The following is a 72089-nucleotide window of genomic DNA, read 5'->3' as shown; positions in this document are numbered from 1 at the left end:
ATGATAATAGAATCCTGTGGTTATGCAAAATGGTTGTCAGCTACCCCACTATATAGCCTTCATGATCCTTGAAGAGTCTTTATTTTAAGTTTATGACGGGTAAGTCTAGCTGAGTACATTCTCGTACTCAGGGTTCTACTCCCATGTTGTTTTGCAGATGGTCAAATGTACTATGGTTATTGCATCCTCTGTCTGTACCCAGCCATGGGTGATGACTAGACCAAGGGCGATGGTGTTGACGGTGGATATACCATAGAAATCCACATACAAAACACCGTCAACATGCCTCGGTTACAAGGGGAAATGACATGACATGAACATATTTTATCCATAACTAGTTCCACTTGTACTCTTAGCTTGTTTATGCAGGAACAACAAATTCAAGACATTATTTGACAAAGCCAACATCAGAATCATCAAGAGGAGATCGAGGGGACAACAGGTGACACCCTGGGCCCACAGGGAGGGGGTCGCCCGACCCCTCTTTGGTGGGACCCAGGTGTGCCACCTAGTCCACCGACATAAGGGACCCCTGTGGACACTGCTGGTGGGCCCAGAGGCCCAGAAGTGGGGTCGCCCGACCCCACATCAAAGGCGGTTCCAGGGTCGGTGGCCTCCCACCGACCTTCCCCACATGTCCCACATGTTGATTTGCCCCTGCCGTTGATCAAATGGCGGTTGTGAGGTCGGTTTGATCCAAGGGTGGAGAGAAGATGTCACGCGGATCGATGACGTGGCGATGGAGTAACCCCTACTCCATCTCCCTCTATAAAAGGCAGCCTCCACCCTTCATTTCAAGTGTGCAATTCCAAGGCCAAGTGCATTACAAGTTCCAAGCATACAAGTAGAGTAGTAGTTAGTCTAGAGTGGGAGTTAGAGTCGAGTCGAGCGAAGCTCGGGGTCTCCGGAGTCGTCTTCTGGAGAGTCTGGTATAGCTCTTGTACCTTTCTACTTTTGTAAGACTTTCCTTTTATTAATATATTATTCTTACTTTACTTTACTGAGTTCTTACTTAGTGCAAGTCTTTTAGTCTTGTTGTGCATTTACTTTAGTAATATAGTTGTCTTAGTGAAGTTAGTGACCTGTAACCACTCCTGTGTGTGCATCATCGTCCTATCTTGTATAGGAGCTCTAGCTAGCTGCAACTAGTTAGAGTTGTAGGATTAAGTGTGACCGTGGTGCTCATACTTAAGATTACCTTTGATTACCGCTGGCTTGAACGGAAAGTAGGAGCGCACTCCCTAGTAGGTGACAGATCGTGGGCGGCATTAGGTTCTCCTCACGTACAGGCTAGTTCTTAAAAGGTAAGGCGTCCATAAGCCCAATAGTCGCTTTCGGTAAGGGGTTAGGTGAAAAACCTTCTAAGCGTCTTACCAGCTCGGCTATCCCTCGCACACAGTTAGTAAGGCTCTAGCGTAGTTAAGGCAATTATCTATTAAAGTAAGTCACAGAAGTTAAGTTAGATACATAGGAGTCCTTTACTCACTCGTTGTCCTCCCACCTAGCTAACTCTACCATTTACCTTTAGCATAGGACCTTGGATTCACCACTACCCTTCCTATTCGTTATTTACCACCCTTATTCACTAGTTGATACTAGACAACTCAAGGAATCTCATTCCCCTTTTTGTTAAACACACTTAGCCGCTTTCCCTTGGGAAAATATAAATTACGATACCTTGGAATACTCCTTGGTGAAGTGCTACAGCGGTACATTCTGTGCGCTTGCGGAATTATCCAATAGTAAATAGAGTTACCCTACCAGGGCACTTCTGGCGCCGTCGCCGATATCCGGTGGTTGCGTTAAGAAGTGTCAACAAGCATTTCTGGCGCCGTTGCCGGGGAGAGCGTCTGTCTAAGAGTTTTAACAAAAAGAGAATCCAGAGTTTGCTAGTTATCAAGTAGTGATAGGGATAACCCATCACTTGTCTTGTCTTCCTTTATTGTGAAGCCTGACAGTGTATGAGCGGTTTCCAATTGCCGTCAAACTTCGTTGAAGATCCTGAGCAACTGTTGAGGAGAACTAGACGTCGTCAAGTTCCACCTCAAAGGTTCATCTCGAACCTGAATCCATTAGAGGAAGGAGTATCTGCACCGGTTATCAAAGAAGCTATGGCCCAGAAGACCATCTCTGAGTACTCTGCGCCGTCGGCTGACAATGTCGCCACGGGTCCGCAGCTTAACTTGGGGGATGCGACTTTTGAGTTGAAGCCTGCGCTTATCAATATGGTGCAAGCCAATCCCTTCTGTGGAAAGCCACACGAGGATGCCAATGCCCATCTCCAACACTTCTTGGAGGTGTGCGGCACCTTCACCATCAAGAATGTCGCCGCAGACGCCATCCGTCTTCGCCTCTTCCCATTCTCGTTATTGGGGAAGGCGAAGCAATGGTTCTACGCCAACAAGGGTGAAGTGACCACGTGGGAGAGGTGCGCCAATGCATTTCTCAAGAAGTTCTTTCCGATGGGCAAGACCAGCGCCCTTCGTGGAAAGATTTCCAGCTTCCAACAGCAAGCGGATGAGACGATTCCCGAAGCATGGGAACGTCTGCAGGAGTACATTCGCGCCTGTCCTCATCATGGGATAGAGGAGTGGCTCCTAATCCAAGGTTTCTACCATGGCCTGACCGGTTTGGCCCGTAGTCACCTTGATGCTGCCGCTGGAGGAGCATTCTTGCAACACAAAGTCAAGGATGCCAAGGACCTCATTGAAAAGATGGTTATAAACCAAGGATGGAATGAGGAACACCTCCAACCCAAGAGAAGAGGTGTCCATGCCTTGAATGAGGTGGACATGCTCTCTGCTAAGATGGACCTCTTAATGAAGAAGATGGAAGAAAGTTCCAAGCAAGAGACCATTCAACCTTACGCCACTGCACGGGCCATTGAATCTGATTCATGGTGCGAAGTGTGCGGAGGAGATGATCATTCGGGAAACAATTGTCCCGAAACAAAGGAGGAAGTGAGCTTCATCAACAACAACAACAATGGGTACCGGCCCCAACAACAGCAATGGAACTCGCGCCCCTTCTGCCAAGGTAATCAAGGTAATGGTTACAATCAAAATTTCAATAATTCTTTTGGTAACCAACCTTCTCTTAGAGATCTTGTCTTAGGCCAATCTAAAATCAATGATAGCATTAACAAGAAAATGATGGCTAATGATAAGATCCTTGAAAACTTAAGTGAAAAGTTGGATAGCTTTAACTCTGCTATGAAAAATCAGTTGAGCTTTAACAAAATGCTAGAAACACAATTAGCTCAATTAGCAGCAGCTGTCTCATCCTTCGAGCAAGGTAAGATCCCAGGGAAACCTGAGGACCCAATTGAAGGAGTTAAACTAGTTACTACGAGGTTCGGTAAGCCTCCGGTACAATCCAACTGGAGCTATCTTCTGGATTCGCCCTTCATCACCAAGAAAGACGACCCAGGCCTGCCGACCATCACCTGTGAGATCGGACCGCAAATCTTCCACAACGCCTTCTGCGACCTTGGATCGGGTGTCAACATCATGGCCAAGGTAACTTATGATAATTTGCTAGGGGGGCCTTTGCACCCCACATTTGTTCATTTGCAGATGGCAGATCAGACGATCAGGTTCCCTGAGGGGTTGGCAAGGGACATACTGGTAAAGGTCCAAGACGACTACGTCCCTGCCGACTTCATCATTTTGGATATGGGATCCAATAATGATGTCTCGATCATCTTGGGAAGGCCATTCCTCAACACGGTCAATGCAGTCATCTATGTGGGGTCCGGCCAGATTCACCTCCAATTCCCAGGATGGAAGGTAAAATGTCCATTCAATGGTTATAAAGCTAACATGCAGGTGAAGGACAAAGAACCTCCGACTAAGCCTCGCCACATCCGACGCCGAAGGGACAAGAGAGGTAAGTCGGCCAAAAGGTCCGAAAAGAAAGAAGAGGAACCCGCTGAACCAAAAATCAATACCAAGCAAGTATGGCGGGAGAAAGAGGTGCAATCAAGGTCCACGTCTCCGGGACCATCTGATGCACCCGAAGAATGAACAAGATGGAGAGGTCCTGCTCTACGGACCTAAAACATGGAGCCCTTGCTGTTAAGGTAAATCAGTAGTTATCCCATATTTATTTTCTGCATTTCAATTTCTACTATTCACTTTTCAATTGCATTCTTACTTTGAATTTTGCATATCTTATTTCGACAAAATGTTTAGCCATAATAAATAAAATCTTGAGAATAACTTGTCATAAAAATTTGAGCTGCTGGAGCTCCCAAAGGGGGGTCGCCCGACCCCACCTTAGGGCCCACTTCACCACATTTCAACCTTGCTAGTCATAGAGGTTCCAACCCAGCACTTGGATGCTCTGGGAGCTCCAATGTGGGGGTCGGCCGACCCCCATATTGGCCCCACTTGCTTCCTGCTGGCCACCATTTGAATCACAATGGAGTCCTATGCTTGTAACACTAGCTAAAGTTTGAAAAAGAGTGGTCCCTTGATCCTTTACTTTAGTCATAAGATGCTCCTTTCATCTTTGATTCTTTTGGGACCACTCCACTAGCTTAAATTCTGCAAAGTGGTCACCTAGGCATGCTTGAGTGCTCCCATGGTCCATAGGAATCACTTTAGACATGTCTCCACTTTTGCCATTCATCTTTTACCTTTCACAAAGCACTAAAACAGGGAATCTCAGAAACAATTTGAAAACTTTTGGTCCACACCTAGCCTTTACTCTTCTGGACAATCAATGACACAATGTTTAAAGTGGAGGAGGGGCTAGGATGGGGGTCGGCCGACCCCCATTTTGGACCATCTCTGCAAAATCTTGAAAGCATGCAGAATGGTTCCCTGTATAAAGCTAAATTCAAATTCAAAGTGCTTCTAGGGGGGGTCGGCCGACCCCTATATTGTGGGTCCACTACTTGCCCTTCTCCCCCTATAAATACCACAGCATTGTGAGCTCAACTCCACACCCAAAACCACCAGAACCATTTCGAGCTCACAATCCTTTCTCTTCTCTCTTTGTTACAAGCCATTTCTCAAGTTTAGTTTAGAAATAGTCATCAAAACAAAAACCCAAAAAGATTCCCCTTGCATAGTAGTAGTAGTAGGAGCTTGTTTTGCCTCACTTGTGTAGGAGGATGAAGAAGCATATCTTCGGCAAGTTCAAGAAAGCAAAGGGTGAGAGCTCTTCTCAAGGCTCTCACCATGCTCATGGAAGGGAGGAAGAATAAGGTTACCATGGGATGGTACCCTACGAGCCTCCATCAAGGATGAGAGAGCCCGAGAGCGGCCTCATGTTAAGCCAAGAAGAGTTGCAAAGGTACTACATCATCCGAGAGGGTCTCTTCCTACACACTAGCATCATCGATCCGGACCTTTTGGCCCGCACAGGTATGGATGTTGAATTCGATAAGGTGTTTAGAGCAATTGGTTGGAGTAGTTTTTGGCAAGTGCCTGAATTTGGAAAAGAATTGCTTGCTAAGGAATTTCTATGCACCCTAAAACTCACAAATAATGGAATATCTTTTCGCATGTGTGAGCAAGAACATCAATTAAATTGGAGTTTGCTAAACACTGCTTTAGGGTGTGGACATGAATGTGAACTTGATCTAGATCATGCCACTAGAATGTTCGATAAATTTAGATTCTGGAAAGCAATTTCTGGCTCTAATGATTGTTCAAATCCTACTCCCATTGAAATCCATAATCCAACCTTGCGCTTTCTTCACTTCTGGATCATGTGCACTCTATATCCTGGCATGGGAACTGATACTTTAATTGATGATGAACTTAAAATTCTCTATGCCATGGTTAGTAAAATCAAGGTCTCCCCTGTGAAACTGCTAGTGAACTATTGGCTTAACTCTATTGAGTATGGGAAGCCCATCTATTTCACATCCTTTATTACTCGAATAGCCGATACTTTTGGATTACTTGAATCACATTATTTTGAAGACATTGGCTATGTTAGAGGAGTGGTAGATGAGAACTTCTTTATCAATGCTAACATGCTCATAAGAAATCCAAATGGTGAACTTAAAATGATTTATCCGGGCTATACAACCGAAATTCCTCTCCCATGTGCGAGGCGCCGGTTGTATGGGGTCCGCACACTTACCATTAGACTAGCCCAAGTGGCAAGTCCAGATATTGCAGGGACACGCAGGGTGACAAGAAGGATGATGCAAGCCGCCCAGATGGAGCAAGGAGGATCCTCGCACCATGACGTTGAAGAGGGCGATGAAGCAATGTCAGTGGATGCTTCAGACTCCATGGGTCTACCTCCACAACGCACTCCACGCCCAAGGGACAGGGCTAGGCGTCACCAGCCCACCGGTATGGACAGTCTCATTAATGACATGGGCGAATTGCAGATTGGGCAAGAAGCAACATTGCAACTGGCGTTACAAAACGGCCAACATATCCGACGTGTGCGAGAGGAAGACGCACAACGCTGGGCTGGATGGTACCAGAATTTCCCACCACCACAGTGAGCGAAGATCTAGCTTGGGGGAGATCCTCTCCCCCACTAAGGTAAGTATTCTATCCTATTTATTTTCATGCATTTTATCATTCTTACTTAAAAAAAAATATATTTATTAGCATTTCCCTTTAGCATATATGCTTCATGTATGTTTATATCCCTCATGGAAATGATGACTAGTTGCTTGTTAATGTTTCTCTAGTACCTAGTATACAACTTAGTATTTCTCTAAGTATGGATCACTTAGCTCACTTAAACTGCCATGAACCTAAAAACTTTGTGGGTTGCAAGTGCTAGAACTAAGTCTAAGTTGTTGTGGGACATGAGATAGTAAGACAAGAGCTACTATAATATTTTTCTAAGCATGCATGATTATCAGAGATTTATTCTTAAAATGATCAAAACCTTAATTGTTCCTCAATGGTGATGAATTCCTACCACAGCCATATCTACTTTACATAATTGCAATCTTTCCACATAAGCTATTTGCTTTGTGTTGAGTGTCGTCAAGTCTTGTTGACCCTTGTTAAGAGACTTTTCATGCTCCTAAGATCAAGATCACGTACACACCACATATATATATGCTGCTTCTACACTGGAAGTACGCAACCACATGTATTTCGCATCCACTAAATAGGTTGCTCCATACTCTAAATGTTAGAACATCTCTCTAAGCATTATTTGGTAAATGAGACATCAAAAGGCTAGGCAAAATGAAATAAAAAGATGGACATATGCAAGTCCACAGAAAAAGAAAATTGAGCACATGAAAGCTCATATATATATATATATATATAAAAAAAAGCTAGCCATGTCTCAATACATAGAGAGTCTATCAAATAAAGGAGCAACCTAGTCCACCATATATCACACTTGCACATCTTGATCTGGGAGTATGACACTTCTCTTCAAGGATCCGAGCTTTGACTTCGCAATATATGCAAAGTAAGTATGCTATCTCCTTTCATCCCTACCTTGAACTCCACATAAGCCTTTTAGAAATAGGATGAAATAGAGAAGGCAACTCTTACCATATGCCTTGGTGAGGAATCATACACCATTTGAGTGACATGAGAGAACCATAAGAGGAACATTTAAGCTTTCTTTTGAAAATATCACAAAACCTCTGATATGAAACTTGCTAAGAATGAGAAAGTTAGTGCTCAAGTCAAACTGTTCTGTCTCTCAACCACCTAAGACAAAGGAAAAGCCATAAGCCCCATAAGGGACTAAGGTAATAGGGGTAAGTTTACATAGCTAAATTTTTCATGCAAAGAGAAGAACTTTGTTGTACACATGGTACTCTTGAAATGTGAACATAGTAACAATACCTGATCCACCGAGGCTAAGTTTGATTGTTTGCTCGGGACGAGCAAAGGTTAAGCTTGGGGGATCTTGTTGACGGTGGATATACCATAGAAATCCACATACAAAACACCGTCAACATGCCTCGGTTACAAGGGGAAATGACATGACATGAACATATTTTATCCATAACTAGTTCCACTTGTACTCTTAGCTTGTTTATGCAGGAACAACAAATTCAAGACATTATTTGACAAAGCCAACATCAGAATCATCAAGAGGAGATCGAGGGGACAACAGGTGACACCCTGGGCCCACAGGGAGGGGGTCGCCCGAACCCTCTTTGGTGGGACCCAGGTGTGCCACCTAGTCCACCGACATAAGGGACCCCTGTGGACACTGCTGGTGGGCCCAGAGGCCCAGAAGTGGGGTCGCCCGACCCCACATCAAAGGCGGTTCTAGGGTCGGTGGCCTCCCACCGACCTTCCCCACATGTCCCACATGTTGATTTGCCCCTGCCGTTGATCAAATGGCGGTTGTGAGGTCGGTTTGATCCAAGGGTGGAGAGAAGATGTCACGCGGATCGATGACGTGGCGATGGAGTAACCCCTACTCCATCTCCCTCTATAAAAGGCAGCCTCCACCCTTCATTTCAAGTGTGCAATTCCAAGGCCAAGTGCATTACAAGTTCCAAGCATACAAGTAGAGTAGTAGTTAGTCTAGAGTGGGAGTTAGAGTCGAGTCGAGCGAAGCTTGGGGTCTCCGGAGTCGTCTTCTGGAGAGTCTGGTATAGCTCTTGTACCTTTCTACTTTTGTAAGACTTTCCTTTTATTAATATATTATTCTTACTTTACTTTACTGAGTTCTTACTTAGTGCAAGTCTTTTAGTCTTGTTGTGCATTTACTTTAGTAATATAGTTGTCTTAGTGAAGTTAGTGACCTGTAACCACTCCTGTGTGTGCATCATCGTCCTATCTTGTATAGGAGCTCTAGCTAGCTGCAACTAGTTAGAGTTGTAGGATTAAGTGTGAGCGTGGTGCTCATACTTAAGATTACCTTTGATTACCGCTGGCTTGAACGGAAAGTAGGAGCGCACTCCCTAGTAGGTGACAGATCGTGGGCGGCATTAGGTTCTCCTCACGTACAGGCTAGTTCTTAAAAGGTAAGGCGTCCATAAGCCCAATAGTCGCTTTCGGTAAGGGGTTAGGTGAAAAACCTTCTAAGCGTCTTACCAGCTCGGCTATCCCTCGCACACAGTTAGTAAGGCTCTAGCGTAGTTAAGGCAATTATCTATTAAAGTAAGTCACAGAAGTTAAGTTAGATACATAGGAGTCCTTTACTCACTCGTTGTCCTCCCACCTAGCTAACTCTACCATTTACCTTTAGCATAGGACCTTGGATTCACCACTACCCTTCCTATTCGTTATTTACCACCCTTATTCACTAGTTGATACTAGACAACTCAAGGAATCTCATTCCCTTTTTTGTTAAACACACTTAGCCGCTTTCCCTTGGGAAAATATAAATTACGATACCTTGGAATACTCCTTGGTGAAGTGCTACAGCGGTACATTCTGTGCGCTTGCGGAATTATCCAATAGTAAATAGAGTTACCCTACCAGGGCACTTCTGGCGCCGTCGCCGATATCCGGTGGTTGCGTTAAGAAGTGTCAACAGATGGTCACTCCGTCTTCTCTTCTGCTTTTGTGGGAATGACCGAACTATGGCACTGTATCAGACTAAGTGTGTGTGTTGTATTTTCAAACTATGAAGCTTCCGCTACTTGAAGAACTTGATTTGTAATAATGTTAAGAACTCCGATGTATTTTATGAATGTTGTAACCTGGATGTATTTGTGGATGGCGACCGCTAAACTTATTACGATCTTGGCTGTCTGTATGATATGTGGTTTGAAATCCTTCGAGATTTCACTGACTACCGGGATTATATGGGTTTAAGCTCGACGGTTTGACTATGCAAATGGTCACTGTTAGGCTTAATCTCTTATAATTTGGTCGGTTCTGTTACATACTCTAAGTGCCCTTCTTCACCATATGGCACCTAGACCTAGTCTAGTCCTGACGATGCCAACCATCCTTTGAAAACCGAAACGATTTCCACCATTAAGTCAACATGAACGATCTAGTCCATCGATCACCATTACCATGAACTAGCACAAATGACTTTGCCTCTACAAAACACACGTTTGTCATAGTAATCAACATTATCATTAATCATCAAAACTCATTAGAGGCCTAGATGCTTTCAATCTCCCCCTTTTTGGTGATTGATGACAACAACCTCGAGTATGATAGAAGTGAGGTTTTCAAATGACTTGGTTTCTATAAGCATGTGACAATAAGATCAAAAAGATCACCGATCGATCCCGCCGCTCTCCTCGCTCCGCTCGCTGGTGATCCCGCCGCCGCTATCTGGCCGCCACCGCAGCCGGGTACCCGCGCTCCGGCAGTCGAGAGGGTTCCCTTCCGCATGTGGTCACCGGAAACATCGCGCGGAATCTCGTTCGCGCGCTGACATACTGAGGCGCAAGAAAGAGGGGGGTGGTGAGTGTTGACGGTATTTATACCATGTTTTCTACTATCATAACCGTCAACATAAGACTCATTTTGGGAGAAAACAACCAAACAAAGTAGTAATATAGGTACATATAACCTAGTTCCACATGTACATGCTACTATTTGGTTGCAGGAGTAAGAACAGGTACTTTTCAAGGGTCCAAACACTAAGAAGGGGTGAATAACTAAAGATCAGTGACACCAGTAACCAAGACAACATTATAGTCATGAAGAGGAAGACATGTAGGACAGGGCTGACACCCTAACCCCATAGAATTGGGGTCGGGCGACCCCACTTTGGTGGGTCCCACAGGTCAGCTCAACTCCACCGACATCAGAGAGCCTCCAGGACACTGCAGGTGGGCCCAACCAGCCAGATAGGGGGTCGGCCGACCCCACTTCATGGCGGTTCCAGGGTCGGTTGGCCTCCCACCGACCTTGCCCACATGTTGCACATGTTAGTTTGCCTCTACCGTTGATCAGATGGCGGTTGTGAAGTCGGTTTGATCCAATGGTGCATGATGAAGATGACGCGGATCGCTGACGTGGCACCGGAGTAGCCCCTACTCCATCTCCCACTATAAATACCCCCCTATTCCTTCACTTAAGAGTCATGTATCTTAGGAGTAAACTACTTTAGTAGCTTAGTGCTATCATAGTGAGTAGAGAGTGAGGAGTTCCAAGGAGGAGTCCCGGCCTGTCGGGAGTCTTCTTCGCGGAGCACCTCAGCGGAAGCAGGTCTTCTTGTAAGTCTTACTTCTGAGTCTTTTCTAGTATTTAATATTTGGTCTGGTACTTTAAGTATAAGAATCCTTTACTGGCACATTGCTTGATCTTGAGTGCTCTTAGCTTTAGCTAAGCTTAGGGTAGCAAGAGCTAGTTTAGACGTGGTGTCTAGACTACTTCTTGCCAGTGTGGACTCCTTGTCGCAGTTGTGTAGACACCTAGTGTGAGAGTGACAGTCCTCGCTAGGCGGAAAGTTCCTCGCATCTGTTGTAGGCAAGTTGCAAATAATAGTTGGGCTGAGCAGGGTAGTCGCTTAGGAGACGAGGAGGTGAAAAACTTTGTTAACTCAATCCTCCTTTTCGGGTATCGCCCTCAGTAAAGAGTTAGGTGAAAAACCTTGACTATACTTAATTACCAAGACCAGGCATTGATACTAGTTAGACCTCTCTACCCCATTATCCTAGACCCTTTGATCATCACCTAACGATCTAAAGCCTAGTTAATTCACTTCGCGTTCCCCGTGGAAATCACGATACCTGGAATACTCCCGGTGAAGGCTACATTGACTACCGTACGCTTGCGGTATAACCGTTTGCCACTTCTGGTGTCAACAAGCTTTCTGGCGCCGTTGCCGGGGAACGGTAGCTGTTTTAACTAGGAAAAAAAATCGTTAAGTTATCTTTGTTTGATTTAAAACTTTATACACATATCCAAATGGATCAAACAACCCTCTTCGATTACGCTGCTCCAACGGGCGCTGAGTTGGAGCCAGCGAGTTCATCAAAAGCCATTTTGGCCTGTCACTATGAGCTTCGCCCGAGTCTCATAGCGATGGTTCAGGAGAATCCCTTTTCGGGAGAAGGAGATGAAAATCCTTACACACACCTACGAGATTTCGAACAACTTTGTTCATGCATCCACATCCAAGGGATGAGGCGAGTTACCCTCAAGTGGAAGCTCTTTCCGTTCTCTTTGACGGGAAAGGCCAGACGGTGGTACACTCGCTATGTAGGTAGTGTAGGAGGAGAATGGGAAAAGCTGCAAGCCAAATTTTGCCTCACCTACTTCCCCATCTCTAGAATAGCTCGTCTCCGTAGAGAAGTCCTAGACTTCAAGCAAGAAGGGAAGGAGTCTCTAGGTGCGGCCTGGGCGCGTCTCACCGACTTAACATCATTTGGCCCAGACTTAGGTTATAACCGAGCCAAATTCTTATGCAACATTTTTACCTCGGACTTAGCCAACAATCCGCACATTCCTTGATTTAGCCTCCAAGGGAGCATTCCTTCATTACCTATCAGTGAAGTAAGGCCATTCTTGGGACTATTCTTGAGAATACCCCTTACACTGATGATCATATGAAAGCTCCTGAGGAAGATCGAACTCCTAGGGATGAACCTTCGACAGCCAAAACTCCTTTAGCCGCAACCCAAGCTGTCGAACCTGAACCAATACCACAAGCACCTCCAAGGGAAGAAGTAATTCATCCCTTGGATTACCCACTTAACATCGAGACTGATCTATTTGCCGATTTTGGCAATGTCTCGAATCAACCTGTGCAAAGGAGATCTACAGCACGCAGAGCTCCGAATAGCCATATCCCAGCTCATCTTGAGGCTGGTTACCTCAGGGCAACTGCCCAAGAACTCACGGCTATTATGAGTAATGAATGGGTTAGAGAAGCTGAGACATCATCTGATGTCATCAAACTTCTCTCGAGTTTTACACCCATTCCCTGTGTCATAAACTCCACTCCTATAGAATCCCTTTATGACCATGCTGTAGGAGTAAGCCTAATGTCCAAATCATTAGTACTGACACTCCTAGGCGAGGAACCATTAACCCCGACCAGCAAATTTCTTAAATTACCCTCTAGGGAAATGGTCGAGAGTTGTGGGATTGCGCAGAATATTCCTGTCTCCAATAACAAAGTCAACATTCTGCTAAACTTCTTTATCTTTGATATGAAAGAAGTTGACTTGTTAATCGGGCACCCCATCATGAGGTTCCTAAATGGATTTCATGAAGGGCGTCTCAAGGGTAACCTCGGGAAGGGCTTAGACCTTTCTATGCCTTTTGCCGGCTCTATTAATTCTAAAGCCGAGACCCCGCCCGAGCCTGACCCAATAAAGGAGGTGATGTCGGCATCTCTTCTGGACGCTTCTCAACCTGACTTAGAAGAAGACGCCGAAAACTTCATCCAAGAAGAAGAGAACAAATTAGAAGAACCATTAGACTTGGATGAATCTAAACCACCACCAAAACCCTCTATAGAACTTAAGCCACTTCCCTCTGGACTTAAGTACGCCTTCCTTAATGGTGATAGAGAGACTCCGGTAATCATTAGTGATCAACTGACAGAAGAAGAAGTCACCAAACTCATCATCGTCTTAGAAGAACGTCGCTCTGTCTTAGGATACTCGTTAGAAGACCTTAAGGGAATTAGTCCTGCACTCTGCACTCATCGCATCCCTATCGAACCCGATGCTATACCTTCCAGGGAGCCTCAGAGAAGGCTAAATAATGCGATGAGAGAAGTTGTGAAGAAAGAGGTCTTAAAACTATTGCATGCGGGCATAATCTACCCTGTTCCGAACAGTGAATGGGTCAGCCCCGTTCAAGTAGTTCCTAAGAAAGGAGGAATGACGGTCGTTAAAAATGACAACAATGAACTCATTCCTCAACGGACTGTCACGGGATGGAGAATGTGCATAGACTACCGAAAACTTAACAAGGCCACTAAGAAAGACCACTTTCCGTTGCCAATCATCGATGAGATGCTGGAACGGTTAGCCAAACACTCTTTCTTCTGCTTCCTTGATGGGTATTCGGGTTACCATCAAATCCCAATCCATACCGACGACCAAAGTAAGACTACATTCACATGCCCCTACGGAACATATGCATATAGGCGCATGTCTTTTGGCCTATGCAATGCTCCTGCCTCTTTTCAAAGGTGCATGATGTCCATCTTCTCCGATATGATCGAGGAAATCATGGAAGTTTTCATGGACGACTTCTCCGTCTATGGGAAAACTTTTGATGATTGCCTAAAGAACCTGGACCGAGTCTTACAAAGGTGCCAAGAGAAGCACTTGATCTTGAACTGGGAAAAGTGCCATTTTATGGTTCGAGAAGGGATAGTGTTAGGACATAGAGTGTCCGAACGTGGGATAGAGGTAGATAGAGCTAAAATTGAAGTTATAGAACAGCTCCCTCCTCCCACAAATGTTAGGGGCGTCCGTAGCTTTCTTGGCCATGCAGGCTTTTATAGAAGGTTCATACAAGATTTCTCTCAAATTGCTAGACCTTTAACAAACCTGTTAGCTAAGGATGCACCCTTTGATTTTAATGATGAGTGCTTGGATTCCTTTTACTATCTTAAGAAAGCACTTATCTCTGCACCAATCATTCAACCCCCTGATTGGTCGTTACCTTTTGAGATAATGTGTGATGCTAGTGATTACGCTGTAGGTGCTATCTTAGGACAGACTAAAGATAAGAAGCATCACGCAATATCTTATGCTAGCAAAACACTAACAGGACCACAGCTGAATTATGCAACAACTGAAAAAGAACTGTTGGCTGTAGTGTTTGCTATAGACAAGTTTAGATCTTATTTAGTTGGAGCAAAGGTGATTGTTTACTCCGATCACACAGCTCTAAAATACTTGCTCACTAAAAAAGATGCTAAACCAAGATTAATAAGATGGATCCTACTACTCCAAGAATTTGACTTAGAAATTAGAGATAAAAAGGGAGTAGAAAACTCGGTAGCCGATCACTTGTCTAGGATGCAAATCGAGGATAAACAGGATCCACCTATCAACGACTACCTTCGAGACGACACACTCCTCCGAGTTTCAGAAGCCTACCCATGGTATGCAAACATAGTCAACTACCTGGCGTCCGGATACATACCATCTGGGGTAGACAAGAAGAAGCTTGTTAAAGAGAGTAGGGTGCACCTATGGGACGATCCTTACCTCTACAGAGTCTGTCAAGATGGCATACTCAGGAGATGTGTTCCCATGGACGAAGCAGTAAAAATAATGGAAAAATGCCATGGGGCAGAGTACGGAGGCCACTATGGAGCATTCAGGACCCATGCCAAGATATGGCAGAGTGGATTCTACTGGCCTACCATGTACGAAGATACAAAGAACTTCGTGAGGAGATGTGCAAGGTGTCAGAAGCATGGGAACATCAATACTCGTGATGCAATGCCACTCACAAACAACTTACAAGTCGAGATATTCGATGCTTGGGGCATAGACTACATGGGGCCATTCCCTTTGTCACAAGGGTGTGAGTACATCCTAGTGGCAGTATACTATGTGTCCAAGTGGGTCGAAGCAATGCCCTGCAGAGCAGCCGACTCTACACATTCGATAAAGATGTTCAAGGAAGTCATATTTCCACGCTTCGGCACCCCCAGACTAGTTATCAGTGATGGAGAGAGCCACTTCATTGACAGAAGATTCCGACGGTTCTTAGCTGAAGTGGGGATAAGGCACAACATTGGAACACCCTATCACCCTCAAACGAGCGGACAAGCAGAAACATCTAACAAACAAATCAAGAACATTCTGCAGAAGACTGTCACTAAGATGGGAACCGGCTGGAAAAGCCATCTACCAGATGCACTTTGGGCATATAGGACCGCATACAAGACCCCAATTGGTATGACACCATACCAACTTGTATACGGTAAGACATGCCATCTACCGGTAGAGCTAGAGCATAGAGCTCACTGGGCAATCAAGAAATGGAACATGGATTTGCCCTCGGCCGGAAGAAATAGAAAGCTCCAAATCTCCGAACTAGAAGAATGGAGAGATAAAGCCTATCACAATGCCAGGATCTACAAAGAGAGAACAAAAAGATGGCATGATAAAAGGATCAAGCAAAAGGAATTTCATCCTGGGGATAAGGTTCTCATGTTCAACTCAAGGGTCAAGTTATTTGGCCATGGAAAGCTAAGGAGCAAATGGGAAGGACCATTCTTCGTTGTTGACGCCGCGACTCATGGAGCGGTAACGCTGCGCGACGACGACGGCAACACCTTTAAGGTAAATGGTCATCGTCTTAAAGTTTTCCATGAACATGAACCTTTAGAAGAAGAAGTTGATATGATAGAATTTGAATCTGACACAAAGTCTTAAAATCCACATGTCCTTTTTTTTACCCCCTTTTTGTTTAAATAATTGCTAAATCAATATATTTAGTTCCTTTTTGTTTTGAAATAGGTTTGTAAAGGGTTTTAGATGACGTAGGATCAAAGTTGGGCCGCCGAACACCCCAAATGGGGGTCGGCCGACCCCTCTTCTAGGGGTTTTGGCCCAAGGGGGGATAGGTTTAGAAAGAGGGGAATGAATAGAGTTCGGTGCTGAAATTCAAAATTCAAAATCCTGAAATATAGGGGTCGCCCGACCCCAATATTTTGAGTTTTGAAATCCCCTGGAGTCTCGGATCGTCCCTCAAACGTTCCACGACGCTCCTTTTCAAAATTCAAACTCTCAGGCTCCAAACACATCTATTTATCCCCCCTCTTCTTCTTCTTCCTCCTCTCAATTCATTCCTTCTCATCTTCACCTCGAACCAGACTCTCCTAGCCTCCATTCCTTGCCAAGAGATTCATCTCCATGGCTCCTCCAACTAAATCTTCCAACCAAGCCATTCGCTCCAACTCCCCACGTCCGCAAAGGTCTCTAACTGAGAGCCTGGAGTTTGCCCTAGCCGTCAACGTGCTGGAGCCTGAACCACTAGCCATGGTGCCGCCGGCTGGAGGGCCGACGGGCCCCATGTGGGGGTCGCCCGACCCCAAGAGGGGTCGCCCGACCTCGCCCCGGGTGACGCAGCGCTCCGCGTCGGCCTCTCGTTCGCTCACACCGCGCAGGGGCATCGGCAAGTCCCCTACTCGAGCCGTAACGCCGGTTCGACCTACCACGGGCCAACTTGCGCTGCGGGAGAAGGCGCCGATGGCCACCAAGCAGGCCATCACCATCTCCTCCGACACGATCCACACCTCTTCCTACTCGCCGTCCACCCCAACCTTTTGGAGGAACCACCAAGTGGTGGGCGGTGGGCCGGGAAAGGGGAAGGTGCTGATCCCGCCGCTGAACTCTAAGGAAAAGATGGAGTTGCGGGAGTCCTTTGACTCGTCATCAAGTGCATTCGTCGCTACTAGATAGTGGATGCTACCTCCGATCAACGGTGCGCCTGGCAAATACGAAGAAGATCCAGAAAAAGGCGACATCGAGAAGCTCCTGGAAGTCACAGCTAGCCTTAGAAAGAAAAATAGGATCTTAGAGGAGACAGTGTCGGAGCTCAGGATGGAGAATCTTGAGTTAGAAGATCACTTCCGCCACCTGCGCATTAGCACCAGCGCTAAAATCAAGCGTTTGGCGCAAGCAATTGGGCGGGAGGATCTCCTCAAACCTCCATCTCCCTAAATAAATTAGTTAGTTTAGGTTATAGGCACTATTTGATTATTTAGGTTTGATTACTCAATTTTATTTTTCAATTTGTCACTTTGAATTTCGCAATGTAAAAGTGCCTATACAATTGAAATTTGATTTAATGGAGTCGTTTTTGGTCCTGCTGGTGTGTTGCCACCAGCAGGACATCTGCATTTGATCGTCTCTCTCTGTTTTAAGTTCAGCTGCACGAAAACTGCAAGTGTGGGGGGGTCGCCCGACCCCCCAACTTCATCTCTGAACTGCCGTGAGCATGGAACAACACTGCATACACCTTGGCACGTCATGGCACCAAAAACAGGCGCGATGAGGGGGTCGCCCGACCCCCTTTCTATGGCAAAAGGAAACGACACAAGTGCAGAAAGACTTCCCGAGGGACGTAGAATCGAGTGGCAGGGCCAGGAACCTCCAGGTGGGGTCGGCCGACCCCTCCATAGAGCCCTGGGCCCACCAGGAAGCTTCTATACGACGAAACACATCTTTCCTGCCCGGTTTGCTAACTCTTCCCCCTTTCAGTCTGTCCAATTCTTTACCTTTGTGTCACAATTAAAATAAAATTTGATAGTTTAAACTTGTTTGCAAAATAAAAAGTGAACTGGTTCATGATTTAAGAGAAATTGTGACATAAAGTATAGTTCTTACAATTGTTCATCCTCATGGGTAAAAATCTATAGGAACCATATTGACTAAGTTGTTGATGAAAGTGATATAACTCTTGGCTAAGAATTCATAACATTTCTATTCAAGGTACTTAGAGATTTGTTTCAAAAATATCACAAAACCATAGTATCATTTACTCCTCATTAGCAAGAAATTCCCACCAAAAGCCATACACTTAGATATTCAAGTAACCATTTTATGAAATGCAACCTGCTTTTGTAATGAGTTTTGTCAAAACCTTGTTGACCCTAGTGAGAGTTGTATCATAGTCACAAGATCAAGATCACGTACACACCACATATATATATGCTGCTTCTACACTGGAAGTACGCAACCACATGTATTGTGCATCCACTAAATAGGTTGCTCCATACTCTAAGTGTTAGAACACCTCTCTAAATATTGTTTAGAAAATGAGACATAAAAGGCTTGGCAAAATAAAAAAAAATTGAGCACATAAAGCTCGAAGAAAAAGAAAATCTAGCCATGTCTCAATATACAAGTAGAGAGAGTGTAGCAAATAAAGGAGCAACCTAGTCCACCATATAACACACTTGCACATCTTGATCTATGACTATGACACTCCTCTCTTTGGATCCTTGTTTTTGACTTAACAATATTTGCAAAGTAGAGTATGCTACCTTGTTTATCCCTACCAAGCCCCATATAAGCCTATAGTTATAGGATGAAACAAGTTGGCATTCATGCCTTGGTGAGGACTACTAAAAAAAAACTTTGAGTGATCTAGAGCGCTAAATGAGGAGTAGGATTGAACTATGTGACTTATTTTAAAAGGTGTCATAAAAACTCTAAGTACCAAGAATATGAAATCGGAATTTGATCTTGTTCTGAGAGTTGTTCCTTTTCTCAACCTCTGAAGGATATATGCTAGACACTTACACAAAAACCCATTTGGATGAACTATGTTCAAACTAGCATTTTATGCTCACTACTATCTTAAGTTAGAAACCATTGATCACTCATTTTTAACCTTTACTCGAGGACGAGCAAAGACTCAAGTGTGGGGGGTCTTGTTGACGGTATTTATACCATGTTTTCTACTATCATAACCGTCAACATAAGACTCATTTTGGGAGAAAACAACCAAACAAAGTAGTAATATAGGTACATATAACCTAGTTCCACATGTACATGCTACTATTTGGTTGCAGGAGTAAGAACAGGTACTTTTCAAGGGTCCAAACACTAAGAAGGGGTGAATAACTAAAGATCAGTGACACCAGTAACCAAGACAACATTATAGTCATGAAGAGGAAGACATGTAGGACAGGGCTGACACCCTAACCCCATAGAATTGGGGTCGGGCGACCCCACTTTGGTGGGTCCCACAGGTCAGCTCAACTCCACCGACATCAGAGAGCCTCCAGGACACTGCAGGTGGGCCCAACCAGCCAGATAGGGGGTCGGCCGACCCCACTTCATGGCGGTTCCAGGGTCGGTTGGCCTCCCACCGACCTTGCCCACATGTTGCACATGTTAGTTTGCCTCTACCGTTGATCAGATGGCGGTTGTGAAGTCGGTTTGATCCAATGGTGCATGATGAAGATGACGCGGATCGCTGACGTGGCACCGGAGTAGCCCCTACTCCATCTCCCACTATAAATACCCCCCTATTCCTTCACTTAAGAGTCATGTATCTTAGGAGTAAACTACTTTAGTAGCTTAGTGCTATCATAGTGAGTAGAGAGTGAGGAGTTCCAAGGAGGAGTCCCGGCCTGTCGGGAGTCTTCTTCGCGGAGCACCTCAGCGGAAGCAGGTCTTCTTGTAAGTCTTACTTCTGAGTCTTTTCTAGTATTTAATATTTGGTCTGGTACTTTAAGTATAAGAATCCTTTACTGGCACATTGCTTGATCTTGAGTGCTCTTAGCTTTAGCTAAGCTTAGGGTAGCAAGAGCTAGTTTAGACGTGGTGTCTAGACTACTTCTTGCCAGTGTGGACTCCTTGTCGCAGTTGTGTAGACACCTAGTGTGAGAGTGACAGTCCTCGCTAGGCGGAAAGTTCCTCGCATCTGTTGTAGGCAAGTTGCAAATAATAGTTGGGCTGAGCAGGGTAGTCGCTTAGGAGACGAGGAGGTGAAAAACTTCGTTAACTCAATCCTCCTTTTCGGGTATCGCCCTCAGTAAAGAGTTAGGTGAAAAACCTTGACTATACTTAATTACCAAGACCAGGCATTGATACTAGTTAGACCTCTCTACCCCATTATCCTAGACCCTTTGATCATCACCTAACGATCTAAAGCCTAGTTAATTCACTTCGCGTTCCCCGTGGAAATCACGATACCTGGAATACTCCCGGTGAAGGCTACATTGACTACCGTACGCTTGCGGTATAACCGTTTGCCACTTCTGGTGTCAACAGTGAGCTTTCAGCAATCAGTTCTCAGACAACGCAGAGGTGTTGAGGTAACTTTGTCTGCATTCTTCAGAGCATCCTCTGTTTTTGTCGCTGTGATTGCGGGTGTTCGAGCTCGGCGCGTGCTGGCCGGTGTCGGACTTTGCAAGGTTGCCGGCAAGGTGTTCGACACTTTGTCTAGGTGAAAAACTAGACAAGTGTGGACTCTTTCTGGCATTAGGATAACTTCCCTGAGTCTTCTTACTTTGTCAACGGCTCTTTGGTTTGTATGTCCTTTGGTTCACTTTCGTTTTGATTGTCCTTTGGTTTCCTGAAGCTTCAACGTCCGCTAATGGCGAGACGAGTAGGCATTTTTGAGGGTCCGAAAGTTTGGTCAGGTAGTATGAATCATTTTCATCAGAAGTCCTTTCCTTCGAGACCTGTGGATGGTGATAGGAACTTTCCTACTCTGAATGATTCTAATCGAATCAGAGATAAAACACGTGGTTATCACAACCAAAAATTTAATCCAAGGTTTCGAAATTCTTCATTTACAAGAATCACCGATGACGCTATTCGTTTGAAATCGGTCCCAATTGAGCTGTTCTGGCCTAGTAAGCACAATGACAGTGTTGGTGCTGAGTTCAGACGCAATGTTCAAGCAAAGGGAGGGCAATTGTGGAATTCGCACTGGTTCCGTTCACCTCCTAAGGTGAGAATGGTGCCGGGTATTCTCGGTCCCCGTCCAAAAGTGGAGACACGTGGCGCTTATCAGGTGAGGGGTGAGAGTATTGAAGTGGGTCACCGCGATGTAAGAAACCACACATCTGGATGTGATAACATTACCCGAGAGGATGGGGGGCAACTCGACCTCACACCTTTCAATTTCCAGCCACAACAAAAAACCCTAGCTAATCTGTCAAGATTCGTCGGACACCTGTGGAAGGGGGCGCCGGCGAAATCCTACGCTGCGGCGGTGAGAGTGGTTCCAGCCCCCACCGTCCAGGTTGATATGCAGAATCGGGGCGGGGGGCGGGGGAACGACTCTGGCCAGAGTCGTGGTGGCTTTGGGGGTGGTTTCTTGGAGAGAGGGAGGGGGCGCATGCCTCCTCGCAACAACTCTTGGAAGCGCAAGGATGGAGGGATGCTAGAGATGAAAGAGGGGTCGAAACCCAATGCGGAACCCCAAGGAAAGGAGGACGTTGGGAAAAATCCAGACCCAGTGAAGTCCAGATGGGAAGGCCAGATGGGGAAGCAGGAAGACACGCAGAGTTCTTGGGCTAAAGGCAACTCACCATCTGTTGGCCATCCTAGTGAAGGTAAACCTCAACAGATCCCTAGTAGTGGTATGAATGAGAGGACTGCTTGTGAAAAATGTGGCATGTACAATCATAACACTCAAGATTGTCGTCGCCAGTTTTGTGAGAGATGTGGATTTGCCAATAACAACACTTTTGACTGTAAAAAATGTCTGCCATGGCATTACGGTCTTGAGTTATGTGCTACACAGGTTGAGGATCAGAGTTTCTTCTATATTGATGAATGCATTGATCCTAGGGTTGCTAGAGAGAAATCCAGTACAGCTGTGATATCTGTTGTAAGTGGGGATGTTAATGCTAAACTGATTGAAATGGAATTCACTAATCTGATTGGTGGTGACTCCTAGAGGTGGATAGCTAGACCAGTTGGAGAGAACAAATTTCTGTTAAGGTTTCCAACCCCAAAAATGACTTAGGAATGGAGTAGACTCAAAAGCCTTACTTTGAGGAATGATGCTCAACTCAGAATTGAGGCTTGGTCTCCAGCTGTGGGTGCCAAAGGGGTTCTGCAATCTGGTTGGTTTAGGGTGAGCAAAATACCAGCTGATCAAAGGTCCTTGATGACTTTAGCAAAAGTGGGAGGTTTGGTTGGGAAAGTTATGGAGGTGGATGAGAACTCTAGGTATAGGTACGATTATGTCCGTATGAGGATAGCTTGCTGTGATGTGACTAAGGTGCCAAAAACTGCTGAAGGGACGCTGGGCATGTATATCATTGATTTTGGCTTTGAGAGGGAAGTGCCAAGTGAGGGTGGTGATAAAACTCTGAGGAGTGGTATCAAGGTTGGTGAAGACCGCCCCAACAAGAAGTCTAAAGCTGATACATCTTCTGGTAGCCATCAACTTGGTGAACAAGAGGGTGAAGGTGATGTTGTGGGATCTGGATCTAAACAAACAAATAACCAAGATTATGGTAAGAATCAACCAGTCTATTGGTCTGCACCTCCCAAGATTGATTATAAAAGAAAATCTCTTGCTAAAACAATGGATGATGCTCAGAAAAATCAATGCAATACTGCTGGAGATAGTGATGGAGAGAAGGTACACATTCCTGATTCCTTTGAGGTTTCAGACTCTGACAGTGATTCATTTGGCAAAAGAATATCGAAGTTAACTGGTTTGGATCAGACTGGTCAGTCTTCTTCAGGCACTAAAGATGACCAATGTAACAAGCAAGTTTGGTTCATGCAAGCTGAATTTATAGGCAATGTGGCTCAGAAGAAGCAAGGGACAGTTGGTGATGATAATCCAACCAAGATGCATATGGAGATAGAGGTTACTGAGATTGAAAAAGAATCTATGAAGACAAGTGGAGGATCTCTATCCCCTGAGGTGTTTATCCCTGATGACAGTATTATAAATACTCAAGAGAGTATGGAAATGGATAATAATCAGCAAGCCAAGATTGATGAGTTGAATACTGTGGATGAAGTGAAGCTTCTAGATGGGGACAGTAATGATACTAAGATGGAAGATCAGGTCATTGTGAAGAGAAGGAGTGAGAGGCTCAAGAAGGATGCACATCTGACTACCATGGAGAAGTGTGAGAAGGAAGCTCTGAAAAGAAATCTGGAAGGTAACACCCACAAAAACAATTCCTTTGCTGTTTTGTCAAATAATGATATTTCTCATGTTGCTGCTGAAATGGGTATTGTGTTGGAAAATGATGTTTTTGCTACTTGCAATTTATTGAATGATCTAGAAATTGCTAGAAATGATCTATATCTTAAACAACTCGAATTAAATGCACAAGATACTGATGTAAAAGATAAGAAATGCAGTGAGGGAAATGATGTTTCTGAGCCAATTTGGCTTGATGGAGAATCTTCTGATTCGATGGAATTTACTTTGGTAGAATCTCGAAAAAAGAAAAGACAGAACAAAAAATCTGTCATGATTTCTCTTGAAAAAGGAAGTAGTAAGCAAGACCAAGAACATCTTGGCAAGCTTACAAAAAAGGGGAGAAAGCCGAGTAATGCTTTCGCTACCAAAAACACAAAGTCCAAAAAAAAATCTTCAAATGCAAGGACTCATTTGGAATTGTAGGGGCCTACGAAAAAAAGGGGTCGCCACCTTCATTAAAAATCTTATTGAAGAGTACAGATTCCACTTTCTTGGGATTCAGGAAACAATGATTTTGGATTGTGATGAAAAATTACTAAGGAAATTTGATTCTGAACAAAATTATCTCTGGCTTTACAACTCTGCAAAAGGAAAGTCTGGGGGTATTCTATGTGGGGTTAAAAGAGATTTGTATCATGTGGGATCTTTTCAGAAAGGGGAATTCATGTTACAAATGAATCTGTGGGATAAAATAAATAGAGTGAAATGGAACCTCTTGGTGGTTTATGGTTCTGCTCATGATGATAGGAAGATGGATTTTTTGAGTGAATTGTCATCTTTTTGCTCCAAAAACAAGGCACCTATTTTGATTGGCGGTGATTTTAACATTATTAGATATAGTAGTGAGAGGAATAAACCTGGGGGTAGGCATTCTTATTCTGACACTTTCAATACCTTGATTCACTTCTATGAACTGAGAGAAATAATCATGTCTGGGGGACTATATACTTGGTCAAATAATCAGGAAAACCCAACCCTGGAGAAACTGGATAGGATCTTAGTATCCAAGGAATGGGAAGACATTTTCCCTAATGTTATAGTTAAAAAACTTCCAAGGAAAGTATCTGATCACAATCCTCTTATTGTATCCACTACTTCTTTCAAGCCTCCAAGTGTTATTCAATTCAGATTTGAGACATCTTGGATCAGTAACCCTGATTTTTTACCGCTAGTCGAAAAAATTTGGTCTAAACCATGTAGGGCAAAATCTGCTCTGGATAAAATTCAACAAAAACTGAAACTTTTTAAACAGTTCTTCAAAGGTTGGGGCTTTAGCTTACAAGGTGAAAGGAAGAAAAAAAATAAAAGATCAATAGTGAACTAGCTCAAATTGAGAGTATTGAGGAAGCTGGTTTGTTGAATGGTGAACAAATAGCCAGGAAAGTCTGGTTATCAACTGAATACCTTCGTTTGCTAGATGAGGAAGAATCTTATTGGCTAAGTAGATGTCATGAAAACTGGTTATTGAAAGGTGATAATAATACCAGTTACTTTCATAAGATTGCTAATGGGAGAAGAAGGAAAAACACTATTATTTCCTTGGAGAAGGATGGTGAAATGATTGAGGGGGATGAAAATCTTTTGAATCATGCCACAAATTATTATGCATCCCTGTTTGGTCCTGTTGAGGATCACAACATTCATATTGATCAATCTATTTGGGATGAAGTGGATAAAGTATCAGATGAAGATAATGAGAAGTTATGCAAACCCTTTTGTGAACAAGAAATAAAAGATGCTTTGTTTCAAATGGAGAGAAATAAAGCTGCGGGTCCAGACAAAATTCCTATTGAATTCTATCAGGCTTGTTGGGATATTGTTAAAAAGGACATCATTCAGCTGTTTGATGATTTTCATAAAGGCAGAGTTGATATAAGTAGAATTAACTATGGAGTTATAACGCTTCTGCCCAAAGTATCTGATGCGGTCAGGATTCAACAATTTAGACCTATTTGCTTGTTGAATTGTCTTTATAAACTCATAACAAAAACTTTAACTCTGAGGTTAGAAAAAGTGGCTGAAAAACTTATACATCCTAATCAAACAGCATTCATGAAAGGGAGGAATATCATGAATGGAATAATGATACTGCATGAAATTTTACATGAGACAAAAAGGAGGAAACAATTGGGTATTGTACTCAAGTTAGATTTTGAAAAAGCATATGACAAAGTCAAATGGAACTTTTTGTTTCAATGTTTATCTGCTAGGGGTTTTTGCTCTGTGTGGTGTAACTGGATTAAAAGAGTAGTCTCAGGGGGGACTGTAAGTGTGAAATTGAATAATCTCATTGGCCCCTACATAAAAAGTCATAAAGGTGTGAGACAAGGAGATCCTCTCTCCCCCATTTTGTTTAATTTTGTTGCAGATGGTCTTTCTAGAATGATTCTTAAAGCTCAATCAAATCATCTTTTTTGTGGTTTGGGAGACCATATCATTGAGCAAGGGATTGCTGTTTTGCAGTACACTGATGATACTATCATTTGTCTAAAACATGACCTTGTGGGAGCCAGAAATATGAAGTTACTGCTTTACATATATGAATTGATGGCAGGCTTAAAAATAAATTTTTCCAAGAGTGAAGTTATAACAATCAATGATGAAGATAACTGGGATAGGAAATATGTTGATATCTTTAACTGTCAGGTGGGGACTTTCCCTATTAAATATTTGGGTGTACCTGTCAGTCCCAGTAGACTTCATGTTAGTGATTGGAGTCCTTTGATTGATAAGAGCATGAAAAAACTGGATATTTGGAAAGGTGGAAATATGTCCATTGCGGGCAGGTCCACTTTGATTAGCTCGAGTTTGAATAATGCACCAATATATCATATGTCAATCTATCTGTTACCAAAATCTGTTATAGGCAGGTTAGATAAGATTCGCAGAAATTTCTTTTGGCAAGGTGGGAGTACTAAACAAAAATATCATTTGATCAAATGGACAAAGATTTGTCGAAGTAAGAAGAAGGGAGGTATCGGGATTAAGGACATCAGAAAAATGAATGTAAGTTTACTGATTAAATGGTGGTGGAAATTAGATAATGAAGATGATGTGTGGCAAAAGATTATCAAACACAAATATCTTAAATCTAACTCAATTCTTGATGTTTCTCATAAACAATCTGATTCTGCTATTTGGGCTGATCTCCTAAAAGTTAAAGATATATACTTACAGGGAAGGAAAAAAGTGGTAAGGGATGGTAAGACTACTTTCTTCTGGAAAGATACTTGGCTATATGAGAAACCTCTTTGCATTCTATATCCTGTGTTGTTCAAATTTTGTCAGCAACAAAACATTTTGGTGGATCAGGTTAAAGATAATCATCAGAACATTTCTTTCACTAGGTGTTTGGTAGACAATCTGCTTTCTGGATGGCAAAAAATCTTGAGTGATATGAGAAAAGTTAATTTTACTCCTGATCATGATTCAGTTGTTTGGAAAGTGGCAATTGCTAGACTTTTCAGTGTGAAATCTGTTTATAATGCTATGACATCTGATGAATCTGGTCCTTCTCATAGTAAAATTTGGAAAAGCAAAATACCTGCTAAAATCAAGATTTTCCTTTGGCTTCTTCTTAATAATGTGATTTTAACGAAGGACAACTTAATTAAAAGAAAATGGATTGGTGATCCAACATGTTACTTTTGTGATCAGGATGAAAGTGTCTCTCATCTTTTTTTCCATTGTAGTACAGCTAAGGCTGTTTGGGCCATTGTTGCTCATTGCATTGGTGCTAATAACATCCCTAATACTCTTAATCAATGCTGGACTTGGTGTGAGTGCTGGTTACCTGCTGGCAAACAATTTCATACTTTGGGCATTGCTGCCATTTGTTGGGCAATATGGAAAACCAGAAACAAATGTTGTTTTGAAGGAAGAAAAATAAAAAATCCGGCTGAGATTATTTGTTATGCATGTGCCCTCATGACATATTGGGCAGGTCTATTCCTGGAGATGGACAAGGAGGAGCTTCAAGCTGGAGTGACTACAATGTTGCAGATCGCCACCAAGCTGATACTCAAGTCCAAGCAGGGGGATGGCACCTTACTCCTGAAAGAGAGTCCGGACGACAGTTCTCAGGGCTGAGGTGTTTCGGAGCTGGAAAGTTAGCTTTGTGTGTGCTACCTTTTTTGGAGTATGTAGGATGATGCTGTTGTTTTTGGCTACCTGTTAAGCTTGTGGTTTCTGGGCAAACTTTCTTAGGTTAATTCAGAAGTTGTGAGAGGCCCCGCTCTGTTCTTTCTTAACTTTCTCGCTTTTCTGCAACAGTCTTGTATGCACTGATGTATTTCCGTTGCACGTTAATGGAAATGGGGGTTACCTCCGGTTCGAAAAAAATAAGATCAAAAAGAGATTAGGCATGCTTATATCAACCAAGTCTAATATTCTGCATCCAAATATGTGAGATGTGTACAACAGGATATAACAACATATGGCTCAAAAGATATCGGAGTAAAAACACGGAAGCAAAGCAATATGAGCCAAACACATGACATATAAAAAATCATCAAGAAGCACAAGTCATGTCTCACAACTAGCATAAAGTATCCCACAAGCAAAATATCTCACAAGTGCATAAAAATAAACATGATGCATGATGTAGCACACAAAAGAATCGAAAGCCCACTCACTAGGTCACCCTAACTCATACTACTCTCCCTCCCTTTGGCATCAAGCGCCAAAAAATTGAGAAGCCGAAGGCAAAGGTGGAACAGAGGAGTCTCGTGGCACTATCTCAAACTGATCTAGATCATCATTGGTGCCATCTCTAGTGGACTCTAACAAAGAAGACTGACCCTTTGATGGTGCACGTGCTGGTGTAGCAGTGTGGGTCGGCTCTGTGGGCTTTGTAGCTGTTAGTGGAAGAGGCTAGCACAAACTCAGTAGCTGTTGCTAAGGTCTCTAGAACTGTGGAGGACGGTGCAAGCAGCTCAGACAACGCCACAGGCGACGACAGACGCTCTGTAGTGGTAACTAGCAAGGTAAAAGCTGTAGGAGTCTGCTGTGGAGGTGGAGTAGGCATGCTAGTCAGAGCACTGTAAGAAAACGACAGATCCTGCCCCGTTGAAGAATCCAGCACTAGCTGAGAGGTGGTGGTAGACTGAGGAGTGAACCTTGAGCGCAGAGGTGTGAACTGAGGCATCTGCTCAAAGCCAGAAGAGATAGCACCCTGAGATACCTGGTGCTGTGGCGTAGTGAACGGCTGGCTATGAGCAGGAAGCTGGAGAGGAGGCTGAGACTGACTCTGAAGCCCACTGGGCTATAACACTAGAGTCGGTGGCCTGACAGACGATGTGCTTGGAAGCTACACTTGTGGTAAAGTAATCCCTATCGCTGCCATAAGAGCTGCCATAAGTGTTGTCTAATTGGAAGGCTAATTGCTGCTCCTAGAAAGAGAGAAGGTGTCACTTAAGCTCATCCTGCCAGGCCTGTGTTGACGGTCCTTAAGTATCAAATTTAATTATCAAATAAATAAAGAAAAAGATCCAAATGAAATCAACATCTAGACTTAGGGTTTTATCTGACAGAATTCCATGAGTTTTGGTGTTTGTCTATTTTTGCAGGGGGTTATCAGGAAATATGGAAGAAAGGCCCACACGTCGGGATTACATAGAGATATTAACGTGCCCCGCAATTATCTTACATCTAGAAGACTCCAGAAGCCACGAGACCGAAGCGGAGGCGAAACGGGGCCAGAGGCAGGGCGCCCGCCCTCCTGCCCTGGGCGCCCGCCCCCTCCCTGAGTCCAATCAGGACTCTGCTTCGTGGGAGATCTCCACCGACCTAAAGGATGAATCTAAACCATACAATCTATGTCGGTTTGATCCAATGGTCCATATTCACTTGAAGGGACTACAAAACCAGACCTCCTGGCCCCTGGAGGAGAGAGCCTCTCAACCCTAATTCATTGTTCCTCAAGGGAGAAGAAGCCTCTGATCAAGATTAGAGCCACCACATCAATTAGATATCTAGATTAGCATAGCTACATAGGATTAGAACTAGAAGGAGTCAATCTTCGATTGGTTTCCGGATCTGTCAGGAGGATTCTTGGTAATTCTCTAATTGTGCTTCTAATTACTTTCTAATTATCTTTGTTCTTCAATATTATGAATATGACTTTGTTCTACTTCAATATATTGCTTATGACTTTGCTCTACTTGCTTATATTCAAGATTATATTGTTCTTAGTTTATCATAGTTATGTACTTGGCTTAGTTAGATTGGATCTATATACATGCTTAGGATCGTATAGCGTTTATCCATCGGATCCATGGGTAAATGATAGATATTGTGTAGGCGTGGTGCTTATACCGTATTTATCTGCGATTGTACCCAATATGCCAGATCGTGGGGTGGTTCGTGATAGTGACAGCTTCATTGATTCTTATATAGTCCCCCTCTCGTGTATTGGGCTGGCAGAGCAATATTATTACAGGGGAGTGATTGCTATGTTTCTCATATTCCTTGCTAATATCACTATGCATGGGCGTAGTCTTGTCTCACAATGATTGCTAAGTATGCTTGCACTAACTATGATAATGCTAGACTATATAGTTGAGAATAACTTAGGGAATATTCTTGTAGTTCGTTCTAATACCATACTAATGACTTTCTAGAGTATCTAATTGAGGTGCTTATCATATTTATTATGTGGCTAGATCAGATTAGTTATCCTTGTCACTATTATTATTTCATATATCTTTTATGTGACACTTATCCCTGTATGAAGAGTTAGATATTATGTTCTCAATTATACATGCAATGATAGATGCTCAATCTCATATTCTATTCTGTAATCAATAGTGATGATTGCTAATCCCTTCCCAGTGGTAAAAATATAAATAACGATACCTGGAATACTTCCCGGTTAAAATGCTGCATCGGTATTAATCTGTGCGCTTGCAGATCCCATTCATTATTTATTTAGAAGAGCAATTGCATATTTCAATACCGCGTCTCTTATATCATGCTGGGGATGACAACTTGGCTTAAGTGGTGTGAGGGATAGGTTTGGCATTTTTGGCACCGTTACTAGATTTAGAGAACTTAGTCTACTTTTGGTAATGATGTTAAGAATACCCAACAAGCATTTTTGGCGCCGTTGCCGGGGAAGGTTGATTACTAATCAGGAATGGAATAAAAGATTTTGAGTTATCATTCGCATCACTAATATGATTGAGCTTATCTATTCTCTCATACAGTTTTACCCCGATATTTTTCTATTTTATCTTATGCAGGGGAATGTATGAATAGAAAACATCTTCCAGGAAATTTTGTTGACAATCCTGAAGCATTATTCAAGAAGACGAGAGCCAAGCTCAAGAAGAGATCATCAACACTTCAGCAAGAAGCTTCATCCAATCAAGAAGATCACCGAAACCTGTCTTCAGAGTTCGAAGCCATGGCGAACAAATCAATCCGCGAGTTCTCAGCTCCCACTACGGACAACATCCACACTGGACCTGCTGCAGAGATCGATGGCAACTTTGAGCTCAAGCCTGGACTTATCAACATGGTGCAATCCAACCAGTTCTGTGGGAAGGCACACGAAGATGCTAGTGCTCATTTACAACACTTCCTGGAGATTTGCAACACATTCACCATATTAGGAGTTTCCAAAGATGCTATACTACTTCGCCTCTTCCCATTCTCACTGTTAGGAAGAGCGAAGCAGTGGTTCTACGCTACAAAGGAGAAGAATACTACGTGGGCACTCTGCTCAACAAACTTCCTGGCTAAGTTCTTTCCCATGGGCAAGACCAATGCTCTCCGTGGGAAGATTACAAGTTTTCAGCAACAAAATGATGAATCTGTTCCAGAAGCATGGGAGCGCTTTCAAGACTACATCCTAGAATGTCCCCATCATGGAATGGAGAGTTGGCTATTGATGCAGACGTTTTATCATGGGCTCGGCAACAGTGCCCGAGAAACCATGGATGCTGCAGCTGGAGGAGCATTCTTATCACTTACAATACCACAAGCCACAGCTCTTGTGGAGAAGATGGCGTCCAATCAAAGCTAGAATGAAGAGAGGACCCAGACACGCAAGAGAGGTGGAGGTATGCATCAGCTGAAGGATGTAGACATGCTGTCTGCAAAGCTAGACCTGCTCATAAAGAAGCTCGACGATAGAGCTGGAGATAAGAAAGAAGTTATGCACATCTACGACTCTCACATGACTTGTGAGGAGTGTGGAGACACTGGACACTCAGGCAACCACTGCCCTGAGATGCTTGAGGATGTGAACTACATCAACAACAACTACTACTACAACCGTCCTCAACAAAATCAAGGTTGGAACCAACAGAGGCCTAACTACTCAGGTAATTATCAAGGTAACAATTCTTACAACAATAATAATAATTTTCCACCTTTGAGAGAGTTAGTGTCTAATCAAGGAAAGCTAATGGATAATCTATCTAAGAAATTGGCATCTAATGATAAAATGCTAGAAAATATAAATAATAGAATGGATAATTTCTCTACTGCCATCAAGAATCAAATTAGCTTTAATAAAATGATTGAATCTCAGTTAAATCAAATTGCTCCTACTGTTCCTGCTACTAACCCCGGTATACCATCACAACCAGAAGGATTAGAATCTGCAAATCTTATAGACATGTTTGATGCAGGTAATAATTGGAGTAACCCCGTCACTGAATTCTCTACTGACCTTCTGCCGGTCAAGAGAGGCGATCCAGGACGCCCCGTCATCCCGATCTCCATCGGCATGGTGGATGTCCCAGAAGCACTCTGTGACTTTGGCTCCAGTGTCAACATTATACCCAGGGTACTCTATGAAAAATTCTTTACATATCCTTTATTAGAAACAACCATGTGTTTGCAGTTTGCAGATCAGACGATAACTTTTCCAAAAGGAATATTGAAGAACCTTTGTGTCCGAGTTGGTACCTTATATGCCCCAGCAGACTTCGTAGTGGTAGAGACCGGAAATGATGAGAGAGCACCTATCATCTTAGGGAGGCCATTCTTGAACACCACGGGAGCTATCATCTACGCTAGTGCTGCTAAGATCAGTTTCTACGTCAAAGGGGGGAAGGAGACATTTTTCTTCAAGAACAAGACTACACAAATTCCAAATCAATCCAGACGTGAATCAAGGAAGAGGACCAACAGGAGGAACAGGAACAAGCAAGTGTGGGCCGAGTCAGCTAAGATGGTCACTGTAGTTCATGGAGGTCAAGATCACCAACTTAAGTCACCACTTTTGACCAAGAAGGATGACCCAGGAATGCCAAGCATCTACTGCTCCATAAATGGATACAACTTCTACAAGACGTTTTGCGACACCGGATCGGGCATCAACATAATGGCCGCAGTCATCTATCGGCTCTTGTTCGGAACCATGCCCCTAAGACCAACATACATTCAGCTCCAGATGGCAGATCAGACATTTCGAGAAGTTAAAGGAATAGTAACTGATGTCCCAGTCAAAATAGACGATCACTTTGTCTACACAGACTTTCAAGTTATTGACATGTGAGAAGACGAGTATGATCCACCCATCATCCTTGGAAGACCGTTCCTCAGCACCGTTAAAGCAATTATCTACATTGAAACCGGAGAAGTCCATATGCACTTCCCCTCAGAGAAGGTACGCCGTTATTTTACTGACCCTAACTATATCGTTGAAGAATCTAAGCAGGTAAGAAAGCGACGCAACCGCAACCAGAGGAGGCAGATCATCAAGGACGGATGGGCATACTATGAAGGAGAAGTTGTAAGGTCAGAAGACGTAGAGTTTAAATAGAATTATCCAGAGGAGACTGAAGCACCAAGTCAGGTGTGGAAAATGAAGATAACTATACATGAAGAGGAGGCGCCGCCGGAAGTACCGACTACGCCACCCAACGAACCTCAGGACGATTGAAAAAATGGAGAGTCCCGTTCGGAGGACTTAAAAACACCGAACGCCTTGCCAAGAGGTAATCTTGGTAGTTATCCTTTCCCTTTCAATTATTTCAAATAGTTTACTTAGTTAATTATATTCGTACTATCCTAAAAAGAAAATGAAAATGTGAAAAACAGTAAGCCCCATGTGAGTATACGAGTGGCATAAAACCCATAAGTACATTCATTGTGGTGGCATAAAAATAAAATAAATATTTCTTTTCTGCTTTATAAAATAAAAAAATATAAAAACAGGGAGTAATAATTATTAAGGAGTCTCAACATGATAAAGGCTAGATATTTATGCTAACACTTAATCAGTTCCACAAGCTTTGTTGTCTATTTGAGCTCCACAGAATTTAAGAATCAAGAAGACTAGCAGACGGAGGATATTCTAATCGCTGTCAGAATGCTGCTGACTTTCAAATACACCTCTGCCACCTGCTAGTTACATCAAGAGAAATTACGTCAAAATTCAGCTTGGGGGAGAGCACCCCCATTTATCTCGATAAGTATTTCTATCTATCTTTATACTTATATTATATTAGAATATTAAAATACATAAACTATGAAAAACCAAATAAAGATTTTATGCTTATATATATATATCTCTTTTGCTTAGTGTGTTTAATAAATAAATAAAGTGGCTATGCTAATCTGTATCTTAATAATAAAACTTAAGCATGAATATGATGAATAGTTGCTCTGCCTAATTTGCAAATTTTAAGTTCTCTCTCAAGTTTAGACATAACTGTTATAATTTAAGGCTTGCTCTAGACCTAAACTTGTGGGATGAAAACTTGATGTGAAGTCTAAGTTGTTAACGGATACGATATGGGAAGGTTGAGCTGCTGTTTATCTGTTCCTAGAAATGCTAGAATTCTGGAGAATTTTATCTTTGAAAATCTTTAAAATGTTGCATGATGAGTTCCTGTATGATGAGAGTTTAAATTCCTACCATAGCCATATATACATGCTTGCTAGACTTTGAGCCACACATTTAATATTTACTGCTTATGAGCATTGAGTGTGGTCAAGCTGTGTAGACCCTTAGGAGCTTGTCATGTGGTTAAAATCAAGATTCACTTGCACGTTCACTCATATATGCTACTTGTACTCCGGAAGTACCATCCACATAAATCCATCCATTTCCATCTCCAGAAACACCAAAAAAATATTGTACTCCTAATCCGGGAGAGAATAGCCAAAAATATTTCTGTTTTCCCTTGTGAAATAAATGCTCAAGTTATCTTGTTACTACCACTTGCTACATTATCTCAAGAGATGAGTGCTCTAAAAAAAATATATACGAGGAAATAAAAAGGAGCAAGTGCTCGGAACCTCGAAAGAAAAGAAAAAGTGAGACGAGAGGTAAAAATGGACAAGTGTCCGACAGTAGAATTAGGGGTACAAGATACCCACCTAAGAGAAAAGAAAAAGAAGAGCATCTCATTCTCCTCATAAAGTTTAAAAAGCAAGGAAGGTATGCATCCCCTTAAAGAGTAAAAGTAGAATTAGACTTCAACCACCATTGTTTTCACCATTGTTATCACCATCATCACCATACATCATTCATTCGCCACACATGCACATCTTGATTTGGCTTATTGATTTGTTTCTTTGGATCCATGGTTTGACTATGCAATAAATGTCTTGTAAGTATGTATACTTTATCTCCCACCTATGAGCTCCAGATATTAAAGCCTTATTAGAGTAGGGTGAGAGAGAAGACAATGTCACTATGCTTTATACCACAAATACTACATATCTTGAGAGAAGGCATATACCATTACTGCCTTGGTAAGGATCTAGAAATACCACAAAAGTGAGATATGAGAGAGTCATACAAGGAATCTCTGAGTTTTATTTGAAAATCTGCAAAAACCCCAGAGCTATAGCTGATCAAGAATAAGAGACATGGCACTTGACTAGACTGTTCTATCTTTTAACCACTCAAGACAGAAGTGACGGTTACAAGTCCCATGGTGAAGGTAAAGTAAGTAAGTTTTAAGTCTTAACAGTTTACTCTAACTCAGAGATGAGATCTTATTTAAAAAGCATGTGTACCGTCAATTTTTAAAGATATTGCAACAACTTATGATCCATAGCTGAGTCTGTCCTTGCTCAGGGACGAGCAAGAGGTAAGCTTGGGGGAGTTTGTTGACGGTCCTTAAGTATCAAATTTAATTATCAAATAAATAAAGAAAAGGATCCAAATGAAATCAACATCTAGACTCAGGGTTTTATCTGACAGAATTCTACGAGTTTTGGTGTTTGTCTATTTCTGCAGGGGGTTATCAGGAAATATGGAAGAAAGGCCCACACGTCAGGATTACATAGAGATATTAACGTGCTGCGCAATTATCTTACATCTCGAAGACTCCAGAAGCCATGAGACCGAAGCGGAGGCGAAACGGGGCCAGAGGCAGGGCGCCCGCCCTCCTACCCTAGGTGCCCGCCCCCTCCCTGAGTCCAATCAGGACTCTGCTTCGTGGGAGATCTCCACCGACCTAAAGGATGAATCTAAACCATACAATCTATGTCGGTTTGATCCAATGGCCCATATTCACTTGAAGGAACTACAAAACCAGACCCCCTGGCCCCTGGAGGAGAGAGCCTCTCAACCCTAATTCATTGTTCCTCAAGGGAGAAGAAGCCTCTGATCAAGATTAGAGCCACCACATCAATTAGATATCTAGATTAGCATAGCTACATAGGATTAGAACTAGAAGGAGTCAATCTTCGATTGGTTTCCGGATCTGTCAGGAGGATTCTTGGTAATTCTCTAATTGTGCTTCTAATTACTTTCTAATTATCTTTGTTCTTCAATATTATGAATATGACTTTGTTCTACTTCAATCTATTGCTTATGACTTTGCTCTACTTGCTTATATTCAAGATTATATTGTTCTTAGTTTATCATAGTTATGTACTTGGCTTAGTTAGATTGGATCTATATACATGCTTAGGATCGTATAGCGTTTATCCATCAGATCCATGGGTAAATGATAGATATTGTGTAGGCGTGGTGCTTATACCGTATTTATCTGCGATTGTATCCAATATGCCAGATCGTGGGGTGGTTCGTGATAGTGACAGCTTCATTGATTCTTATATAGTCCCCCTCTCGTGTATTGGGCTGGCAGAGCAATATTATTACAGGGGAGTGATTGCTATGTTTCTCATATTCCTTGCTAATGTCACTATGCATGGGCGTAGTCTTGTCTCACAATGATTGCTAAGTATGCTTGCACTAACTATGATAATGCTAGACTATATAGTTGAGAATAACTTAGGGAATATTCTTGTAGTTCGTTCTAATACCATGCTAATTACTTTCTAGAGTATCTAATTGAGGTGCTTATCATATTTATTATGTGGCTAGATCAGATTAGTTATCCTTGTCACTATTATTATTTCATATATCTTTTATGTGACACTTATCCCTATATGAAGAGTTAGATATAATGTTCTCAATTATACATGCAATGATAGATGCTCAATCTCATATTCTATTCTGTAATCAATAGTGATGATTGCTAATCCCTTCCCAGTGGTAAAAATATAAATAACGATACCTGGAATACTTCCCGGTTAAAATGCTGCATCGGTATTAATCTGTGCGCTTGCAGATCCCATTCATTATTTATTTAGAAGAGCAATTGCATATTTCAATACCGTGTCTCTTATATCATGCTGGGGATGACAACTTGGCTTAAGTGGTGTGAGGGATAGGTTTGGCATTTTTGGCACCGTTACTAGATTTAGAGAACTTAGTCTACTTTTGGTAATGATGTTAAGAATACCCAACAGCCTGCATGGCTGCATTAACAGCAGCCTACTCTCTATCACGTCTGGCCTGCTCCTCAGCTGCCCTCTGCTGATCGGCTCATGCCCTCAAGTATAGCAAGAAAAGTTGGGTCTATGGCAGTAGAAGAACCTCCTGCCTCATGGTCGTGCTGCCTTGGAGGAAGATCATGGATGGGGAGCTGATAATCATCATCAGAACTATCAGAAGCAAAGTCAAACTCCCCCTTAGCCTCTACATCTGCCACTGAGCCAATAGCTATGTCCTTCTCCTCCTCTGTCTCTGGAACTGCCCCTGAACCGCGAGTGGCTCTAGGTGAAGCTGGTGGAGCTCTACCGTGTGGTGCTAGAGGAGGTGCTGGAGCTCTGAGGTCCATGTGTGTCCTCATCATCTGCCTGGGGTCATAGTGTGGAAACACTGTGTTGACACCATTTTTGGACACGTATCTTTGGATACGCACCTGGAGTTAATGAAGTGTAGATCGGCAGATTGGGCGATGGTGGCTAGTCTACAGGGGAGTTGCCGATGAAGGAATGGTGTCGATTGGAAACAACCGGATATGACTAAGTCCAGAAGTGGTGACGTATTCGTGCCGATGACAAGTGCCGGTATTTGCCGATAACTGTAAACGGGTAATCTGCCGATGACTCTAAAGGGAAGCGCAGAGGTTGCCGATTGATTCACGGTGGTGTCCTCATCGGCTACGGAGGGTGGTTTAATGTTTTCCTTAGTTATTAGAATTCGTTTTGTATACGGTTTCCGTTTAATTTGGAATTTGAGTCCTAGTCGTGTCTGGTTGTAACTCTTTGGATAGGGTATAAATGTAGACCCTAGGGCAATGTAAAGAAAAATCAATCAATCAATCAAACACAAGGTTTTACTCATATTCTAGCATCTACTTTTTCGATGACTTTGTCATATTTTTTTTTACTACGAGTTCTTAGGAATTCATCGAGTCAAACTCGACGTGTTCTCAAGATCCGCGTGATCACCTCTTGGCCGTGGCATCGGGGCGTATCGCTGTTGTCGGGACCAAAGTGGTCGAGTTACCACCTTTGTCGATTGTAAGGTCAAATCGGCTGGCACGCCTTAACGTTTGAATCGGGTATTAGCCCTTTGTGTTTGCAGATCAGCTTTTGCACCAACACATCTTTTGGCACGCCTGGTGGGACCAGATTCAAGATCAAGATCAACATGTCGAACACTGATTTTGACTTGGAGAATGTTATCCCCGTGACGGAAGCCAATCTCAGAGATGAGCAAAAGCAAGGCATGGCAAAAGCCATAGAAGAATACAAGCAGCAATGCTTGAAATCCTTCAGCATCAACAGGAGTGGCGAGGTGATCCAAAAGGAAGCATTGCCGGCACCTCGGTAGATAACTTTTGAAGCCAATCCTGGTAAACTTCAAGACATGGTTGACAGTGCTATTAATCGTGCCTTGATCAATCAAGCTGGTGTACTGTCCAACATGGTTTTCAATACGGTGGCTAGAACTTTCAAGGAAGGGCAATTGCCACCAAATTATGTGGGTCCCACCTATCATCAGCCAGGGTCATCATTGGTTACAGCTCCATCGGCTACTACTGCCGTCGTGGGTACAGAAGCTACTTCTCCTCCAAGCACATTAGGGCTCACTAATGCGCAATCTACGCCGATGACGACCAGTCCGTCAGCATCAGACGGGCAAATCAAGCTTGCCACAGATCTATTAGCATCGACAATGTCGGGATCTGTTTCTCCTAATTGGTGGGGTTATGGTATGCCCCCAGAGATGATGGCAAAGACTCCTGAAACATCTCAAGTGGCTAACGTAACAGGCAAGGCTCCTATGGCATCGGCACCTCCAAATCTGCCGATGAATGAGAGTCCCCAGTACACCACAACAACTACTGCAAGGCCTTATGCTGGGAATTCTCAAGCTCCAACGTTTCAGATGCCTAATGCATCGGCAGATCTAATGTCGACGCAGCAGAGGTTTATGACACAGCCAGGGTATGTCAATTCAATGATGATGCCCAATTACCAGTCATCGGCAGGGCCTATGCCGATGAATGCTAACAGTGGATGGACAGGGCAGTTAGTCTTTCCACAGTTACCTCAGCAGAATCATCAGGCTGTAGGGTTTCAACAAAGCCAAATCCAACCTTGGTTTCAGAATCAGGGGTTGGTCAACCAACCGATGAATCTTGGTCAGCAGATTGGTGGTCATATGGTTAATCCAATGTTCCATGCAGATCGTGCACCTCAAAGACACGTGGAAGCTTATCAGTAGGTGCCAGATCCACAACCACCTCATCGGCGAGATGCCGATGCATATTGGGCCGATAAGATAGCTAAAGTAATGAGAGACTAATTTGGGATAAAACCCAAAGTCAACACTTACTCTTATCGGACACCGTATCCTTCCGCATATGATTTCACTAAGTTTTCTGGACAGGATGATACATCGACTATGGAGCACGTTAACAGGTTCATTATCCAGTGTGGGGAAGCTGATAATAGAGATGAGTTAAGGGTTCGCTTATTCTCATCATCTTTGTCTGGATCGGCCTTCACTTGGTTTATATCGTTACCTCCCAACTCAGTAATCACTTGGGCCGATCTGGAGAAGCAATTCCACAAATACTTCTTTTCTGGAGTCCATGAGAAGAAGATCACCGATTTAGTCAGATTGAAACAACGCAATGATGAATCGGTTCAAAGCTTTGTGTAGAGGTTGCCAGAAGTGAAGAATAAATGCTATAGTCTGGTTTTGGATGATCGGCAACTAGCCGATTTGGCTTTCCAGGGATTGTTGCCGCATATTAGAGACAAGTATACTTCTCAGGAGTTCGAGAGCCTAAGTCACTTGGTACAGAGGATTTCTGACCAAGATATCAAACCCTTTGAGCCCAAGAGAGCATGGAATAAAAAGGTGTCATTTGTTGATGAGGCAGCAAGCACAGACTCTGATGAGGAGCCAGTCATCGGTTTGGCGGAGTGGGTAAAGAACAAGAAGCCGATGTCTTGCCCTTTTGGGCATAAAGAACCAGAAAAGTTTACATTCGATATCACCAAAGCCGATAGGATATTTGACTTTCTACTTCAAGAAGGGCAGATCAAGCTATCACCCAATCATGTGATTCCATCGGCAGAAGAGTTAATGAAGATGAAATACTGCAAGTGGCACAATGCAACGTCTCAAAGTATAAATGAGTGCAAGGTTTTCAGGCAACAGCTGCAATCAGCCATAGAGTCTGGGAGAATTAAGTTCGATAATTCCAAAGCTCAGAAGCCAATGAAAATCGACCAACATCCTTTCCCAACAAATATGTTGGATGCTAAGGGAAAGACCAAGGTTTTGACGTCAGAAGCAGCTGAGAAAAGTGCATCGGTGGATCCTCAGCATCTGATTACTGCTGCCGATGCCAAAGGAAAGGGTTTGATCCAGGAAGGAACTAACTCAGGAAGGCCTCCCCGATCTGGCATTGTGATAACTCATAGAAGGCATCGGGAGACTTGGCAGCAACGTGAAGATCGGTATCGGCGCCAACAGGAGGATTATCGTTGGGAAGAAGAGAGGCGCCGACAGGAGTGGAATCGGCATAAAGATCACTGGAACTGCCAGTTCTTTATCCATTGCTGGGAGCAAAATATTAAACTACCCACTGTTAGAGATTGCCCTGAATGCAATGGTTATGATCGGTATGACAGACCTAATCGGCAGTATCAGAATGATGATCGGCGATTTAACGGGCAGATTAGGGGGAGAGCGTCAGTTCATGATCGGCTGGGGGGCAGACTCAGTGTGCATGACAGACTTGGTGACCGTGTCGGATATTTTCCCAGGAACCAAGACGAGCTTGAAGAGATGGCCGATGCACGAGTTCCCAATGAATTCATATTTTGCAGGGATGCTAATACCTATCGAGTGGAGTCAAGGGAAGCTCGTCGCCCATCGGCAAGACAGCCACAGCTTCCTCCGTGGTGTCCAGAGGGATTGACTAGGATACAGAAAAGAAGGCTGCAGCATGAAAGATGAGAAGACTTGAGCAAGAGAGAGAATTCTGGCAAGTCTGAAGATCAGCAGTAGCCGGATCCTAAAGGAAAAGGGCCATCGGCAGATGTCAACATGGTATTTATGTTGTCGATGGAGTTCCTTGCACCGTCCAGTGATGATGAGGAGCTGGATTTTTCCGACCAGATAGCTCAGTTGGCTCTGGATCCGATAATGGCTATCTTTGAAAAGCCTGTCGACAATGAAAGGCAGCATCTTAAGGCTCTATTCGTCAAAGGATGGGTTGATGGGCAGCCGATGACCAAGATATTAGTCGATGGTGGGGCTGCTATTAATATTATGCCGTATGCAGTCTATCGGAAGCTTGGAAAAGGAGATCAAGATTTGACCAAGACCGATATGATGCTAAAGGATTCTGAAGGAAATGTGTCTCCAGTTAAGGGGGCAATATGTGTCGAGTTGACCATCGGCAGCAAGACTTTGCCGACAACTTTCTTCGTGATCAGTGGAAATGGTGCTTATAATCTGCTGCTTGGGAGAGATTGGATCCATGCCAATTGTTGCATCCCATCAACAATGCACCAATGCTTGGTTCAGTGGGTAGGTGACAAGATTGAGATTGTCCCGGGAGATTCTTCTTATGTCATCGCATCGGCAGAGGCAGATACTTATGAGCGGACCAGGTGCATCGCAGGAGAAGCTTGGGAGAATGATTTCCTTAAGGTTGCCGATTATGAAATTCCACTGATCCAAGCAGTCGGTTCTGATGAGGAGTTCTAATGGATAGGTTCGCCGATGATGGAAAGTTAGGCCAGGGGTTCACATCGGCCGATGATTTAGTAGAGGTAGATATAGGTAATGGAGATAAGCCTAGACCTACTTTTATTAGTGCTAAGTTAGATTCTGAGTGTAAGCAACAATTAACTGATTTGTTAAAGGAATATAAAGATTGCTTTGCTTGGGATTATACTGAGATGCCTGGTTTAGACCGATCAATTGTTGAACATCGGTTACCCATCAAATCTGGATTTCGGCCACATCAGCAGCCAGCTCGCCGATGTAATCCTAATATTCTTCCTGATATTAAGGCCAAAATAACCAAACTTATTGAAACTAAATTTATTCGGCAGTGTCGGTATGCCGAGTGGATTTCCAATGTCATTCTAGTTTACAAGAAAAATGGGAAGCTTCGAGTCTGCATTGATTTCAGGAATCTTAACAAAGCTACGCCGATGGATGGTTACCCGATGCCAGTCGCCGATTTACTAGTTGATGCTGCAGCTGGGCATCGGATCATAAGCTTTGTGGATGGCAATGCAGGATATAATCAGATATTCATGGCTGAGGAAGATATTCCAAAGACTGCATTTGAATGGATAGTCATGACCTTTGGTTTGAAAAATGCTGGTGCTACCTATCAAAGGGCTATGAATTTTATCTTTCATGAGTTCATCGGCAAGCTGGTAGAAATTTACATTGATGATGTGGTGGTTAAGTCTGGGGATTTCGCAAAGCATCTTGCCGATCTGCGAAAAGTGTTGGAGTGCACGAGAAAACATGGTTTAAAGATGAACCCTAACAAGTGTTCATTTGGTGTATCGGCAGGACAGTTTCTTGGTTTCATGGTGCATCAAAGGGGAATTGAAATTAGCAGAAGATCTATCGATGCCATTAACAAAATAGTTGCTCCTACCAACAAAACTGAGCTCCAATCTCTGATCGGCAAAATAAATTTTATCAGGCGGTTTATTTCCAATTTATCTGGTAAAATTCGTGCTTTTAGTCCCTTGCTCAGATTAAAAGCCGATCAAGAGTTTATATGGGGAGAAGAGCAACAATTGGCCTTAGATGAAATCAAGAATTATTTGACAAATCCTCCAGTTTTGATTCCACCTCAGCAAGGAAAGCCCTTCAGATTATATTTGTCTACCGATGGGATGGTCATCGGTTCAGCTTTGATTCAAGAATTTGAAGGGAAGGAGCGTGTCATTTACTATTTAAGTAGAAGATTGATTGATGCTGAGACCAGGTATTCGGCCATTGAAAAATTATGTTTATGCCTATATTTTTCTTGCACTAAGTTGAGGCACTATTTGCTATCGGCCGAATACACTGTTATACGCAAAGATGATGTGGTCCGATATATGCTATCTATGCCGATTATGAGTGGTAGAATCGGTAAGTGGATATTGGAACTGTCGGAATTTGATCTACGTTACGAATCGGCTAAAGCGGTTAAAGGGCAAATTATGGCCGATTTTGTGACTCAACATCGCGGTGTAGTGGAGACTTTGGAAATTGTGCGTTGAACACTCTTCTTTGATGGATCCTCGTGTGACCGGGGGGCAGGAATCGGCATAGTGTTAATTTCTCCTCGGGGAAGGAAATATGAGTTCTCTTTGCCGACTGTTGCCACGTCAACGAATAATCAAGCCGAGTATCAAGCTTTGATCAAGGGGTTGGAATTGTTAAAAGAAGTTCATGCTGATGCTGTTGAAATCTTTGGGGATTCTATGCTGGTTATAAATCAATTGGCTGGAAGTTATGAATGCCGAAGCGAAGTCCTGATAACTTATTACGAAAAGAGTATACAATTGTTAAGGGAATTCAAAGATTTTTGATTAGAGCATGTTCCTCGATTACGTAATGAGGAGGCTAATCGGTTGGCTCAGCATGCATCGGGATATCAGTCCATATTGAGTACGTTATCGGCAATCAGTACCGATGATTGGAGAAAAGAGATTATGGATTATTTAAAGGATCCATCTAAGAAGGTTGAGAGGCGTGTCCGGTTTCAAGCTACCAAATATGTGCTCCTCGAGGATGAGCTTTATTATCGAACAATCGATGGAGTTCTTCTCAAGTGTTTAGGTAATGATGAAGCTAGAAGTTTGATGGTAGAGATCCATGAAGGAGTGTGTGGAGCACATCAGTCGGCTTTTAAGATGAAATGGATGATCAGGAGAAATAGGTATTATTGGCCAACTATACTTGAAGATTGTTTTAAGTATTTCAAAGGATGTCAAGGATGTCAGAAGTTTGGCAATATTCGAAGAGCACCCGCATCGGCCATGAATCCCATTATTAAACCTTGGCCGTTCCGGGATGGGCTATCGATCTGATCGGCCAGATTTACCCACCATCAAGCAAAGAGTATAAGTTCATCTTAGTTGCCACTGATTATTTCACTAAGTCGGTTGAAGTTGTTCCTTTGAAGAAAGTTACATCGGCCAATATGATTGATTTTGTGAAAGAACATATTATCTACCGATTTGGTATTCCTCAAACAATTACTACCGACCAGGGTACTATGTTTACGTCGGGAGAGTTTGATGAATTCGCAATCGGTATGGGAATTAAAGTGTTGAATTCTTCTCCTTATTATGCTCAAGCTAATGGGCAGGCCGAGGCATCTAACAAAGGAATTATTAAACTCATCAAACGAAAGATTGAAGAAAATCCTAGGAGGTGGCATACATTATTGAATGAAGCTTTATGGTCATATCGGATGGCTTGTCATGGGTCGACAAAAGTTTCACCTTATCATTTGGTATTCGGGCACGATGCAGTACTGCCATGGGAGATTAAGAATGGGTCTAGGCGACTATCTTTCCAAGATCAGCTGGCTTTCGATGACTATGCTACTTTAATGAAAGACGAGTTAGATGATTTAGCAGGGCATCGGCTGAAGGCTTTGAAAAGTATAGAGGAAAATAAAAAGAGAGTTGCCAGGTGGTATGATAAAAAGGTAAAGGCTAAGGAGTTTACCGATGGTGATTTGGTATGGAAGCTGATATTGTCGATTGGGACTAAAAGTTCAAAGTTTGGCACGTGGTCTCCCAATTGGGAAGGTCCTTACCGGATAAGCCGGTCTGCTCCTGGTGCCTACATTCTAGAAACTCTCGAAGGAGTTGAATTTCCCAGAGCATTGAATGGAAAATATTTGAAGAAATATTACCCAAGCATATGGGTCGATGCATAAAAAGTTCAAGTGCCGATAACACTCCTATCAGCTGGATTGAAATATATCTCGAACTGGATACGATGTTTTAAAAGATGCCAATAACAGTCCTATCGGCTAGACCAAAATAATCAGGAGTTTTTAAAAGAAAAGAGCAAAACACGTCGCCGATGAAGAGTTCATACGTTTAGCAGAGCTTGGATCGCCGATATGGCGCGCAGACAAATCTGATCGGCTACTTCTATCTCCTTCATGTCTTCATCAGCAGAGCCCTCCACTGGCTTTAGCTTCTTCTTCATCTGCAGTGCCTTGCGAGCTTGGGCGTTTCACTCTTGTTCAAGGGTTTTGATCGTCTCGGGCAGCTGACTTTCTTCCTGTTGAGCTTGGGACAGAGCTTCTTCTACTTGTTTAAGCTCTGCCGATAGGTCAGAGATCTTTTGTTTCAGCACATCTCCTGAGGATTTCAGAATGCCGATGCTCTTGTGTTTTTCATCGGCAAGGTGCTTTACTTTCATTACCTCCTCAGAAAGCTGGGCATGAGCGGCTCTATCGGCAAGGCGCTGAGTGGCCTTTTGGTATTGGAGCTGTCGACTCTCCAAATGTGCAGCTTTGAAAAGGATCTCCTCGGCATCAGTAGGAATTTGGCCTCTCAGAGCTTTGAACAGAGCCTTGGCTGGATCGGCATCATCAACCAGTTGGGCTGTATCCTAATGAAGCAAGGCCAGCAAATCCTCCAGCTTTGCTCTAATCTCTGCCGATGAAACACCGATTGCTTGAGAAGAGCTTGCTTCCTCGCCTTCATCATCGGAAATTTTGATGGCAAAGGAAAACAGGCTGTCGGGAGAATCTTGTTCCTAAAAAAGAAAAGGAGATAGGTTATTTGATGATGAAATATTAATAAGATAAAGGATGATAATCGAGTAGCTTACTTGTTTCAGGGATATCTCTCGCCTCTGGCTAATTGAGGCCGATGGTACCACAGGTTGATCGGCCGGAGTTGCCGATGAGACAATGTCAGCTAGGAGAAATTAACAAGAATAATTATTAAATGGGAAGATAAGTCCATCGCAATGATTTCATAGGTGGTACTTTACCTTGAGGGGGTGCAATGCTTGTCTGAATCGAGGAGACTACCGATGCTATGATTAAACCTGCTGGATCGGCGGTCTGCTCAGGTATATCGGCTGATATTTCTTCTGGCTAAGGTACCTCTTGTGGCTGAGGTGGAGATGGTGCTTGCTGCGTCTGAGCCTCTGGTGAAGAAGGAGATGATTCCACGTGAATCGGTGACCTTGGAGGAGGGGGAGGAGGTGATATTGTCCTCTGACGCTTTGCTTGTGACTTGGTACTCTTAGGACCCTTTCTCTTTACTTGGCTGGACTGGGGGGCATCGGCAGTCGTCTTGGCACTTCTGGTCTTCGCCAATTTGCCAGTTTGCTGATACAACGATAAAAATTTCATAAGTATAAGGGTAACAAAGTGCTGATGAAATATTGGTTAAGATAGTGAAAATTACCGATGAAGTTCCGTTAGCAGCAAATGTATCCTGAAAAAGTTGTGTAAGTATGGAATGGAATCGGTATAAGTTGAAGAAGTCAAGAGTTTACCTTGAAAGCTTGTGCCAAAGCAGTAGCGGCTACCGATCGAGATGTCTTTGTTCGCCTGGTCGTAATTTTCTTGAAGCGCACACCCCGGTGCATTAGAGCCGCCAAGCTTGGCGCATTGTTACCGATTAGTGAGATCGGGCCCAATGGAAGGAGTTCGATTGGCCTTCCACTTCTACTGACTGTCGGTGGTGTATCATCGACCTGATTAAAAAGAGAGGAAGTAAGTTACCGATGAAAATAAAAGTAATATAAGAAGATTGAAGCATCGGTTGAAAACTTACAGTGTTCTCGGGGATTTTGTACTTGGGGTCGATCATGTCGCGGTATGTGAGGGCCGATCTGCAGAACAGGTGTTCCTTCCACTCCTCCCACCACTGTTTGTATGCTTGGGTAATGAAGAGAGCCGGGATCCAAGCCGATAGATCGACATCTGTATCGGCACTTGGTGGAAGTTGAGCTATTCTGATCCACTCGAGACCGCTAGTTATGGTTTCCCTTGGTTTCACCACATCGGCGTAACAGAGTGCAATCGGCAGTTGTCCAAAGGCTAGTTGACGAGCTAATGCCGATGGGTTATAGAACTCATAAGTCAGATTGGAAGCTTTCCCGCTACCAAAGATGTTTACTGGTATGGCTCTCGGAGTGATGATTGCCATCATCAGATCGTGGTCCTTGTTGAGAGCATTGTCAAAGGGGTGGAAAGTGAGTGGGAATCTGGTGTCTGGATCCTCATAAGGCATCCATGCTCGCTGCTCTCTGGTCAGACCCTCATAAAGAGTCTGAAAGAATCAGCTAACCTGATCTTCATTGCCTCCAGTGCCAGGCAAGACTATGGCAGCTTCACCATAGTTTAGAGGGGAATGAGTTGCCGATTCTTCTTCATCCAACTCATGATCTTCAGCTATATCTCTAGGGAAGCGCTGTGCAAAGAGGTTAAATCCAAGGCGCTTATGCATGTGGACACTAAGCCACATGTTGATGAACCACTAGGGTCCCACTAAGTTGCCGATGGATTGGCCTAGCAGGAGTTTTTTGGATACCTGATTGAGAAGGTGATAAACGACACCGAGCAAGTATCGGCCAAGAGGAAATCGGCCGCCATGGGCTAGTTTCTCTGCTGCCGATAAATAGACAGAGGTCGGTCCTGCCGATCGGCCACAGAACACAAACTTATCCAACCACATGTTCAGGAAAATTGCCTGCTCTCTCTCCCCGATAGATCCTGTCTTTTGGTGTTTCTGAATATATCCAGACCAACCGCCGATAGCGCGAGTTTCCACTTTAGAACTGGGCTTGGTGTCAAACAGGTGACTGCTATCGGCAGTGGATATATCTAAGCCGATGAGCATGAGTACATCGGCAAGAGTGGGTGAAGCAGGGCCGTGACCGAATACAAAAGCATTGAGCGTGTCTGACCAAAAATACGATGCAGCTATCAGTAGTGACTCGTTTCTCTCCATATCGGCAAGAGACAATCTGATGCACTGGTCTAATTTCCGCTCACCATCCCTTGGTAGGACTGGGCTAAGAACGAAAAGCATCTTTCCACAGATCTAAGGAAAAGTTCTCGGCTCTAAAAGGGATCCTGTTTGTCTCTACGTTTATCAGATCGGTGGGATCTGGGTTTCCCAATGGACCAAGGTATTGGAAGTGGGGTTGATCGGTAGGGATTACGATCTTATCGGCCAATTCCTAATGGGTTTGAAGATGGAGAAATAGAGAAGAAACAAAAATAAAGAGGAAAAAAGTACTCAGTAAAATAATTGCAGATGAACAGGAGTACAACAAAAGGAGAGGGATGATGAACTGACCTCGGGGACGATGAAGTTGATGGCCATTTCTTCTTGAGGAAGGAGAAATCGAAGGCTTTGAGGGTTGTTGGAGGAGATCCTTGTTGAAGTTCTCAGAGTTCTCAAGCGATGCCGCCGCCAGGAAAGTGGATATGGGGTTGTAGAATGACAAGATGGAGAAGGAGTACCGGAGAAGGAAGTATTTATAGGACAAAATGGGTAGGGGCAAATCTGACTTATCTCTTTGCCGCATTCGTGAAATCCGAGGGTGTTCAGGTGGATATGGTAACTATTCGCATGACAATCAAGGGATTGTGCAGGTGAATTGACAGCGAGCGGTGAAGATATCTTACTGTGCAAGATCGCTTGGTCGGTCCATCGGCAGTTCTCTCTAACGGTAATATTGCCGATGAGCATATTTCGGAGGGATTCAGTTTGGAAAGTTGAGGAATTCGAGGAATCTATAGGAAAAATCGGGTTGAGGTTGTTTAGATTTGGTAATTAATTGCCAGTCAAGGGGAGTAATTGCGGAAAAGTGTCATTACTGAGGAGAATTTCGGAGCATTAATGATTTTATACTCTGAAATTGGGGGCATGTGTTGACACCGTTTCTGGACACGTATCTTTGGATACACACCTGGAGTTAATGAAGTGTAGATCGGCAGATTGGGCGATGGTGGCTAGTCTACAGGGGAGTTGCTGATGAAGGAATGGTGCCGATTGGAAACAACCGGATATGACTAAGTCCAGAAGTGGTGACGTATTCATGCCGATGACCAGTGCCGGTATTTGCCAATAACTGTAAACGGGTAATCTGTCGATGACTCTGAAGGCAAGCGCGGAGGTTGCTGATTGATTCACGGTGGTGTCCTGATCGGCTACGGAGGGTGGTTTAATGTTTTCCTTAGTTATTAGAATTCGTTTTGTATACTGTTTCCGTTTAATTTGGAATTTGAGTCCTAGTCGTGTCTGGTTGTAACTCTTTGGATAGGGTATAAATGTAGACCCTAGGGCAATGTAATGAAAAATCAATCAATCAATCAAACACAAGTTTTTACTCATATTCTAGCATCTACTTTTTCGACGACTTCATCATATTTTCTTTTTACTACGAGTTCTTAGGAATTCGTCGAGTCAAACTCGATGTGTTCTCAAGTTCCGCGTGATCACCTCTTGGCCGTGGCATCCGGGCGTATCGCTGTTGTCAGGACCAAAGTGGTCGAGTTACCACCTTTGTCGATTGTAAGGTCAAATCGGCTGGCACGCCTTAACGTTTGAATCGGGTATTAGCCCTTTGTGTTTGCAGATCAAGTTTTGCACCAACACACTATCACTGTGTCAGTCAGCTCCCTCTAAATGTGATATGGGAGAGGGTCTACCCTAGCACAAAGAATCAGAAGAATAATCCAGTGTGCATACGGCATCTGATGATGGCCCCTGAAACACTCAGCTGTGGTGTCCTTAATCTATAACACTATCAGATCCCATATATCAAACTCTCTCTATGGAACCAAGTGAGCAATCAGCCACTACTGTATCCTGGTGAATCCATCACGGTAGCCAGGCCTCGGGAGAAGGGTCTTCCTCATCACAAAATCCAAGATCCGAGCTAGATGAGTGAGACCCCCAACTGAGCGGCTAGAACCCTCTATGAACGGCTGACGGAAACACAGTGAGATGAAGTCCATTGGAGGGAGCTCACCACCGTGAGGACGACATGGAGGCTCGTAACTGCCGTAGCAAAGCTGGTGGATCTTGGTGTCATAAGCTGTTAGACCCCAAGTCTCTCTAGCGTGCTGAGCTGTGACCCTATAGTCTGTGCCTGCCAAGGCATAGTGAATGTAGCTGTGGTCTTGGGTAATCTAGACTGAAGCGTAGAACTCTCTGACCCACTCCTCCACATACGTGCCTGTCAGAGCTAGTAGTGCTGCATGTCCTAGAAGGTAGCTCAGATAGGGCCTCATATCTCGACCAACTATGTTCCCTAGCACCTCAAGGTCCAGAACCCTCTGCTCTCTGAACTAAGCGTGACTATAGACATATGCCATGTACATGTCCTCTTGTACTACTATGTAGAACCTGGCGTGTGCCCTCTGATCTCTGGTAGGTGGAAACCAAGAGGGGGAACGACGCGAACCTTAGCTCCTGGATCTCACGAGTAGGTGCTCGAGTGTAGTCCTTGTGGATCCGGACTGGACGGGACGTGGGGATGGAGTGGAACGTGCTGGAGTGGAGTGAGCAGATATAGATGACTGACGCTGCGTACCAGACCTAGAGGCAGCCTGGGTATGAGCGCGAGTCGACCTACGGGCTGCTCCTCTGGCTGTGCCTCGGTCTCCGCCTCTGCTTGTCCCTATCCCTCTGCCTGTCCCTCTACCTCTGTCTCCTCGTGTCTAGGCTCTCTGACATCTATCCTGACTAGACGTCCTCCTAGCATGATAGTGCCAGGTGGAGTCCCGTGCAGCTGCTCTGCCTGAAGAACTGCACGCCCCTGGGCGGGCGTGAGATCGCATCTAATCTGAAGTTCTCCACAATGTCCTCCTACCTCTGCTACCTCTACTGCTGCTGCCACTACCCTAGCCACCTCTGCCTCACGGTCACTAGCCTTCCTCTTCTTGGCTAGCACCTTCTTCCCCTTACCCTTCTCTACAGCTATAAAGTGATGGGGTTTGTCATCTCCCCCATTGCCTCCAGGGGTGCCACCACTACCACCAGTCGGACCACTAACGTTCTTGCAACGTGCCATTGCAGGAACCCACAAACAAAACCCTGAAAAGCTACCCAAAACCGGTGAACTGACACTCGTGAGGCTTGGCCTCAATCCGTACTCGCGGGCTTAGCCCAGAGTTCAACTAACACTATCAAACTGCCAACTGAGACCCACGTGCTGCAAGAGATGGAATAGATAGGGTATATATAAGCAACCATAGTAGCTAGAGGAGAGAAAGCCCTAAAGATCACAAGCAATAGATAAGAACAGCTCACAACCTGTGTCGAGACATGTTTCGGATGATACGAAGAGATCGGAAACCACTGGAGAACGCGGATCAAGGCTCCAAGATGCTGCAAGGATGAAACAAAGGAGAACATTGTCAAAAACCACGTTCAGATTGGTTTAGGCATAAAAACAAGTACCTGGAAGGCAGGGTATAGGAACCTCACCCCAAACCCTAGAAAAACTTCAAAGAGTAAGACTCCAGGGGGTGCAAGAAGGAAGGGAACACTAGAGGAGAGCTTCCTTGATGCCGGGAGGGAGGAAGATCGCCGGAGGAGGGGCCAAACGCGGCGACGCTGGAGGATTTCAGCGAGTAGGGTTTGGTTCTGTTCGGCGAGATCGCAGTGGAGAAGAGAGGATATGCCGAACAGGTACGCGGCGCCTCGGGTTTTATGCGGCCTTTGTGGGGGCACCAGACGCGCTTAAGTTGGCATCGAACACGTCCGGTGCCCACCGAACTCGTGCGCAGATAGCTCCCAAAGGCGCGCGACCACCGGACGCAGGCCACCGGACGCTCATCTAGCGTCCGGTGCTGCAAGACACGCCTTAGGTGATCACCAGATGCACCACACCAGATGCGCTTAGGGCACTGTGCGCAGTTCCGTTGTGTGCTGTACAGGAGACACACCACACCGGACGCACTGGGGGCGTGTCCGGTGCAGCGTTCGGTGCACCTTTAGCCAGAAATTCAACCAGATTTCTCGCCCGACTTTTACCCAACCAAGTTTCAACTTTAAGAAGACTCAAATAAGCACCAATTGGAACTAGTACGAGTGACCTCTCTCAAACCCTCAAATTTTCACAAATATTTAGCCATAGGCTTAGTAGTTTTTATGAAAATAATCGAATGAAAGCACCAAGGAGCATCGTGTGGCCATACAACTAGGGGTCTAAATTATGTTGAGCTTTGAATGCTCCCCTATCAATGGACGAACACAGCGGATACTCAAAGCATAACCAAAAAGAAATGTCAAAGCAACAAGTATGCATATGATATGCAATGCAATGTAATACTTAAAAGTAAACTAATGCTTCTCAAGTTTGATCTAAGGTTAAGCTTTTTCACACACACATGGGGGTTATCTTAACAATGTTAGACAAGCCCTACTCACAATCATTTTGGTTTTTTATTTTTGGTATGTATGATATGTAAAACAAAAGCTATTTACAAGAACAACACACAACTTCATTTTTTAGTGAAGTTAGAAAGATCAAGCACATTTAGTTCACTTCTCAACATACAAAACCTAGCTTCATTTTGGGGTTTTGTGAAGATATCCGCTAATTGATTTTTTGTCCCCACATCCTCTAGGGATATGTCACCTTTAGCAACATGATCCCTAAGGAAGTGATGATGGATGTCAATGTGCTTAGTGTGGGTGTGTTGAAGCAGATTGTTTGCAAGTTTTACAGCACTTCCATTGTTACACAACAAAGGTACTTTATCTAGAACTACTTCATAGTCTAGCAAAGTTTGTTTCATGTATAGTATTTGTGCACAACAAGCACCGGCGGCAATGTATTCCGCCTTGGCCATTGACAAAGCAACACTATTTTGTTTCTTTGACATCCAAGAGACAAGTGATCTACCTAGGAAGTGGCACCCTCCGGATGTGCTCTTTCTATCAATGCGGCACCCGACATAATCCGAATTGGAATAGCCTACAAGTTGGAATCTTGCACCTTTGGGATACCATAAGCCTAGATAGGGTGTGTATTTTAGATACCTAAGAATTCTCTTGACAGCAATCAAGTGAGATTCCATAGGCATAGCTTGATATCTAGCACATACACACACTAAACATGATATCGGGCCTAGATGCGGTGAGGTAAAGTAAACTTACTATCATGGAGTGATAGAGAGTTTTGTCAACCGGGTTACCTCCCTCATCCAAGTCGAGATGGCCATTTGATGCCATGGGAGTCTTGATTGGCTTGCAATCCATCATCTTGAACCTCTTGAGAAGATCTTGAGTGTACTTCTCTTGAGATATGGATACCCCTTCCTTCATTTGCTTGACTTGAAATCTGAGGAAGAAGGATAGCTCACCAATCATGGACATCTCAAACTCCTTGGACATCAAATCACCAAATTTCTTGCAAAAATCTTCATTAGTGGAGCCAAAAACAATATCATCAACATAAACTTGGCAAATGAAGATTTCCCCATTCATTTTCTTGGTGAAGAGTGTCGTGTCAACTTTCCCAATCTTGAAGCCCTTCTCAATGAGCAAGTCCCTAAGCCTCTCATACCAAGGTCTAGGAGCTTGCTTGAGACCATAGAGCGCCTTGGACAACTGGTAGACATGCTTGGGGTACCTAGGGTCTTCAAAATGGGGGGGGGGGTTGCTCAACATAGACAAGCTCATTAATGTAACCATTTTAAAAAGCACTTTTCACATCCATTTGAAACAACTTAATGTCATGGCTAGAAGCATATGCAAGTAGGATACGGATAGCTTCAAGTCTTGCTACCGGTGCAAAGGTTTCACCAAAGTCAAGACCTTCCACTTGTGAAAAGCCTTTTGCCACGAGCCTTGCCTTGTTGCGCACCACCTTGCCTTGATCATTTTTCTTGTTTCGGAAGACCCACTTTGTTCCAATCACTCTTGCATTTTGGGTCGCTCTTCAAGTGTCCATACTTGGTTGCGAGAGAAGTTGTTCAACTCCTCTTGCATGGCAATGATCTAATCCGCATCTCAAAGAACTTCCTCTATGGTTTTGGGTTCATCTTCAAGAGACACAAAAGCGTGATGTTCAATAAATAAAGCATGTCTAGAGCGTGTAGTAACACCACGTGATGGACTCCCGATGATGAGATCCTGAGAGTGATCTTGGAGGAGATGTGATGATCTTCTTGGCACCACTTGAGGGATCGCTTGGGGAGCATCAACATCTTGAGCTTGTGCCACAGCTTGCTCATGAGTGACTTGGGTGTCTTCATGAGCATCTCTCACATCTTTGTCTTCATCTTGTGGCACATGAGAGGAGGATGGTGGATCAATGATTCGAACATCATCATCCTCTTTTGGCTTGATGTCTACCACCGGCATGTTCTTCATGGCATCCTCAATGGTTCACCACCTACATCATCAAGATTATCACTTGCTCCTGGGGAGCCATTAGTTTCATCAAATTCAACATCAAATATTTCTTCAACCATGTTTGTGGCATGGTTAAAGACTCTATAAGCCTTGGACTTTGATGAATAGCTAACCAAGTAGCCAATGTCACATCTTCTTTGGAACTTGCCCAAGTGTTAGCGCTTCTTGTAGATGTAGCATTTGCACCCAAACACTCTAAAGAATGAGACATCAGGCTTCTTCCCATTGAGCAACTCATATGGTGTCTTCTCTAGGAACTTATGTGGAAAGATCGGTTTGATGCATAGCATATGGTGTTGATTGTCTTGGCCCACATCTTCTCTGAATTGTTGTACTCATCAAGCATGGTTCTTGCCAAGGTGATCAATGTCTGGTTCTTTCTTTCTACTACTCCATTTTGTTGTGGTGTGTATGTTGAGGAGAACTCATGTTTGATTCCAATTTCATAACAATATTCTTCAATGTTGGTGTTGTCAAACTCTTTCTCATTGTCACTTCTTATTTTCTTGATCTTGACATCAAATTGATTTTGGGCATCCTTTGCAAACTTCTTGAATATTGATGCAACTTCGGCCTTGTCTTGCAAGAAGAATGTCCAAGTGTACCGGGAGTAATCATCAACTATGACCAAACAATACTTGTTGCTACCAAGACTAGCATATGTGGTTGGTCCAAACAAACCCATGTGAAGTAGCTCAAGCACTCTAGAAGTAGAGAGATACGTCTTGGTTGGATGGGTGTTTGCCACTTGCTTGCTGGCTTGACATGCACTACACAATTTGTCCTTCTCAAATGTCACATCCTTTAAGCCTCTAATCAATTCTTTCTTCATCAACTTCTTGAGTGTGCCCATTCCAATATGTGCTAACCTTTTATGCCACAACCACCCATGTGAGGTCTTGGTGAATAAGCAAGTCTTGATGTCAACTTCTGTCGAGGGAACCAACAAGGGGTACCCTCACCAATGCGTATAACAAAACCATCCGTACACACGGGCGACCATCGACGGCCGCAGCCTCGAAGACGGAAATACCGTCGAGCGAGTCGGCCAGGGCTCGAGCAGCGACTGCCGTCGAATACGGAAGCGGGCTCGAGCGAACCGAGGGGCGTCGAGCGCAAGGACACTGTCCGCCGCCCGACGCGCGCACGCGGGTCGGAGCATTTAATGCACCTGACGCTTCCCCACCTAACACATGGGCCACGGGAAGCTTCCGTCCCATCGTTCTTTTTGCAGCCTTCCCACCGAACGGCCCAGGGAATGCCAGGACACGGGAAACAAGGATAGAACGTCTAATCGGGACCCCCTCGAGACACCCAAGGTCAGCGCTCCAGATATCGACACCTCGTGCGGCGTCCGACCCTCGACCTCACCAGGCTCCTTCCTGGGGACGAGTCGGGCGTTAAATGACCACGCCGTAACCGCTCCGCCGGATTTGCCGCCGGGCCTTATAAGCGTGCACCCGCCGAACCAATCCAAGACGGCGCGCAGAGCAGAATGCAGGGGCACGCGTGATCATCACCAGGCTATTAAGACGGGACGGCTCGAGGGCATGCCGGTACGGAAACCTCGAGTAGGTCAACGCTCCACGCTGCTATCGACTCCCATTCCTACACCTACACATGTACCCTAGGCCCTTCCTTCGAACTATAAAAGGAGGGACTCAGGAATAGAAGAGGACGGCGAAAAAAGACCACGCTCATACGTAGTAAAGCTCCACACTTCATACCACGCTTGTATTCGCCCCTGTACAAGCACTTAGGTGCAAGATAATACAAACTCCCTCCCCCCGCTGGACGTAGGGCCTCCTCTTGCCCGAACCAGGATAAATCTCTGTGTCTTCTTGCATCACCATCCGGAAAAGGGAGCACGCATACAAATTTACTCGTTGGTGTGACCCCCCGGGGGAAAAACACCGACAGTTGGAGCGCCAGGTAGGGGTCCTGCGTGTTTTTCATCGATTTCCCACTCCTTTCCGGATGGCTACTCTTGCCTCGCCGATTCCGCGCTCCACGGTGATTTGGTTTGGGAGTCTCGAGTTCATGTCTACGGGCTCCGGCTACGACATGATCTTGCTCTCAGTCAAAGGACCAGGAGGAGCCCGTGTTACGCCAGCACGGTTGAAGGCCCCGAGACGCCCTCATCACCACGCCTCCCCGCCTAAGAAGAGGCACGGACAGCACCACCGCGGCCCCTCCGCTTCAGCACGACCAACAACTCGTGCGAGGCAGGACATGAGCCACGAGTCGGTAGCACCGTGTGACGAAGCAACAAGTGCGACGACTCAGCACCGCGCGACGTCGGGAGGGGACGCGTCTCGCGCCCTCTCCCCCACCGCAGCTAGGCTACTTCCACATGGGTTGTTCCCTCCAAAGGCGGCACTGCCGTTCGGAATGGACAACGCCGCGGCGTCGCTCGCCAGGACGATATGCCCAAACGCCCAGACGTACGTGGAAAGACCCATGGTCCTCCCACATAGCTCTGAAGCGCGGCGGCCGGCGTCCGAGCTGCCGGACCTTTCCCGAGTACGAGGCCTCCGTCGTCTAGGCCCCGGACGATACTCGATCACCTCCCTCAGGCAACGATTGCTGGAGGAAGGACGTGGGTGTTTCTACGCCGCCGAACCGGACTCCAACTCCGAGACAGACAGCTATGACCCTACGAGGGAATGCTATCACATCGACGGGGCGGCAGAAACCACCGACGAGACACGGGACGCTGCTGCGGGTGGTCGAGCCCCCGCGGCGCAAGGAGATCCCAGGACGCCTGGGAGCGACGGACGGCTCGACCCTCTTCCTCAGGAAGATAGAACCGCGCAGCTCGCGCAGCTGCGGGAGCTCAAGATGAAGCTCGACGAAGACCGCGAGCGCCTCGTCCTGCTCGAGCAAATCCTCGAACAAGACCTGCCCTACCCGCCGGGCGGAAGTGTCCGCAGACGCGCTCGAGAGGTACATCGACAGATCGTCGGCGACGCAGAGGCGGAGCAACCTGTCAGCCGTTTCCCTCGAGCGGGCCAGAATGTAGTGGCAGCGACGATGCTGCTACGTAACATGCCAGAGCCGTCGAATTCCCAGGCCCGACGCATTCGAGATGAAGTACAGACATTGCTCCAGGTGGCAGCAGTTCAACAAGCCGAAAGTTCGGCGTCTCGACGACGAGGAGCTGCCACAGAGAAGCGCGACGAACAGCTACTAAACGAAGAGGAGGTGTCAGTCCATCAACAACCTCCCCCTCGAGGTAGAAAGACCGCTCTCATCCTCCCTGCCGACAATCAACGTCGACACGATGCGCGGCACGACATCAAAGAAAATAGGCGCCGCTGGCACGGAGACGCGGAAGAGCGCGGTTATAGCGCGCATCGCGGCGGAAGATACGACAGCGACGAGGACCGGGTGGCCCCCGAGCCACCAGGCCCACGGGTGTTCAGCAGGGCGATCCGCAGCACGCCCCTGCCCAATCCGTTTCGACCCCCGACCAGCATCGCGAAGTACAACGGAGAGACCAAGCCAGAGTTATGGCTGGCCGATTTCAGGTTGGCCTGTCAGCTAGGTGGCGCTCGAGGCGATGACCGAGCTATCATCAGACAGCTACCCCTTTTTCTCTCCGACACCGCCCGTCGATGGCTCAAGGAACTCCCTGCCAATCAGATCCACAACTGGGTTGATTTGGTCAGAGTCTTCGAGGGTAACTTCAAAGGGACCTACATACGGCCAGGGAACTCGTGGGACCTAAGCAAGTGCAAGCAGAAGTCGGGAGAAACTCTTCGGGAGTATGCCCGACGCTTCTCGAAACAGCGCACCGAGCTGCCGCACATCCCTGACCACGACGTCATCTTGGCGTTTGTCTCGGGCACCACCAGTCGAGACTTGGTGCGGGAATTAGGTCGCAATCGACCTCAGACCGTCGACGAGCTGATGGACGTAGTAGCCAACTACGCGGCAGGGGAGGAGGCAGTCGGCGCCTTCTTCAGCTCAGAGGGAAGAAAAGGCAAGCAGCCCATCGACGAAGATGGGACCCCCAGTCGGGGCCTCAAGAAAAATAAAAAGAAGCAGAAAGTGCGGCAGTTCCATCGGGAAGATTCCGACGACAACCTTGTCGCCGCCATGGATCGAAAGAAGCCTCGAGGCCCTCCGGATGGAGGCATCTTTGACAAAATGTTGGAAGAGCCGTGCCCTTACCATAAGGGAGGCGCCAACCACAAGCTCAAGGATTGTCGTATGCTAAGAAGGCATTTCGACAGTCCGGGGTTCAAAAAAGATACGCGCGATGACTCCAAGAAAGAGAAGGATGGCGGCCAGGAGGACAACAAAGATGACGACGGCTTCCCCGTCGTCCACGACTGCTACATGATCTACGGCGGGCCCTCGACTCAATTGACCATGAGGCAGCGCAAAAGGGAGCGTCGCGAAGTCTTTGCAGCAAGAATGGCGGTGCCCCAATACCTTAGCTGGTCAAGCACCCCTATCACTTTCAACCGAGAGGACCACCCCGACAAGGTAGTCGCCCCGGGCGTCTACCCGCTTGTCGTCGACCCCATCATCATCAACACCCGACTCTCGAAAGTGCTAATGGATGGTGGCAGCAGCCTCAACATCATCTACCTCGAGACCCTCGACCTCCTCGGCATCGATAGAGGACGCCTCCAGCCGAGCGCCGGCGGTTTCCACGGCGTCGTGCCAGGGAAAAAGGCACTGCCAGTAGGTCGAATTGACCTACCGGTCTGCTTCGGCACGGCGGCCAACTTCAGGAAGGAGACCCTCACCTTTAAGGTGGTTGGGTTCCGAGGCACGTACCACGCCATCATCGGGCGCCCGGGCTACGCCAAGTTCATGGCTATACCCAACTACACCTACTTGAAGCTAAAGATGCCCGGTCCCAAAGGCGTCATCACTGTCAGTTCCTCCTTCGAGCATGCCTACGAGTGCGATGTCGAGTGCGTCGAGTACGGGGAGGCGGTCGAGAACTCCACCGAGATCATCACGAAGCTCGAGGCCCTGGCCGCTGAGGCTCCGGAGCCTAAGCGCCACGCGGGCAGCTTCGAGGCGGCGGAAGGAACCAAGAAGATCCCGCTCGACCCCAACAACTCCGACGAGAAGGTGCTGACGATCAGCGCCGACCTCGACCCCAAATAGGAAGCCGTGCTCGTCGACTTTCTCCGTGCAAATGCTGATATGTTTGCATGGAGTCCTTCGGACATGCCAGGCATACCGAGGGAAGTCGCCGAGCACTCCTTGGAGATTCGAGCCGGTTCCAAGCCAGTGAAGCAGCGGTTGCGCCGATTCGACGAGGAAAAGCGCAAGATCATCGGCGAGGAAGTCCACAAGCTTTTGACGGCCGGATTCATCAAGGAGGTTCATCATCCTGACTGGTTAGCGAACCCTGTATTAGTTAAGAAAAAGAATGGGAAAATGAGGATGTGTGTCGATTATACTAGTTTGAATAAAGCATGTCCAAAAGTTCCCTTTCCATTGCCACGCATTGATCAGATTGTCGATTCTACCACGGGATGTGAAACCCTTTCTTTCCTTGATGCATATTCCGGTTACCATCAAATAAAAATGAAGGAGTCCGACCAGCTCGCGACCTCTTTCATCACGCCTTTTGGGATGTATTGCTACGTGACCATGCCATTCGGGCTTCGAAACGCCGGAGCCACGTATCAACGTTGCATGCTCCACGTATTCGGCAAACACATAGGGTCGACGGTCGAAGCCTACGTCGACGACATTGTCGTCAAATCAAAGCGACGAGGAGACCTGATCCAGGACCTCGAGATTGCCTTTAGCTGTCTACGCATCAGCCAGATCAAGCTCAATCCCGAGAAGTGCGTCTTCGGTGTACCTCGAGGCATGCTCCTAGGATATATCGTTTCGCAGCGCGGCATTGAGGCCAACCCCGAGAAAGTCTCGGCCATCACGAGAATGGGGCCGATCCGAGACATCAAGGGTGTACAGAGAGTCACGGGGTGCCTGGCAGCTTTGAGTCGTTTCATCACGAGACTAGGAGAAAAGGCATTACCATTGTATCGACTCCTAAAGAAGGTCGAGCGCTTTTCCTGGACCCCCGAGGCCGAGGAAGCACTCGAGAAATTGAAAAAGACGCTGACCTCGGCACCAGTCCTGGTTCCACCTCAACCTGCAGAGCCGCTGCTCCTCTACGTCGCGTCGACGACCCAGGTCGTCAGCGCGGCGGTGGTGGTCGAAAGACAAGAGGAGGGTCATGCGCTGCCGGTCCAAAGGCCAGTCTATTTCGTCAGCGAGGTGCTTTCGGAGACCAAGGCGCGTTACCCCCAAATCCAGAAGCTGATCTACGCCGTAATCCTTGCCCGCCGCAAACTGCAGCATTACTTCCTTGGTCATCCTATCACGGTGGTCTCTTCTTTCCCCTTGGGCGAGATAATCCAGAGCAAGGAGGCCACGGGAAGAATAGCTAAGTGGTCGGTCGAGCTCATGAGCGAGACTCTCACTTACGCGCCTCGAAAGGCCATCAAATCGCAAGCCCTGGTAGACTTCGTCGCGGAATGGACAGACTCCCAGCTTCCCCCGACTCAGGTCCAGGCGGAGCTGTGGACAATGTATTTCGACGGGTCACTCATGAAAACTGGGGCCGGGGCCGGCCTGCTGTTCATCTCACCCTTGGGCGTCCACATGAGGTACGTAATCAGGATTCATTTTGCCGCATCTAATAATGTCGCAGAATATGAGGCCCTCGTCAACGGTCTCAAGATCGCTATCGAGTTAGGAGTCCGACGCCTCGACGTCCGAGGTGACTCCCAACTCGTCATCGACCAAGTAATGAAAACCTCGAGCTGCCACGACCCAAAAATGGAAGCATACTGCAAGGAGGTCCGTCGACTCGAAGACAGGTTCCACGGCCTCGAGCTTGTCCATGTCGCTCGACGCTACAACGAGGCAGCCGACGAACTCGCCAAGATCGCATCGACTAGAGGCACGGTGCCGCCTGACGCATTCTCAAAAGATCTTCACGAGCCATCCGTCGACCTAGGCACGAGAGCTGGCATAGACGCCATCGCCACCCAACCAACCAACGCTGTCGATACGCTCTTGATGGTGGAGATAGAACGACGGCTAGGTCGACCATTTGATTGGCGCACACCGTTCCTCGACTGCCTTATCCACGGCGAGTTACCAGAAGACAGGACAGAAGCCCGTCGTATCGCTCGACGGGCTAAATCATATGTGATCTATGGCGAAGACAACGAGCTATATCGACGGAGCCCGACGGGGGTCTTACAACGTTGCATCACCGTAGAGGAAGGCCGAAAACTCCTCGATGACCTGCACTCGGGGGCTTGTGGCCACCACGCCGCCCCACGGACCCTTGTAGGAAACGCTTTTCGGCAAGGCTTTTACTGGCCAACGGCCGTGGCAGATGCCATCGAGCTCGTACGCTCGTGTCATGGGTGCCAGTTCTACGCCAAGCAGACGCATCTGCCCGCCCACGCTCTTCAGATGATCCCCATCACCTGGCCGTTTGCGGTATGGGGGCTCGATTTAGTAGGACCTCTACAAAAGGCGAAAGGAGGGTACACCCATTTGCTGGTGGCCATTGACAAGTTCTCCAAATGGATCGAGGCTCGACCCATCACCAACATCCGCTCCGAGCAGGCCGTCCTTTTCTTCTCCGACATCATCCATCGGTTTGGGATCCCCAATGTCATCATCACCGACAACGGCACTCAGTTCACCGGCAGAAAGTTCTTGGATTTCTGCGATCAGCATCACATCCGTGTGAACTGGTCCGCAGTAGCCCACCCTCGAACTAACGGCCAGGTCGAGCGTGCCAACGGCATGATTTTGCAAGGACTCAAGCCAAGGATCTACAATCGATTGAAGAAATTCGGCAAGAAATGGGTCGAGGAGCTTTCCTCAGTCCTATGGAGCCTTAGGACAACGCCAAGCAGGGCCACAAAATACACCCCGTTCTTCATGGTCTACGGCTCTGAAGCTATCCTCCCCACAGACCTCGAGTATGGGTCACCATGGCTCAAGGCTTACAACGAGCAATCGAACAAAGAGACTCAAGAAAATGCGGTCGACCAACTCGAGGAGGCTCGAGACATGGCCCTCCTCAACTCTGCCAGATATCAGCAGAAACTCCGACGCTACCACGACAAGCACGTGCGCAAGAGGGACCTCAACGTAGGCGACCTTGTCCTACGACGCCGGCAAAGCAATCAAGGACGCCACAAGCTGACTCCGCCTTGGGAAGGCCCGTATGTGGTGGCCGAGGTTCTTAAGCTAGGAACGTACAAACTGGCGGACAAAAAGGGGGCAATCTTCACCAACGCATGGAACATCGAACAGCTACGTCGATTCTACCCCTAGAAGTCCTAGACTTACGATCCTACATTTTGTACGAAGACTTTGTAAATGAACGCATGAATAAATAAAGTCTTTCCCTCGAGCGGTTTCTTTCTGTACCAAAAATAGTTACGAGTCATAGTCTCGACATTAAAAGGGGATGCCGACCATGACCCATCATAGTCCGCACCCCCTCGGGGGCTACCAGAGGGACGACCCCTCCCCAAGCGTCGAAAAAGCCAAGAAATTTTCCTTTCTTGCTTGGTAAACCTTGCACGGTTCGAGTAGCTAAGGCGCCTCGATCCCCTCAAAGGCCGAGGGATAATGAGCCGGAGAACTCCCACGCCCCTGGGCTACGGAAACTCTACTCACTTCCTCACCCTTGAGGTAATCGAGGTCGTTTTTGACGAAAGAGCGAGCAAGAGATACAAACGTAGGAACAAAGAGAAACAAAGGAACCTCGAGCGGAAAGACAAATAAGCAGTTAACAATTAAAAAAAGATACTATTTCACGTAACAGCAGAATTAATAAAGTATCATACAAGGGGCCTCAGGCGCCCTGAGCAGGCTCGCAGGCCTCAGTCCGCGGCACGATCCTCACCGCCCGAGCTAGCCTCAGGAGGGAGCACCTCAGGCTCGAAGAGCTTAGCCAACCTTTCCCCAGGAACCTCCGCGTCGTCGATCAAGGCATGGAGCCTCTCCTCGTTCTCCGCGTCGGTCTTGGAGATGTCGGTGACGAAGCCATGGGACACTACCTCCATGTCGTAGGAGAAGCCCGAGCAGACAACCGCCATCGCCCGCTTCACCCCGATGTGGAGGGCGTCCCGCACCCGATCTCGCAGCGTCGCGCCTATGTAGCACAACTGGTCGATCAGGGCATCGCCTCGAGCGTCCTCCCTCGACTCATCCATAGGCTCGACCTCCCAAGAGGACGAGAGATCGCTTATCGCCGTCCGCACTCGACGGTTCAAAGCAACCTCAGCCTCGAGCTGAGCCTTGGCGTTGCGAGCCTCGGCTTGGGCGGCCAGGAGTTCGTCCTTGAGCCCTGTAAATGCCAATACAAAAAGCTTTAGGAAAAACTCAAGCACACCTCGAAAAGGAAATTCGACAAAGGAAATATACCTTTGATGCTCTCCTCTAGGGCCGTGTTCTCGCCGACCAATCTGGTGTTGGCACGCTCGATCTCTCTGTTGGAGCGCGCCAGCTCAGTATTGGCGACGCGGAGATCTTCGATCACCCTGCCAGCCTGAGCGATGGCTCCACTCTTCTCCAGCAATTCTCCCTTCAGACGCTCGACGTCGTCAGAGAGACTGCGGGATCAAGCTCGCTCCATCTCGAGGTCTTCGAGGGCCTTCTTCTTTGTGTCCTCGGCGGCACCCCTGGCGACCTCATTATCCACGTACGCCACTTTCATCTTCTGGAAGGAATCGCGGAGGGAGTCTAGGTCGGTTTGGAGAAGGCCCTTCTCCTTGTCCAGGTCCGCAATGATGCTCTTGTAGGACAGGGCCTCCTCCCGGGCTCTGGACGCGGCCTCCTCGACCGTAAGAGCCCGCTCCCGTAGCTGCATCGCCTCCTCCTCCGCCTTCTTCGAGACCTCTCGGGCCTCGGCCAAAGCAGCTTCCCTCGCCTTCTTCTCCTCCTCGAGTGCTATGAGATCTTTGTAAGCTTTAAGCAGCTTTTCCTGCGACTCGAGGAGTTGATCTTTGAGGAGGGGGAGCTGCTCCCATCCGCCCCTCGTGGCATGTATGAAGCTGGACTTAATGCGAGAGGTCTCTTTCATATCCTGCGAATCAGGGGTCGGATGGATTAGAATACAGAGACCAGAAAGCACCATAAAGATTGGAGTTTGAGAAACACTTACAAAATAAGCTGGCCCGAGCCCGTTGTTGATGACGTCCGATAGGAGCCCCACCACGTGTTTCATCCAAAGGCGGAGCTCCTCGACATGCTCCCACTTCTCGACCTCCTTCTTGTCGTCGAGGAAGATGTTGGGCTCGGACGGGTCGGTGGAAGCTCGGATACGAATCCAATCGGGACACCAGTTCTCCATCTCCCGATCAGCCCGCGCCTTGACGCCGCGGATAAAGTTCTCGACGGTCTCGAGGGAACCCCCGTGGCGCAAGAACAGGTCGGCGAGGCAAGGGAACCGCCCGTCGTCGTCCACCGTCTTCCACGTACCGTCCTTGCTCCCTGACGACCCAATCTCGTCCTCCTCAGAGGGAAAGCGGTCCTCCCATGCTCGACGCTCCCGGAGGAACCCCGAGGCGATCCCGTCCATGCCGTAGATCGTCCTCTTGATCTCGGACTCGGGGTCGGTGGGGGTGCGCATCATACAGGCGAGCGCCACGACTCCGTCCGCTCGCCCCGACTCTGCCCGGATCGCGGCAGGCGCCCCCGGGAGGAGCCACGCTGGGGTGGGAGGTCCGTACACCGGCAAATTTCCCTCTTGATCGCCGGGCTCTTGCGACGCCAGTGGCGCCGGTTCGGCCAAACCTTGAGGCGGGGGCTCGAGTGGCTCGTCCTCTTGGCCCCCCAGCTGCTGCTGCGGTTGCTGCCCCAGCTGCTGCTGCTGCTCCTCCTGCTGATGCTGCAGCTGCTCCTCCGGCTGGGGTTGCTGCTGCTGCTGCTCCAGTGACGGCTGCGTCGCCTCGCGCTCCCGCTCCTCCTCCTCCTCCATCTTCCTTTGCGCCTCGAGAGCTCGAAGGCCTGCAGGCCAGGGAGTCCGTCCCGCGACGTTGGGGGTCGACGCTTCTTCCTCCATAGGGCGAGCGCCCCCAGACGTTTCGTTGCCATCAGACGTATCGCTGATGGTGATGGGTTCCCCCTCGACCCCCAATCGAGGGGGCTCGGGGGCTCCCTCTGACGCTCGCGTCTGGGGGGCCGCATCATGAGTCGGCGGCGACGGAGTAGGCGCGGGACGAGATGAAGCCCTCTCGACGCCGGCTGGAGGTTGGGGGCTGGATGAGCCTACAAAACAAAGGGTAAGGGTCAGACGTTATGATAACCAACATAAGAACATCGCGACGCCTGGGAATTAACTACGAACCTGGTTCCTTGGAGGCGGCACCCGTTCTGAGCCTCTTGGCCATAGACGGTTGGGCCTGCTCAAGGGTCCGCTTCAGCCTGAGAAAAGGTCGGCGTAAGAGGAAAGGTGGAAGAATGGGAAGACAAAAACCGCAATATCAAAGAGGCTTACCCCACGGGGAGAACGGCTCGCCTTCCGCCACTCCGACCAGCGGGCCTCGAGCCACCCCGCGTCGGGGCTCCAGGCCCCTCGAGGTCACGAACTGGCTTAGGTACGTCGGTCCCCGCCTGGCGGACGCCGGGACCCGCGCTCCTACGGCCGGCGTCTCCTTTCTCAGAGGCCGCGGCGCGACCACGAGTTAGCGGCCCCGACGCCTGGGACCCAGCCGGGCCGCTCTCCCTGGGCACCGGGGGAGGGCGCGGTGCGTCTTGGCCCGCCTTGGGCGCGGGAGGGGTGTCGGCCCGGGGACGACGAGATCCGCTCGGACCCTCCTCTGGCGCCTCCGTCCGGGGGGCGTCGACGTCGCCTCGAGGTGGGCCCTCGAGAATCCGATCGAGGCGCGACGCCATCCCCTCGGAGTCGTCGCTGCCCTCGTCGTCATCGTCATCATCGTTGGGGGATTCTTCCTCAGGCTCCCCCCTCTGCCTGGATTTGGCTCGACGCGCCTCTAATGCTTGGCGGTCGAGGTTCTTCTTCTTCTCCCCCTTCTTTGCAGAGTGCTTGGCAGACTTGAGCTTTTCGGCGGATTGGCGCCGTTTGTCGCGATCGACCTCGTCCTCCTTTACCGGAGGCCTCGAGGACCGGACATCAATCCGACCCTGCCAAAACTACAGTAGACTTAGAAAAAAGAGAGGGGAGAAAGAAAACCCAGAATCGGGGATGCGCGCAAGAAGAAAGCGTACCAGATCGATCGAGCCTGCATCAGGTCTCATGGGGAAGCCGTTGACATGCTCCGGCTGAAAATCACCGGCAATGGCGGCCCTGACTCGGGCCGCGACTTCGTCGTCCGCCGGAGCCTCGTTGGACATCCGACACGCCTCGAGGTCCCGAGATGAGACGCCAGGGCCCATCTCGTCCATCCTCAACGGTCGTGACATCAGAGGGAGAACTCTCCGGTGATGGACGGCCGAGAGGACGAGGGCGGCGGTCAAACCTTCCTGGCGAAGCTTCTTCAGGGCGTCAAGGAGAGGGTCGAGCCGAGACTGATGAGCTTGGACGACGCCGTACGTCCAATCCGCTGGACGCTCCAAGATCAGACGGCCCGAGTAGGAAGGCAGGAGGTTGTCGTCGTTCCGCAGGTAGAACCACTGGGAGTCCCAGCCGGCGTGGTTAGTCGATAACCCTATCGGGATGTACTCCCGCGGCCGGTCCGTCTTCCCCGTCTTCTGCACCAGATTGAGGCAACCCGCCCGCACGGGTTTCCTTACACCCGTAGTTCCGGTGGGGGCGTGAAACAGCTCGCCCCTATAGAGGTGGAGCCACAGCTCCCAGTGCGGCATCATCCCCAGGAAGCCCTCACACACGGCGGCGAAGACCGCCGCTACGGTGATGGCATTCGGAGAGAAGTGCTGGAGCTCCACCCCATAATGGAAGCAGAGGGCCCGCATGAAGCGGCTTGGGGGCGCGCCCAGACCGTGGCGGTGGAACTTGGCGAACGACACCACGTAGCCCTCGGGAGGCTGAGGCCCCCTGTGACTCGCCGGCGGCGCGATCCATTCTGGCGACGACAGCGAGGTGCGGCGGCGCAGCAGTCCCTCCTTCTCAAGCTCTAACAGCCGGCGCTCCGTCATCGACGACGGGCGCCAGTCATCGGCGGCGACGAGTCTTATAGGCATCTCGGATGAAGGGACGGTGGGTTCACTACAGCTCGAGGGGGCGTGTGCGCGTGAGACGGCGAGAAAGCAAAGGCAGCAAAGGAATAAGAGCGAGAAGGCGGAAGGGAGAGGAACGGCGGCGACGCCACGACGTACTTATAGGCAGCAGTCCGCCAACGGACAGATCCAAGAAATAAGGTAACACCCCCCCATAAACGCGCCGTCTGACGGTCCTTTCTCTCCTCACAGGCCGGACGCTCCGAATTCCCCGCCGATACAGTGTCGCGGCGTCACTTGCCTCAAAAGGTGCGCCCAACGGGCAGAAAGACGAACCGGCACGGCAGCTTCCTTACTTCGTAAGCCAAGGTATGCGCCCACGATAGTCTCGAGAGGTCGATGGCTGGCCCGTCGAAAGGGTTCGACAGCCGATCTCGAGCGCCAAGAGTCAGGGATCCCCAACGAGTGGTCAAAAATCGAGGCCCGCCTCGAAGACTCGCTGGCGATGTCTAAGGTAGGGTTGAGACAGTCGAGAGGAATCCCCCCGAAGGGAGGCACCGAGCCGCTGGACTCTATCGAACGAGACCGGTATCCTCGACCACGTCGACCCTGCTTTATGAGGACGCCTCCGGGCTACAGCTGACCCCCTCGAAAGGGGCACAGGTTCTCACTTGGACTACCCGCTAGGAACTCAAACTGGGGTGGAAGACGCTCGCTCTATCGAGAGTACGTCGAAACCTCCAAGCAAGGCAAAGCCGAACAGAACCTTCCACGATGGGTGTTGACAGCGTTTCTGCAAAATTTGGCGAAATAAGCCCCCGAAGGAGTTAAATACTCCCTCGAGGGCTCGGGGGCAACCCCCGCGGGGTCGCTCGCGCGCCCCCGTGGAAGCTCGACCATAAAAAACGAAAGTCTTCACTCGAGCACCAGCGCTCGACTGAAGACTCGGGGGCTACTGTCGAGGGAACCAACAAGGGGTACCCTCACCAATGCGTATAACAAAACCATCCGTACACACGGGCGACCATCGACGGCCGCAGCCTCGAAGACGGAAATACCGTCGAGCGAGTCGGCCAGGGCTCGAGCAGCGACTGCCGTCGAATACGGAAGCGGGCTCGAGCGAACCGAGGGGCGTCGAGCGCAAGGACACTGTCCGCCGCCCGACGCGCGCACGCGGGTCGGAGCATTTAATGCGCCTGACGCTTCCCCACCTAACACATGGGCCACGGGAGGCTTCCGTCCCATCGTTCTTTTTGTAGCCTTCCCACCGAACGGCCCAGGGAATGCCAGGACACGGGAAACAAGGATGGAACGTCTAATCGGGACCCCCTCGAGACACCCAAGGTCAGCGCTCCAGATATCGACACCTCGTGCGGCGTCCGACCCTCGACCTCACCAGGCTCCTTCCTGGGGACGAGTCGGGCGTTAAATGACCACGCCGTAACCGCTCCGCCGGATTTGCCGCCGGGCCTTATAAGCGTGCACCCGCCGAACCAATCCAAGACGGCGCGCAGAGCAGAATGCAGGGGCACGCGTGATCATCACCAGGCTATTAAGACGGGACGGCTCGAGGGCATGCCGGTACGGAAACCTCGAGTAGGTCAACGCTCCACGCTGCTATCGACTCCCATTCCTACACCTACACATGTACCCTAGGCCCTTCCTTGGAACTATAAAAGGAGGGACTCAGGAATAGAAGAGGACGGCGAAAAAAGACCATGCTCATACGTAGTAAAGCTCCACACTTCATACCACGCTTGTATTCGCCCCTGTACAAGCACTTAGGTGCAAGATAATACAAACTCCCTCCCCCCGCTGGACGTAGGGCCTCCTCTTGCCCGAACCAGGATAAATCTCTGTGTCTTCTTGCATCACCATCCGGAAAAGGGAGCACGCATACAAATTTACTCGTTGGTGTGACCCCCCGGGGGAAAAACACCGACAACTTCATCGGAGGAGAAATCAACTAGATATAAGTTGTTGTGTCGGAAGCCTTTGAATACCATTTCATTGCCATCCTCCTTGGTCACTATCACTTCCCTCTTGTTGAATAGGCATTGGAAGCCAAGATCACATAGTTGCCCAACTGAAAGCAAGTTGAAACTAAATGATGACACATAGAGCACATTGGTGATGGAGTTGCCATTTGATATTGTAATCTTTCCTAGACCCTTGACCTTGCCTTTTGAATTGTCACCAAATGTGATCTTCTCTTAGTTGTCAACATCTTCATCAAGTGAGGTGAACATCCGGGGATCTCTGGTCATATGTTGAGTGCAACCACTATCACTTACCTAATGTGATCCACTGGTCTTGTAGTTCACCTATACACAAGAGACCAAGCTTAAGTTTTAGGGACCCATATTTGCTTAGGGCCCTTAAACTTTTCAACTAGTTGCTTTGGCACCCAAATCTTCTTTGGCCTTTGCTTGTTGGGCGGCCCCATGAAGCTAGCCTTGACCTTGCCACTCTTGTCTTGCCTTACAATGTAGTGAGAATTGAAAGCAAATGGTCTAGCATACTTGGGCAAAGGTGGTGGTAGTGGTGCCTCACACTCATGAGCAAAGTGTCCCTCTTGTCCACACTCAAAGCATCTCTTTGGCTTGATCTTGTTTGGTTGATCATGAGTTGCTAGTGACTTGATAATATTGCTTTGTTGAGCCTTGTAGCCAATTCTACTCTTGTCCATCTTCATGACGATGTTCATGAAGAGCTCACTTTGTAGGTCCTTTTCTCTAGTGAACTTGGCTAACCCCTTGGTAAGGTGCTCCTTCTCTTTCTTGAGCTTGTTGTTCTCTTGAGTTAGCCTCTTGATGATTGGGTCATTCTTGCTTTCTAACTCTTCCAAGATGAAGAACTCATCTTCTTCTTGCTTGTCATATAACAAACCAAGCTTGAGATATTGGTTTTTTTCTTTGAGCAATTTGTTCTCATAAGCAAGCTTCTTGTCTTGATCAAGTGACTCAATCACTATGGTGTTGTGCTTGGTTTGCTCTTGCAACTCTTTCTTGAGATTCTCATTCTCACACTTGATCTTTGCATTTTTTCCTTCTTGATCATGATAGTGTCCTCATAGTCCTCGACCACTACCACATTCTTGCCTTTGCAACCAACACATTTGCTTATGCTCTCCACAAATAAGTCATCACAAGATGTGGCTACATCAAGCTTAGCAACATGGTTAGTAGCAATATGTGTTTCATTGATAGCAAGATCATAAGCAAGCTCAAGATTGTCATTGTTTGCTTTTAGAGTTGTGAACTCTTCCTTTAAAGCTCTATGTCTAGTAATGAGCTCATCATGAACACTCTCAAGTTTATCATGTTTTTCTTTAAGCTCTTTTAAATAGAGTTTGAGCTCCTTGAGCTTAGTGGTCATGATTTCATTTTGGTCTCTAAGCTCATCACTAGATTTAAGCTTTGCAAGAAGTGACTCATTTTCATTTTTGAGCTTATCATTTTCACTTCTAGCCTTTCTTATGACTTTGGTGTATTTGTTTAGCAAGTGCACAAGTTCATCATAAGAAGGTGATTCATATTCACTATCACTCTCACTACTCTCATCCTCACTTTGTACCTTCCGGTCACCTTAAGCCATAAGGCATAGATGTGTAGAGGATGAAGATGGTGGAGAGGATGATGGTGATGGAGCATCAATGGCAATGGCGGCAACCTTCTCATCATCACTTTCATTGCCGGAGGAGTCACCACTTGAGCTCTCAATGTCGATGAGCCAATCACCAACAATGTAGGCCTTGCCATTCTTCTTCTTATGGTACTCCTTCTTGCAACCTCTCTTCTTGAATGCTCTCTTCTCCCTCTTCTCATCATCACTTGAGTCATCTTGTTCCATGTTCTTCTTCTTGTACTTGTCCTTCTTGGGTTTAGGACATTGGTGAGCAAGATGACCAAGTTCACCACAATTGTAGCAATCCATCTCGGAGATGGGTTTCCTCTTGCTACTTGTGAAGAACTTCTTCTTCTTGGAGTCAAAGTTGACTCCATTCTTGTTGAGCTTCTTCAACATCTTGGTTGTTCTTCTCACCAAGAGGGCAATGGAAGCATCATCATCACTTGAAGTTGATGACTCAACTTCAATCTTCTTTCACATGCCCTTATGAGAAGCCTTGAGGGCCAAGTCCTTCTTCTCCTTCTTGGCCGATGAGGAGCTATCTTGGGGGTTCATGTGCATATACATCTCATGAGCATTGATCTTCTCCAAGATGGATGTCGGTGTGGCGGTTGAGAGATC

This window comes from Sorghum bicolor, chromosome 9 (assembly GCF_000003195.3).
Source record: "Sorghum bicolor cultivar BTx623 chromosome 9, Sorghum_bicolor_NCBIv3, whole genome shotgun sequence".
Classification (NCBI taxonomy): Eukaryota; Viridiplantae; Streptophyta; class Magnoliopsida; order Poales; family Poaceae; genus Sorghum; species Sorghum bicolor.
This window is presented reverse-complemented; position numbering follows the sequence as displayed.